Source organism: Pseudochaenichthys georgianus, chromosome 3, assembly GCF_902827115.2.
Source record: "Pseudochaenichthys georgianus chromosome 3, fPseGeo1.2, whole genome shotgun sequence".
NCBI classification, from domain to species: domain Eukaryota; kingdom Metazoa; phylum Chordata; class Actinopteri; order Perciformes; family Channichthyidae; genus Pseudochaenichthys; species Pseudochaenichthys georgianus.
The window spans coordinates 7,592,748-7,663,804 of NC_047505.1; the positions used below are offsets into that span (position 1 = coordinate 7,592,748).

Sequence of the window (71,057 nt, forward strand, 5' to 3'; positions counted from 1 at the left end):
TGTATTTAAAGACCAATCTTTATTTGAATGTGCCTCTTAACCTGATATATTAGTTATACAGTAATAGTATTGACAATCTAAAAAAACTGAGCAACTCAACAGTCAACTTTATATTTCTTATTGTCTAAAGTATTTATTATTTTCATTTTCCCCCTCTCATATTCAGTGTGGACGGATTGAGACAGCATGTTTTCCAGAGAGCTGCAGAGACTTCAGGGAGAAACCTCCGTGTGATGGACGTCCTGTCTGTTGGTTTGGAGAGGACTGAGGGTCTTTCCTCAGCGATGAAGACCAGGCCTGATGGAGGAGCCCATGCTGGGCAAAGCTGATACCAACTGCACAGGCCTAGTCTGTCACTTTATCTGACTAAATGTGTTTACTTATACATTTAATAGGTTTACACCTTCTGTCCATATGTGCTTTTTAATAAATTGTATTTGCACTCCTTTCGTCCAATATTCTTACTGAAAATGTTAGATTACACATTCACATCTGACTGAAGATTGTCCCCATTTATTTGTGACGTTGTAAACTCTGCGGTACAAGGCACAAGTGATGTGAAGCTCATAAAGCGAGGCAAATAGAAATAATCAGCGGATGGAGTGGAGATGTGGAAATAGGTGCATTCGATCAGCTGTCTGTGTTTTCACAATAAAAGTAGTTTCTTAGTGAATGTCCTGTACTGGTCTTAAAATCTCATAACATCAGCTTTTAATGTTCCTCTTGGATGTTCTTCTTGACCCTCAGAGAAGGAGAGCATGTCGTGTCTTTCAGGCATGTCCTTTCCTAACAAAAATGACAGGAAACATAAAACATATTATTGCAGAACAAGTGTGTTATTTATGAAAGGTGTGTTTGTGTGTTTAGGGGCTGTAGATATAATTATTTTGTAATGGTAATGTTTTTTTTTTATTTCAACAGTGAGCTACAAAGACAATCAGATTATGAATGACCAGTATGAAGTTCATCAACATTGAAATATGTTATTATCAAAATAATATTTAACTGTTATCAAAATGTAGTGCAACTGGAGAAGCTTGCTCTGTTGTCTCACTGAAAGAATAACTTTTACCACGTTTTTCAGACAATATTGAGAGATAAATAGTAGCAGTTCTCACTATGTGTTAAATATCTTTGCCTTCAATACATTAAATTAGAAAGCTGACAAAGTCATATTGCTAAATATCTAAATGTGACTTTTTGCATGGAAAAAACCCTCAACTTAACTGATGTGTAGGGGATCTAGTATTTAGTATTGTTTAATGGAATACATATCAGTGTATTAAAGTCAATACTGTCAGAGAATATTTTAATCCGATCTCTTTGTGTTCAAGAGGTTCTCAGCTTTTCTGAGAAACTGTTATTACAAAGAGATGCTTTTCATTAAGTCGCATATGCTCCTGCCTGTAACTTGAGGAGGACACAGGTCAAGAGGTCCTCTGCCTTCCTGTGGGGGAGAAGGTTGGCCCATGTGAGTTGGTAATACAATCGGGTCTTTGTTCCAATGTCTGGTAATGATTAGGGCTTTTAGGTCCCTCCCTTTTAGATATACAGATCATGTTTTGACTCTTTGTCTTCAGAGTTTGCTAGGTGGCCCACATGAAAGTGTGATATACTTTGTGATCTCTCCGGCCGTTATTCTACTCTCAATAAATATCAGTGTTTGATTAAAGCTGCTCCTGCTTCCATCCTTTCCTGAGCCTTGGCTCTGTATTTCTGCATAGAGGTTTCCATCACAAATACTTCATTCATTTAAACCAATATCTTTCTTGATTCTTTGTACAGAGTCTTTGTACCTGTGCTGAAGTTCACTGCTGTGAGGAGTCCAGTTCTGTCTCTCACTCTCTGGTCCAGCCTGTCTGCATCACCTGGACACCTTAAACAAACAGATATATATGTAAAGTACCATGTGTACAATATAACTGATTCTCTTCTGTTGAACATGTTGGATTGTGTATTATCCGAGTCAGGGTCCTTTTTATTTTACTGTAACTTTGGAAGTTGTGTTACAATGATTACTGTTTATTTGATACCCATTTGGTAATGCAATTAATAAAAACAACAAGGTTTGGGTTCGTTCTTCAGATGACTGTGACGTTAATGTGTAAGCTCAATAATGAACTCCAGCTCAACCAATCATATTGTAACATCTAATCATCTTGAAATATGACATTAATAATTGTAATATACACACATCTTATTGTGAGGTTGATTTCACATACACTACTTCGACATTAGCTTGTCTATATACTTGAGCATAGCCAATTTAAATTAACCTTAGCGATGCATACAGTTCTACCTACATAATAAAATATCTCTCTAAGTTACAAGGATGACCTTATTTTATCAACCTCAAACAGAAGCCGTTTGTTCAACAGTATTATCCCACTTAACGCTTAACACTTGTCTATTTCGTTCTAACCTTTATATACAGTCTATGATTTTAACTTGGAGGCTACGAATAGCATCGTTAGCACCGATGTAGCTACCACTCGCTAACCCAAGCCTTAACATTCATTACGTAGCTGATTAAAATCATTAACACATAAATAAAGCACTCGAATTTCACTTACCGCAAAACCGCATTCATGCACCGTCTGTTTCAACCGCAGAGCGAGTCACAATAGTCCGATATATAAGCATGAAGAACAAACAACCACGGCCGGCTTCAAGTTGTGTTGGATGAACTGACCAGGCAGAGTCCCTGTAGCTAGCTTCACGGAGCAGGTACTTCACAGAGCCGTCACTCAATATGACCACGCCCTAATTTATGCAAACAATTTAAGACCTAATATAAATAAAAGGGTCGTGTTAGAAAACAATTCACTCACAGATCCATAATCATGAAGGTGGAATCTAACTATATCGATAATAAAATGTATGGAGCCAGGGGTAGAAACTAGTGCTGTCAAAATTATCGCGTTAACGGCGGTAATTAATTCTTTGAATTAATTGCGTTAAAATATTTAACGCATTTAACGCATGTGCAGAATGGCCCGCCCCATACGTGCCACCAGTGGTAGCGCCAGGGTATGGCTGGGGTAGGCTACACCCATACCAAGAAATGGCTTAGCCCCACCATGAAAAATGATGTTAAAGTAAGCAAAATAAAGTCTGCCAACTCGCGCGGAGTAAATTGCACAGACAGCAGTTAGTAAGACTGATTTCAGTAGCCACGGTTTTGAAAACTTTTGTCACGTAGTGATCGTCTTCTCAATAGAACATCTTTGATAACGGCGTGGTGTTGTTGCAGGAAGTCCCGACGCAGAATACTTTTGCTGTAGTACAGGGCAGAGCCATATAATAGTAATAATATGGCTCTGGTACAGGGGTGCATATAACTGGTACGCAGCCGGTTATGTGTGTAATCTGAAATGCGTACCGTCACTTGTGTCACAAAGCGCATTTGCGTACCGATGTACTTGTGAAGCTTTTCCAGAAGGCGGTTAGATCACCGGACGACAGAGTCGATCACCGTGTGCACAGACAGGGCTGCTGTTAACGTCGGTCTGTACAACGGAACTGTGCCAAAACTACGCCAACCGGCTGCGGAGGGAGACTCCCCCCTTCACTGGAGAACTGCGCTAAAACAGCTGATCACAACGTTCACACTCTGTGGTCACGAAGTACTCCACTAGCCGCCCCCCTCTGTCGACTTTCCTGAAGTACTCCCCCGTTGATAGAAATCAACACTTAATGAATTAAGACCCCACGGTTTGATGATTGATAGGTGTGTGGGTTGTCTTTCATTTTGACATGCAGAAAAATGTTATAATAAACATAGATACTGTATGTTAAATTGATATATCCGCCTTCTTTCATTTATCTTTCTAATCCCACAACAATATACATAAATAAATGGCATATTTTGGACATAGTTCGAATGGTGATTAATCATGATTAATTAATTTTTAAGCTGTGATTAATCTGATTAAAAATTGTAATCGTTTGACAGCCCTAGTAGAAACATCTTTTTTTCTGCTGTAAAATTGGGCATTTTAACATGGGGGTCTATGGAAATTGCTCCTTTCTGCAGCCATCGCCTATCGGCCAATATATGAACCAGTGGCGTCGCCTGGCCTGGACATTCGGGGCTTTAGCTCGGTTTGCGTTCACACAGGCAAAACTCAAAAGGACTATAAACTTTAAACACAAGTCATGTGCACGGAAATGCTGTTCAACAATTGGTGAGACATTAAGGGGGTAAAAACGCAAATACCGGCAATTTCTACCCGAGCCTCCGCCATGGAGCATCGGCACTTTCGGCAGGTTATTCTCATGCTGCTGTTAATCTGTAGATCAACAGACACTAGCGGCCCGCACATATGATTATATAATCAGACAACGTCCGTTAAAAAACATTATAACATAATGAGACGTTCTGCAGTAAGGAGGAGGTTTCACCGACGACAGGTGTTCTTACTTTTATGTAGTTAACGGAGCATTTTTACCTTACACGACACCAGGGCTGGACTGGGACAGCAAATCGGCCCTGGCATTTAGACCAAGACCGGCCCAAATCCATAAAACAAACTAATAGTAGCGGTTCCTGACAAGAAGAATAACTCAGTATAATTTAAAAAAACACTATTATTATCCTTTTTACGTACCAGGGGCAAACTAAACTAATACATACCACAAGTATGTGTAACTATCAATCATTAGAAATTAGACCTTCAAACCCTCTCACAAAGCGAACAGTGACCGAGCACTAATAGGGGGGTCTGATGGTGGTGGAGGCGGGGAGGGAGCGGATCGACAGCTTGAGCAGCTGTCAACTCAACATTGTAAATAACCAATCAAAAACGATCACCAGTTCATCTTGTTTTTGGCGTGAGAATAGTTTGGGCAGCGTGAGAGCGTGACAATTGAGAGTGAAAGCGTGTGTCACACGCCAGATGCGTGAGAGTTGGCAACCCTGGTTTACCTGCTGCAGTTGGGGCCGACCAGTTATACAAGAGGGAGATAATAGCTGTACTTATTTTTTAATGAGCCACATGCCATGATGCACCAACTTCAGACTTCCTTACAGATCCCCTCCTCCAACACACACGAACATGACCAATGAGGGCACGAGATAAGTTTGTGCACAGATGGAAGGCTGACAGGCAGGTAGGCCAACCAAAGTTCCCATCAGCAAAAACACCTGGGTTTGCTATCCTGGCTCCAAAATGGTGGAATGAGCTCCCCATTGAAATCAGGACAGCAGAAAGCCTACACATCTTCCAGACTGAAAACTCATCTCTTTCGACTCCACTTCGAGCGATATAATTTAGGGATCGACCGATATGGCTTTTTCAAGGCCGATACCGATACCGATTATTAGTAATCAAGGAGACCGATAACCGATATTTGGAACCGATATACATTTGCAGTAAAATCAGAAAATCTATAGTGTCAAAATGTAGAATAACACAAACTCCAACACAACTTCTTTGAAATGCATGTAAGCATATATTATGTTTAATGAACTTTTAAACATCTTACAACTGGTTTCCTCTCTGTGCCCTTTTCTTTAGTGCAGCCATCTGCAGTGAGTTAGAGAGAGAGAAGAAGTGGGGCTGCAGGCTGACATGCTTAACTAACAATACTGCTTAATTTATTATATCTGTCTATCTAGCATAACATCCCAATAAGCTGCTAGCAACTGCAAAACACTAGTGCTAGCTAATGTTTTGCAAACTATTAAAAGTGAGGCTATTACAGTAGACCTAACGTTAGTCTGGTAGCCTCACTTCTAATATGTTGCTAAACATTTGCTAGATACATGTTGGCTAGCTAATGAGCTTCACATATCAACCTGAAAAACTGCGAGGCTCCACTCGCACCACAGTTCCGCTGTGAGACGCTGCACGCTGACTGACTTCCCGCGTCCCTGTGTAACTGGGAAGCTGATATAATTAGATCAATAGATCGTGCTGTTTTTGCAGCTTCAGCTGAGGGGATTGGGATGTTTATTGAACTTCGGCTTTCAACTGATTTACCTTCGAAACACGTGTGTGTCTCTGCCGCTCAGCGCTGCTGCTCGCCTCTGTCTTGCGGCTTTCACACCAGCGCTTTTCAGTTTCTAGCTCCGAGCGGGAGCTTTTCTGGTTCAGCTCCGGTTTCCCTTTTCAGCTCCCGCTCTGTGCACACCGCCCACTGGCGCCCCAGAGCTGCCCTTGCTGCGTCATGACGTCACCGTTTACATCGCTGATTTGCCCCCCAACGGCAGCTCACAACAACAACAACAACTGCGTCGGGTCGATGATCGTGTTGCTTTTAATCACACGAAGCCAGAATAAATTGAATAACGACTTCTCCAACCGTATACTTTGCTCCAGAGTGCCGTGGTTCATTGTTTATTAATGTGTTTCTGCAGCATTTACCGACCGCTGCAGTGCTGCTCTTCCACGGGAATCTATTCTCCCGTTAGCTCCCGGTTAGCTCACACTGCAGCGGCCGCTCTAAAGTATTCACTGTCCGACTCACACAAGCAGCTGATGCATATCCCCAGTTCCCTTAGCCTAAGTGAATGTGTGTCAGTCTGAATTGACACTGTTTGGTATCACAACGCTGTTATGAAAGTTTCTCTGGTATAAAACGGGTGATGTTGGCATAGCAACCGAAGCTAAACTGACTACTTGCATCCGATAGCTGCAATAATACAAAACAACACGTCTGCCTCTCTCCACAATGATCGATAACAGCGAACGGATGGTCAAAGTAAGACACAAATAAACAGAACCACACGAAGCCTGGTTAGTGTTGCCTGACTTTATAAAGTGTGTTTATAGGCACACTGCTTGTAGGCAGGCATGACAGTCGACCCATGGGAGGTGGGTTTAGTTTCCTGCACGCCTCGACGTAAGAGAGACGTAAGCGACGTCACCTCTTAGCTCCAAAGCTCTTGCCTCTGGACCGACAATTTTTTGGAGCTGGAAATGAAGCGGATTCCGGAGCTAAGAGCCGGCGCAGCTCCGGTGTGAACTGGAAAACCCGGCGCTTTTCAGGCTCTAGCTCCGAGCCGGAGCTGAAAAGGCGCTGGTGTGAAAGGGGCATCTGTGTCTGCGTTCTTCGCACCTGCCTGTAATCTGAGAAGGTCCCGCCTCTATGACCGGCTCCCGCCCGGAAAATCTTCAGTGTTGATTGACACTTCAGTAATAGCCTATCAGATAGCGCTGTGGGCGGGACATTGCTCGTGTACACAGAGTGGTGACTGCAGACAGAGAAACGGCCGCATCAGAGCCAAAGTGTTATCGGCAATTTTATAAAAAAAAAGGCCGATACCGATAATCGGTCAAATGAGGAATATCGGCCCCGATAATCGGTCGACCCCTAATATAATTACTAACAAAGCACTTATATACTAATAAAGACCTGGCTTATCTAAAGCCAGTTGAGTAGCACTTGAAATGTTTGGCTCTATGAAACCTGATGTACTTATATGATTCTGTTTTCTTCAAGGTTGTGTCTTGCTGGTGGAACGCACTTATTGTAAGTCGCTTTGGATAAAAGCCTCAGCTAAATGCAATGTAATGTCTCGGGGGGGTATGCCCCCCCCGAGACAATGCTCCATCTGTTGCATTACCTATACACATGCCCTTGTCCAGTTTCAGATGCTCTAAGACCTCTGAGAGCAAGTTCACAAAGTATTGTCCGGTGGATGCATGGCACTTCACTAAAGCCACAAGCCTCTCTTGTACAGTCTCATTGACATATTTTAAGTAGAGCCGGGACTCGATTAAAAAAATTAATCTAATTAATTAGAGGCTTTGTAATTAATTAATCGAAATTAATCGCATTTTTAAGCACAGGGCCATCTAAGCTATTGTACAGATGGCCCTGAGCCCAATAGAGATTACCCTGAAAAATGCACGCGGACGAAATGGCACGAAGGGTTTGGGGGGCCTCCGTCCCCCTAGACTAGGGGTCTGCAACCTTTTTGACCAAAAGAGCCATTTCGCTCCTTTTTCCCAAAAAATGTTTTGTCTGGAGCCGCAAAACATATTTCATAGTTTTGTATTGTTATATCAGACAAAAACTACAGTTTTTTTGCATTTATTAGGCTATTTATTACATGATATAAAACTGTTAACCTCTAATAAGAAACAAATAACTTTTATAAGGAGAATTAATAATAATACACAGGCCTACTTTAAAATAAATTAAACACAGCACTTGGGGAGTCCTCTGCACGTTTGAAGGGGAAACAAATATTATTAAATGGGCCCACTTTGAAATAAATAAAACATATATCTGCACCCTAAAAAGAGTTAAAGGTAAGAATGGAGAAACCAGCTCGAGTGCGCTAGAATTTGAAAGTACACAACCGGAAAAAATATGCCTCTTCCTTCAGACTTTCTTACAGAGTCCCTCCTCCAACACACACGAACGCACACATGACCAATGAGGGCACGATATAAGTTTGTGCCCAGATGGAAGGCTGACAGACAGGTAGGCCATCCAGTTATTTTAGCCGGGCCGGCTCAGATGATTGGTCGTGCTTTTTACAGCGCTACGGCTTCCAGAGATTAATTTTTGTATGTATTTATTGTCAAAGCATTTAATATATTCATTGCTATCGGGACGTTAAGAGCATTCCATGGAATATAACAAAAAGTGTTTTCTGAAATAAATTACATACCCCATTGAATTATGACTAACGATCGTCAGCTGTCTTCCTCTCCCTCGTAAAGGCTGCACCACCGTTGACAACTTCTCTCTACATATCAAACATACCGGTAAACCAGCATCGTTTGCTGTGAAAGCATACAACTCTGTCCACGCAGAATTAAATCCTGTGTTCCTCCGGTACTTTTCTTTGATTTATCCATAGTTCGCACATCGAGCCTGGGGTCAGGTTATTCGCCTCCAAGAAAAGGCACTCGCGCGGGACCGGAGCAGGATGTGACGCATATTTTAGTTGACCTAATTAAAACCGTTTTGTTTTTTATTTATAACAATATACACCTTACACCTATTAGCTTCAGTGAGCGGAAGGAGGAACCTATTGCGGTGAGCACGTTGCACGTTGTAACTTCCGGTTGTTGTTGTTTTCATCTCCGGGTATCCCGTGTGCCTGTTCTGTTGCTGATAGCTTATTAACTTAAACTTAATCGATCGTTTTAAAACTCTTGATCACGGCAACTGCCTGACGTTGTAATCACACGTTACTACAGCTTAAGCACTCACAACTCTCCTTCTCTTAGCGACTGTAACTCCACAGTTGCCTACACTCTTTTCGGGTTTGCTAACGGTAGCTACTTTAGCTTGATAGCTAGCCATGGCTCTTTCCCCACCTTCTGGTGCTATTTCCTGCTCTTCCTGTCTCATGTTTGGTTACTTCCCGGCCTCCCTTACTGGTAAGGATACATGTGTTAAATGTAGTATAGTTGTTAGGTTGGAGGCGGGAATCATAGCCATAGAAGCCCGGCTCCGCATCTTAGAAAGTAACTCAGTTAAAGTAAAGCCCATGTTAGCATGTGCGGACCGGCAAAATGTAGCTCCTCTTAGCCGTCCCCCGGCAACTCCCGAGCAGCAGGGAGGCTGGGTGACTGTTCAGAAGGGGCATAACGCGAAACCCGCAGGTCCCCACCAACCCGTTCACGTATCTAACAGATATTCCCCACTCAGCGAGACACCCGCTGAGAAGCCAACTCTGGTTATTGGTAGCTCTATTATGAGACACGTGAATTTAGAGACCGAAGCCTCCACAGTCACATGCATTCCGGGGGCCAGAGCGGGCGACGTTGAGGCGCATCTTAAACTGCTGGCTAAAGATAAACGTAAATACAGTAGGATTGTTATTCACGTCGGTGGTAATGATGTTCGTTTACGCCAATCAGAATGCACAAAACTTAATGTGGAGTCGGTGTGTAGTTATGCTAAAACAATGTCGGACACCGTAATCTTCTCTGGTCCCCTCCCCAATCTGATCAATGATGACATGTATAGCCGCATGTCATCATTTCAGCGCTGGTTGTCTTGGTGGTGCCCAGCAAACAATGTGGGCTTCGTAAATAATTGGACAGCCTTCTGGGGAAAACCTGGTCTGATTAAGAGAGACGGCATTCACCCTACTTTGAAAGGTGCAGATCTCATTTCGGCAAACATTTCAGGGCTTTGTGGACGTAATCCATGACAAACTGGAGTTGAGACCAGGAGGCAGAGTCGCAGTCTTACACGCTTCTCTGCGCTCTCTCCTAGGCAGTCACCCATAGGAATCCCGAACCCAATAAAATACCCAATATTAGCGGTGTGTGTGTCTGCCCAAGGACAATTTAATGTAAAACCTAATAGAGGTGTCATACATAATAACCTAATAAAAGTAAATGTAACAACTACTACAGTGCAACAAAACAGGAAGATTAAATGTGGTCTCTTAAACATAAGATCTCTAGCATCTAAAGCAATATTGGTAAATGATTTAATATCAGATTATAATATTGATATATGCTGTCTCACTGAAACTTGGTTGAGACATGAAGAATATGTCAGCATAAATGAGGCCACTCCACCCAGCCATGTCAACACTCATATTGCTCGAGGCACGGGCCGAGGAGGTGGAGTTGCAGCAATCTTTGACTCAAGTTTACTTATCAATACTAAACCAAAATGTAATTATACCTCTTTTGAAAGCCTCGTTTTTAGTCTTACGCATCCGACCTGGAAAACTTTGCAGCCAATCTTATTTGTTACAGTGTATCGTGCACCAGGTCCTTATTCAGAATTCTTATCAGAATTCTCTGAGTTTTTATCAACTTTGGTTCTTAAAACAGACAAAGTAATTATCGTAGGTGACTTTAATATTCATGTTGACGACGATAAAAATAGCCTTACTGTTGCATTTAACTCTATATTAGATTCTGTTGGTTTCTGTCAGAGTGTAAATAAACCAACCCACTGTTATAATCACACTCTCGACCTTGTTCTGATTTATGGTATTGAAATTGAGCAACTATTAGTCGAACCGCATAATCCTGCTTTATCCGACCATTTCTTAGTAACTTTTGAAGTACTGTTACTAGACTACAAAGCATTAGTCAAAAGCTCTTGCAGCAGAAACCTATCTGTTAGTGCTATAGCCACATTTAAGGAAGAGATTCAACCAATACTTAACTCGATAGCATGTCTGCATGTAGGGGAGGAAACTTATACAAAATGTACACCACCCCAAATTGATCATGTTGTTGATAGTGCTATAGATGCGCTGCGAATAAAATTAGATTATGTTGCTCCTTTGAAAAAGAAGAAAATAAAACAACATAGATTAGCTCCATGGCATAATGCCGAAACCCGCAAAATAAAGCAAAAGTCTAGACAACTTGAAAGGATATGGCGTTCCACTAAACTTGAAGAATCTCGTTTAATTTGGCATATTACTCTCAATGAATATAAGAAAGCACTGCGTAAAGCGAGAGCAGCCTACTACTCTTCATTAATAGATGAGAATAAGAATAATGCAAGATTTCTTTTCAGCACTGTAGCCAGGCTGACAGAGAGCCACAGCTCGATTGAGCCTTCTATTCCCTTAGCACTCAGTAGTAATGATTTTATGTGCTTTTTTAACGATAAAATTGTTACTCTTAGAAACAAAATTAATGACCTCTTGCCTTCGACCAGTATAGTGTTATCAACAGCTCCCGAAATCGTAAGTTCTAATATTACACTAGATAGTAAACTAGAATGCTTTTCAGCCATTAACCTTGAACAATTACATTCAATGATTCTCTCTTCTAAACCATCAACGTGTATGTTAGACCCAATTCCAACTAAGCTGTTGAAGGAAGTTTTCCCATTAATTAGCACTTCTTTATTAAATATTATGAATATGTCTTTATTATCAGGCTATGTTCCACAATCATTCAAAGTAGCAGTGATAAAACCGCTTCTTAAAAAGCACAACCTCGATCCAGAGGTTTTAGCCAACTATAGACCTATTTCTAATCTTCCGTTCCTCTCAAAAATTCTTGAGAAAGCGGTCGCAAAACAGTTGTGTGATTACTTAAAAAACAATGATTTATTTGAAGATTTTCAGTCTGGCTTTAGAACACATCATAGCACAGAGACAGCTCTGGTTAAAGTCACAAATGATATTCTAATAGCCTCAGACAAGGGACTTGTCTCTATTCTTGTTTTGCTCGATCTTAGTGCTGCATTTGATACTATCGACCATGATATCCTATTGCAAAGACTAGAGCACTTAGTTGGCATACAGGGAACTGCTTTAGGCTGGTTTAGGTCCTATCTATCTGAACGCTCTCAGTTTGTACGTGTTAACGATGAATCTTCCACGCAAACCAAAGTTAGCCATGGAGTGCCACAGGGCTCAGTGCTCGGACCTATTTTGTTCACATTATATATGCTTCCGTTAGGCAATATTATAAGGAATCATTCTGTAAACTTTCATTGTTATGCGGATGATACTCAACTATATTTATCAATCAAGCCTGATGAAATTAATCATCTAAATAAAATTCAAGACTGCCTCAAGGACTTAAAAACGTGGATGACCTTAAACTTTTTGATGTTAAACACGACCAAAACTGAAGTTATTGTACTTGGCCCGAAGAATCTACGAAACAAATTATCTAAAGACATACTAACTATGGATGGCATTAATTTGGCCTCCAGTGAGACTGTAAGGAATCTTGGTGTTATAATTGATCAGGATTTATCCTTTAACGCCCACATAAAATCAATTTCAAGGACCGCCTACTTCCATCTACGTAACATTGCAAAAATCAGGCATATCTTGCCTCAAAACGATGCAGAGAAACTAGTCCATGCATTTGTTACTTCTAGGCTGGATTATTGTAACTCTTTATTATCAGGGAGTACCAAGAAGTCAATCAAGTCGCTTCAGCTGATTCAAAATGCTGCGGCTCGTGTACTAACCAGAGTTAGGAAAAGGGACCACATTACTCCTGTTCTGGCTGCCTTACACTGGCTCCCTATAGAACACAGGATAGAATTTAAAATTCTTCTTCTCGCCTACAAAGCCCTTAATGGGCAGGCGCCATCTTACCTTAAAGAACTCATTATACCCTACTGTCCTACTAGGGCATTGCGTTCCAAGAATGCAGGGTTGTTGGTTGTTCCTAGAATCTTTAAAAGTACAATGGGAGCCAGAGCCTTTTCTTATCAAGCTCCACATTTGTGGAATCAGCTTCCAGTTTGTGTTCGGGCGGCAGACACCCTATCCGTTTTTAAGAGTGCGCTTAAGACCTTCCTTTTTGATAAAGCTTATAGTTAGGGCTGATTAGATTCAGCCCCTAGTTTTGCTGATATAGGCTTAGTTTGTCGGGGGACATCTTACTTCTTCCTTCTCTCTGTCTATACCCGTGTACACTCATGTTCCGATTAACCCAGCTTCCCCAAATGTCTTTCTTTTTGGTGTCTATATACGCTGGGATCCGGAGTCATGGATGATCCTGCGGTCCTGTGTCCTGGATCGCGAGCGCTGGATCTTGAGTCGTGGCTGTGGTCCTGGATCATAGGTCCTGGATGGATATCCTCGTGGATTCATCTTCCTATTATACACACATGCATTTCCAAACATTTGGACTACCTATGTTGCAAATGTATTATCTTTTCAATTTACACACGGCATCTATTGCACGTCTGTCCGTCCTGGGAGAGGGATCCCTCCTCTGTTGCTCTCCCTGAGGTTTCTCCCATTTTTCCCTTTAAACTGGGTTTTCTTTGGAAGTTTTTCCTTGTACGATGTGAGGGTCTAAGGACAGAGGGTGTCGTATTGTCATACTGATATTCTGTACACACTGTGAAGACCACTGAGACAAATGTAACATTTGTGATATTGGGCTATATAAATAAACATTGATTGATTGATTGATTGATTTATGTGTCACAGTATCACCTCAAAATACAACATACGAAACATTTTCAACCATGCAACAAAATATAAATAGTCCTACAAATACTTTTATTTTATTTCCTTCTTATTTTTGTCTAAGCTCAAGGGAGCCAGAGCAGAGGGCTTAAAGGGCCGCATGCGGCCCGTGGGCCGCGGGTTGCCGACCCCTGCCCTAGACATTTTTAAATTTTTGCAGGTCTTAGATGCTGTCTGGTGCATTCTCTAGACTGAATTATAAGATGAACCACCACAATATTATATTGTACAATTTCAATTTTATTCTTCATTTCACTTGTTTGTTTGTTCTTGTTTGTGTTTGCTCGCTTGCATGCCCTGCATAGCTTTAAGAAATACTTAAGTTGTTGGTCAAAACACTTTCCATCTGATGAAGGCAAATGCCTTCCCAGATGGAAAAAAGTAGAAAACATTACATTCAGTTATAACTGCCAAAACAAACATTATTTACACTATTATGGCCCCTGTTAAAAATGTTTGTAATGTTATCTACTGTAAATTGGTCGAACGAATGCCTCCTCATCCGGAAGCTGACCGAGCAGACCCGAGCAGCAGTCGAGAGGAGCCGAGCGCATCCGCGAAGCACACGTCAGAGTTCCCGTTAGCCGGCAAATCTAAATATCTTCGTCAAAATAATTTCCCTTTAGAGCAATACCGCTTCAGTTGCGCCACTTATGTGACAGACAAGAAGAGTATGTGACAGACAAGAATAGTCAACTCTAATGTCTAACACTTGATGTGGAGAAAGAGATGTCCTGGATGGTTTGATTGTGCATTGATCTGTTGGTAATGCCTCGGGGTTCCGGTGGGCATGTAAACACATGCATTATGCTGCGCTATACTTTGTGGCCTCATCCAGTTGCATAGCGACACTTATTGTGTAGTTGTCTTTTAATAAGCAGGTAGTCATATCATTAGCTAGAACTAGCTGGATCTGATCGATATGGATATAAACGCGAGTGAAGTCTAATCTGACGGGAGAGAGAGATCAGCTGCTGCTGACGAGTCGAGACTCGACACGCAGCTCTGCATGATAACATGCAGCGGTGAGCGGAACAAAACACACACTTCAGGTTAGAATATCACACGTAGCTATTTTAATTACCTCTCAAACTACCTGAACTAGTTATAGATATGTTTAGTTTTACTGTCGGGTCACTCATTACTAGATCGGCGAGCTGCATGATACTGGCATAATAGATTGCCCGATCGGGCAACCAGCAGGTGAGGCTTCATTGCCCGAGCTAAATACTAGATGGCCATCGGGCAGTCCTTAATGTCGAGCCCAGTGACAATCCAGTGAGCCAGGGAGCTGGTTATTCTCTCAGACGTGGACTTACTTATCCTGGCCCTGAAACCAGTCATCTGGTTGAGTGTGGGTTGGGTCAGGGTGTGGTTCCTTGCACTCGGAGTCGGGCTAACGTCCACGCTAGCTGCTACATGCTTTGCATTTAGGTGATACTTTAGGCTTGATGTGCTGCGGTGATATGCAAATTATTTTTTGCATAATTTGCACATAACCGTGCTCTTGTCGACGCTTCCATCCGTCCGTTTTTTAAAACAAAATGTCCCATCCACGGGGCCGACCGAAGCGGTCTCATCAGCTTGTTCGTTCATGTTTGACTATTGATCACCGTGGTTTGTTGTTGTTTGAAGTCCCATGCTGAAGTCATGAAGGTTAGTTGGTGCTCCAGTATAATCGGTACGCCTGAAACTCATCCAGTGAGAAACGTTCCGCTGTGCAAAAATAAGTGCGATTAAAGTGCGATTAAAATGCGTTAATTTTTTTAACGCGTTAATTTTTGTGTAATTAATTAATCTTAATTAACGCGTTAAAGTCCTGGCCCTAATTATCATATGTATGTACCCACAGTCCCACGGTCAGCTGGCCTGAATCCTGAGTCTGCTCCTACCCTAAGATTTTGACCACATTTCCATTACATGCTACTACTCTACTACCTTCAGAGGCAAATGTTGTACTTTTGACTCCACTACATGTATTTTAACACTCACAGTTACTGGTTACTCAGTACATGAAAACACACACGCTGATATGGTATACTGCAGTACTGTAGTGCTGATCTACAAAGTATTTTACGTATCCAAGTTGATCCAAATTCATGAACTGCAATACTAATGCTCTTATATGTATAACATAGGATAGCACAATAACCATAATAATATAATATTGTGAAAAAATACATTCTGCATAATGAGTACTTTCACTTTTGAAACTGAAGTACATTTATCTGATAATACTTCTGCACTTATTTTATTCTGAAAATGGTCATTGTGCTGAATCAGTACTTTTACCTGTTGAACTTTAAGTATATTGTGATGCTAATACTTTGGTACCTTCACTTAAGTGTTGAAATCAGGACTGTTAATCATAACATTACAGAGGTCAGGTAGTTAAGATGATAAAAAGATGTAACATTTTAAATAAAGGCTTTCTCTGTGCAGCTCTTCTGTATGAAACTGATCGCTGAGACAGATGGCTGGAGGTGGAACGATGCACAGCGGAGGGATCTAGATCGGCATGAAGGTGTTCTTTTCCCCATAATGACCGCGTCGCAGCACATTATCCCGCTTATTACATGGCCACATTCTCAACAAAGTAACGTTATGACTCCCAATAGTAATTGAAATGCTTTTATGAATTTAGAAAATGATTTTATTGATTTAAAAAATAGTTTTATGTATTGATTTAAATTGACATGCATCCGCGAAGAAAAATAGTCCGATGTTACTGTTTGAACTAACGTAGCAACGGCAGGAACTGCTTCGATAGCGTTTTTGAGGAGCTTTCTGATTACAGATTTGAAAACATCGCTGCTTGCTTTAAAAGTAGCACAATTCATTATGTCAAACCTTGGAAAGTATCTCGATATCCCTGCCCTAATGCCAAAGTAACTGCACACTGTATGTTTTGCCATTTGATGTCTATGTCCGGACCGCTGCGTAAAAAGGAGGGTTTCTGCCCGTTACTTCTCCGCTGTTTTCTTGTCCCTCTTGTCTTTTTCTTTTCTTCACTGGGGACTCATCAGCCACTAACCATTACTCCAAATTACTGTGCTCTCCAAATATATTAAAATGAATGTTAAAATCCTCCATGTTGCTATCACACGCCAGCGGAAAACTAAAGACAATCAGACAGTTTGCTTGCTTTTCAAACTGTTACATTTGAAAAACAGTGAGAGCGTCTCTTGTCAGTTTGAAAAGCCAACGGTAGGAACTGCTTGCGTTTTTGAGGAGCTTTTTGATTACAGATTTGAAAACATCGCTCCTTGCTTTAAAAGTAGCACAATTCATGATGTCAAACCTTGGAAAGTATCTAGATATCCCTGCCCTAATGACAAAGTAACTGGCAAGTGAATATGTGTCGCCGTTTGATGTCTATGTCTGGACCGCTGCGTAAAAAGGAGGGTTTCTGCCCCGTTACTTCTCCGCAGTTTTTCTTGTCCCAGTTCGAAAAGCAAACTGCATGCAGTTTGTGTGTGCGTGTATATTTACATTTCATTTTGAGTCAACCATTGTTATCTGATCATCGTGTTATTATGTTCATTAGCATTTTCCTTTTTTATTTTGGTGCTGCTATTGTGACATGGTGTTCTCATTCGTATATCTTTTGATCTGACAGATAATACATTTCATTGGGAGGTTAGGGTGTAAGTATACATCGTACATAACATAACATATACAGTATCTGTGACCATGACAACAAAGAATGACTTAATGATTCATTCTGTGTTGTGTTTGACAGAATGTGTGCAAATACAAGGGAATGAAACATGCGCAGAACTCTGAGAGCTCTGAAAACCCTTTCTCTGTGTTGGAGTGCTAATGTCTCAATATACTGTCTCACAGGCATCGTTTTGGGCGTGGTTCTGAAGACATTTGTCCCCATGTCAAACCTCACCATCCACTACATCGGATTCCCTGGAGAAGTTTTCATGCGGGTTCTTCAGATGGTCACCATTCCTCTAATGGTGACAAGTGTCATAACAGGTGCGTCATTCTGGACCTGTCATGTAATAATAACAATATACATAGCCAGACTAACTCTTTGACCGTTGCTCTACTTTCCATGACACTTCAGCAGTTCATACATCAACTAATAAAACAACTATTATATGTTGCTACTGTAAGATGGTCAAATATAAAGTCATTAAAAGTAACTCTACTTTTACCATTAATGCAGCAATAATTATATTCCACTCATTTATTACATAAGTATTTTTACTTTTGGTATTTTAGTATATTTGAATGCCAATACTTTTATACTTAAGGCTTTAAATGAAGGAGTTTTACTTGTAACAGAGTGCTTTAACACTGTTGTATTTCTACTTTTACTCAAGTAAAATATCTGAGGATGATGAGTGATGAGAACAGTCAGAGATAATTGTACTAATGCTGATGTTTTGATTTTTAAAAGGAGTCTGTAGTATGAGTGCTGGCTCCTCCAGAAAAATCTCTATCCGAGCAGCAGCATACTTCATCTCAACTACGCTGGTGGCCGTGATGATAGGTAAGGGAAATACAACACTTAGAATATAAACTCACAGTGTTTTGGCACACTAGTGAAAACTTCACTCAGAGCAGCCAACAATGAAAACACTGAAACATTGACTTGAAGGTCCCACGTCATGGACGGCCATCTCTACTGATCATAATTCCATTGTTGAGGTCGAATAGAATAGATTCACATTGTTCAATGTTCCAAACTCACATTGGTTTCTCTCTGTATAGTCTGTGTATTCACTCTCTGTCCTCCACGGCTTGTTGGAGCTCCTGCCCCCCCCCTCCCTGTGAGCCCACTGTGCTCTGATTGGTCAGCTCGCCCACCCTGTACTGATGAGTCCACCACCGTTACAGCTGAACATCAGTGTGTATGTGTTACAATGGCGTTTGTTAGCAACCAGGAAATGACACCAGTAATGAGAAACAGAGGAGAATGCTGCGTGGGGTCTGGGTGCCGTGTTGGCGGGACGTTGCGGGGCTCGCTGCTCCGCCCAGTGGGGCTCGAGGAGCGGACAGGGTGAGCTGGGTTACTGGTGTCGTTTCCTGGTTGCTGCGTGGGGTCTGCGAGACAGCGAGACACCGCGGAACTCAGCCTGAGCGGAAATCCGCGCGGCTGAGAAAAGATAAGGCTGAGTGAGTGTGTTTGCGTGAGGAGCTCCACGGATTGGTCCATTTGGACCTATGGGCACGTCACCATACCCAGGAAGCAAACAATGGAAAAAGAGAAATGTCCAAAGAGGCGTTCTGGGGCAGCACAGACAGGAGGTAGTGATGGTGAGATGAAGCTTTGAAGCTTTCCAGCCAATTGGTTCGCAAAAGGGTTCATCTCATCATGGGCTTCATTTGAACACAAACCCCCTGCTGGCCAAAGTGTGTAAAACAGGCAGATTGGACATCTCAACAGTGTGCTCTATCTCATACCGAGTTCCCATTGAGTAAAGCCTTAGAATAACTCTAAACAACGAACATAAAATCATATTTTCATGTTAACAATATTGTATTTATTCCAGTTGAATGATTGTGATTGAAAAGCCTAAGGAGGCTGGTAAACATTGCAAAGAGGGATTTGTGTTCCTTAATAATATTCATAAACTTAACCATGTTGTAGCCTGAGAAAGGCTAAACCATATCAAAGAATACATTAACTACATTATCTCATTTAGCTGTAGCTTTTATAAACAACAACAAATACGTATTGTTCAGTCGTCGAGACCCTGCGGTCATGAGTCAACTGCTTTCCAGTTGAGCCACAGCACAGACACTACAGCTCCCTGAAAACACTGCAACATATTTATTTCTGTATTTATTGATGTTTTTGTTCCTCCTTTTATTTATGCTTTTATTCATTGATACTTATGACGTGTTCCGACCTCTATATCAGTGAGGGTCTGAGCTCTCTTGATTCCATCGTGTCACCGGGCCCGCCGGGTACAGGAGGGGTAATATGGTTCTTAGTATACATCCATGGGTATTATGAGCGTTGTGGTTCAACGGTTCAACCGATCTGAATGGCTTCCTGAAGCAGTCACGTGGTATCGACAGGCAGCGAGGCTTCGTTTGTCATCGATGACGTCACTGACCCAAAACGATACAAGCCTCGAAACATGCTTCACAAAAAGCTTCGGGATTACTCGACACACGCTCCGAAGCCTCGGCGCAATACTAACATCACTACAGACAGGTCTTCTCTGTGTTAGAGTGTTACTCGCTACAGGGTGCACTTTGAGGGTTAGTGACTCATAAAACCTTCATAACACAAGGGGACGGTGAGAACTGGAAAAGCATGACATGGGACCTTTAATCAAATGTATTATGTCAACAAATTACACAAAATTGTATTAGGTAAGTTAAAAGCAATACCATTAAGTTTAAATAACAATATGTTAGGTTCAATCTAATATCTTTGCAAACTAATCTAATACAATAATAATCTTTTGACATGAATTAAAGTCAACGTTTCAGTTTTCTCAGTGAAGGTAAAAGTAAATCCTACCCTGATAAATGTTCAGTTTGTGTTAAAACTCATTTATATTGTGAAATAATATTATTTTAGGTTGCTGGATGGACAAACTGAAAGAAATGAGAGATGCTATGATTGGTCGACACATATCTTTGTGTTTGGGACTGAAGAAACACGTCATGAAAGTCATCATGTTTGAGAATCTAGGGCAGTCATTTCACCATTGTCTGGGTCAAAAATGAAAAGCATCATTATTTGCAGGCCAAATTGAAACAGCAACTGCTTTCTGAAACAGATTCAGCCGGAACAGAACTCGGAGTTATTGAAGGTGTGCAGGATTTACTGCAACGCTGTGGATGTACACTCCAATGGCTTCAGCAAACAAACTGTAGTTATTTTCACTGTACGATTGAAAGAGTTCAAAGTGTTTATTAGCGTCTCTGTCGGGGGGACATCGCAAGTCAGTTTGGTAAATACTGTAATCTTGATATTGTGCTGTATTCAGTCTGTGTGGACCCATCAAAGGTAGACGTGTTCAGTCCTGGATGGTGTGTTGCAGGATTAATTCTGGTGCTGTTGGTGAAGCCTGGGGTCGGTCAGAATGACCCGATGCGTGAGCTGGATGAAGATGATGATGGAGCCTTATCCACACTCGAGGCCTTGATGGATCTTATCAGGTGCAAAGACATTTTTCTTTACATATATTTTCACATTTATAATCATTTAAAAGCAGGCCATTATTTTATTGTATTCATGGCCCCCTGGTAGACCACCACACATTTAACAACAAATAATATAAAGCTAAAATGTTGTGCAAAATTACTTATGACTACAACATAGGTTTTATATTCTTTGTTGTTAAATATATATTATATATATTTACAATGACTATATATTTATAATATTTTATGCATGCCTCTTAATTCATATTTGCTATTTTTGGCTCTTTACTTCAGCTGTAACAATGTAAATGTGTTCTTTTCTTTCTAGGAACATGGTGCCCATAAATCTGGTTCAGGCCACCTTTCTTCAGGTATGGCTCATCACTCAGACTCCGGATGTACGGCCCATGAAGGAGACAGAATAATATTCCAATGTGTTATTATCTTTAGTACAAGACTCGGAAGGTGAAGTTTGAAGTCGCTGAAACTGACGATGAAACTGGCCAGGAAACGGTAAACACTTTTCACATTGTCTCATTTTATTTTGAAGTTTCCACACATGAAGTTGGATGCCTTTTCTTACTGAGTTTCTGATCTTCTTTCAGATGAGGACAAAAGTGCGTCTGATTGGTGAAAACATCCAGGGACTCAACACGTTGGGCCTGATCGTCTTGTCTGGTCTTTGTGGAGTGGCCCTCCGGAGCCAGGGAGAAAGTTCCAAACTTGTTGTGGACGTGTTCATTGCCGCCAAGAAGTCCCTCAAACATCTGGTTGTCTTGTTAATAAGGTACAACATATAGGAAGGACACCTCTGCATGATAGAATAGAACCGGAGGATCTTTATTGGTCACACACACAAACAGCACACAGTGAGATGTGGTCTCTGCTTTTAACCTGTTTAGAGTATGAGGTGAGGTCCTGTTCATTTATTCCGGTAAATTACTCTGACCTCACTAATTGACCCGACCGAAGTTACTGAGTCTATGTAAGTTTACTGCTTGGCTCAGATCCACCAAACGTCAGCAAGATCTCACCTCTATTAACTCCCCGAAGAACCAGGTTCAATTAACTGTTGTTTCTATTCAGACAACTCTTTTTAATCTGTTTAAGCGATCCCGAAGGATTTTGGTATCAGTAAATGGGGTGTGTTCCTACCTAAACGTGTGTGTGGCAGGGTGCAATCTTACCTTTGAAGCAGGAGAGGAGAGCGCAGATGTCCTTTAAGTTGTCCCAGTCCAAAAGGTGGGATCAGTTTATTTGAAGAAAAATAGGTCCAAACTAATACAGGGTTTTTACCTTCTCTCTTTACAACATTATAATCATACTAAACAACACAAAAAAATGATGCTGTGATCATGTTCAAATATGAAACTTTAATTCACAGTCTTACATTTATTACCAAAATGTTTCACTTCAACTGCCCAATTCAGTTGTGACATTTAAAATCTCCCGATAGAATTTAGAGGCATTTCCTCATAAAAAGACCGGTGATAATAAAAAGCCCATTCAAAATCCCACAGTGTTTCGGAGGGAGTTCCTCACGTAGGTAGGTAGTAATACTCTCAAATCCCACAGTGTTTCGGAGGGAGTTCCTCACGTAGGTAGGTAGTAATACTCTCAAATCCCACAGTGTTTCGGAGGGAGTTCCTCACGTAGGTAGGTAGTAATACTCTCAAATCCCACAGTGTTTCGGAGGGAGTTCCTCACGTAGGTAGCAGGGTTTCCGTTAGCCGGTAATTACCGGTTTTTAGCTGGTAAAATTTATAAAAAAACGGTAAATTCAAAACCTGACGGTCAAAATGTCTGGTAATAATTAGGGAGGCTCCGATCGATCGGCCGCCGGTCATTATCGGCCGATATTCACTCTTAATAGTTTGATCGGTGCTCTCTATAAAGGCCGATCAGGAGAGCTGGGTCTGAGCGATATGGACATAAACGCGAGTGAAGTGTAACCGGACGCGAGAGAGAGATCAGATCAGCTGCTGAGTCTGACCGAGACACGCAGCTCTGCATAATCACCTGAAGCCCCGCCCTCTGTTTAGCGAGCTGCATGAGCTGACTGCTGTCAGGAGAGAGAGGGAGGGAGAGAGGGAAAAGAGAGGCTCCGTTCCTCCCGTGTTATTATTCAAAGTTGATGTAAACTTCTGAATAATGTACGTTATCTACTACAAGTAGTTTGTTTGAATGTAATAATTATGTTGTTTGTTGTTTGTGGAATCATTTATTGAGAAATTAATCTGAATTTTTTTCGATCTGTTACGATTATAAACTGAAGCAATATCAAAATGAGCCCCGTGAACTGAGTTTTAAACATCAGCATATCTGCTCATAGTCCGGTAATTACCTGCTAACGGAAACTCTGCTACACAACTATTATTATTATTATTGAAATATGACCGGTAAGTTTCACATTTGTCCGGTAAAATAAAATCTGCCCGGACATTTGACCGTCGAGAAAAAATCCTAGCGGAAACCCTGGTAGGTAGGTAGTAATACTCTCAAATCCCACAGTGTTTCGGAGGGAGTTCCTCACGTAGGTAGGTAGTAATACTCTCAAATCCCACAGTGTTTTGGAGGGAGTTCCTCACCTAGGTAGGTAGTAATACTCTCAAATCCCACAGTGTTTCGGAGGGAGTTCCTCACGTAGGTAGGTAGTAATACTCTCAAATCCCACAGTGTTTCGGAGGGAGTTCCTCACGTAGGTAGGTACTAATACTCTCAAATCCCACAGTGTTTCGGAGGGAGTTCCTCACGTAGGTAGGTACTAATACTCTCAAATCCCACAGTGTTTCGGAGGCAGTTCCTCACGTAGGTAGGTAGTAATACTCTCAAATCCCACAGTGTTTCGGAGGGAGTTCCTCACGTAGGTAGGTAGTAATACTCTCAAATCCCACAGTGTTTCGGAGGGAGTTCCTCACGTAGGTAGGTAGTAATACTCTCAAATCCCACAGTGTTTCACCCGACCCCCCCCCCCCCCCCTATTTCGCACACCGCTGCAATTTAAAAATACTCAGTTTCGAGTCAAAATGCTGCATTCCAAATCTTACTTAAGTAAAAGTATTATCAGCAAAATGTGGAGTTTTAATGAATGTTCCTTTTAAATGTACCTCAGAATTGTACTTAAGTAAGGTACTTGAGTAAATGTACTTAGTGTTAGTGAATAATTGGCTTAGATATTCAACCTTCGACCCAGTTCATCGTTTTCTTTACCGTCTCCTTTCCCACGGCACAGGTCTACGGCCTGGGGTATCGCTGCTATCTCTCTTAAGGAGGAGCAGCTTGGGCGCATTGTTGTTGCCAGTCTGTGACGGAGCACGAGCCGCCATGAGGTAGTTCACTGTTCAGGGACGAAGGTTCCCTGACGCACATTCTTTTCTATGGACGAGAGCTCCAGTTAGATTCAGGGTCCTTATTGCTTTAGTCTCGCTGATAAAGAATGTTGATTATTACACTCCGAACTAGTTAAAACCTGGAGCTGCAGAAAGAGTTCTTCAGAATAGGTTTGGCAACCGCTGTCTCAACTGGTGGCACACCACCTGTCTCGTCCATTCTCCGGCCATAACTCCAAATAAGCCGTCAGTGTTTGCCTTCAAAGCTCCAGCTCTCCCGTGCCTCTCTGAGTCCTGCCTCTCCATGGCGACAGAAGTTTCCCCCACACTTGGTTACTTCCCGCCTCTGTTCCCGTGACTTTTCATTCTAATGTTTCCTTTTCCAGCTTCATGCCACTAGGAGTGCTGTCCATGACCACCAGCTATGTGGTCGAGGTTGGGGACTGGGAGACGGTCTTCAAACTCGGAAAGTTCACGGCCGTTGTCGTTTTTGGGTATGTTGTCTTTTTGTTGCACTCTTAGCAGATATCGCAGTTGAGCATGCTAACCGTTTTCGCCGCTGTCAGTCATTGTTTTCGATGTGGTTGGTATTCAATGGGAACGTTCTGCTCTTCTTCAGGCTCCTCATCCACGGAGCAGTGGTCCTGCCTGTCATCTATGTCCTGTGCGTCCAACAGAACCCCTTTCCTTTCATCAATGGGGTCATGCCTGCCATCATGAGGGCCATGCTCATCTCGCGCAGGTAGGAACATTTGATTTCAATCCGCCCGCGGGATGACTTTGCAAAGTATTACAAAAGAAGACATTGACTGCTGATATTGATATTGGTGCACTTGTGAAGGCTAAAAGAGGCCCCGTTTCAGGAGCAAGTTAAACAGTGAGTAGATATTAAATGATGCTTCAGACACTCCTTGAAACATATACATGACAGTGCTGTAAAGTAGCTAATAACATTTACTATAGTTCTGGACTTTAGTACCATTTTTAGAAACTTGAACTGGACTTGGTTTATTTATTTTGTTGCTGCTTTTTGCTTCTACTCCACTGCATTTACTAAAAACTCCTTTAGTTACTTCACAGATGTGGATGAAGGATGTGAAATATAACCAAGTGTTGAATCAGACTTTAGTTCCACCTGGAGTAAATCCACCAGCTACCTGCAGTCTACAAAGTACTTCAGACTAGCTGCACCTTCACCAGCTTTGAGAACACTTTCATGATCAATCATTATAAAACATATCACATATATTATTCTGAAATGGACCAATCTGCACAACGACTACTTTCACTGTCGCTACTTTCACCATATTTTGATGAGAATACTTTTCTACTTTCACTTGAGGAACATTTTGAATGAGGACTTTTACTGTAACAGAGTATTCCTACACTCTGGTACTTCTACTTTTGTATACACACTGAAGCATAACAATTGTTCAGATTGCACTTATTTTTCTAATGTTAGGTTGTTCATAACATTTTGAGAAAAAGATAGTTCATTAAATGTGACATTTTCAGAATGTACTCATTTGCACTAAAACAAAGGGAACAATCTGGAGCTGTCGTTATTTATAGGTTATTAAGCTATGACTTACTCTTCCGGACCCCTTGAGATCAAATCGGGCTGTATGTGGCCCCTGACCTGAGATGAGTCTGACACTGATTTAAAGCCTTCAACACGATAGTATCACATTGAGTTTTAAGATTGAAAGGGAATCTATTGAAGAACTAACACGGTGTTGTGTCCTCAGCTCTGCGTTCAGGCTCACCTTCCAATGCTGTGAAGAAGTCAACAAAGTGGACAAGAGGATCACGCGCTTCATGCTGCCCATCGGGATTAATGCTAACATGGACGGGACAGCCCTTTACGAAATATCAGCGTCAGTCTTCATCGCCCAACTCAACTTCATCAATCTGAACTGGAGCCAGTTAATAACCCTCTGGTAGGTCTCAGTTCCTTCTTATCCTCTCCCCCACTGGCACACAGACTGAAGTGAAAGCAGTGATGTTAAAAGGCTGCATCGTGCATACTACCTTTACAGATTTAACATTGGAACATATTTAAACAAAACGTTCATTTTTTAAATAATTCATTCACAATCGTTAAATGTATTTTTTTTTAAAGCTAAACTTCAGCACCTTTTTAAGGTTTATCAGTGAATATCTTTCTTTAATTATACGCCTACATAGAAATCCACATTTTCCCATAAGGATTGCTCGTTACTCTAAATGTTTCCATCAGGACTCGTCAATGTTGTCCACGTGTTCCACTCCCCTGACTCTTGCTGTGTTCCCCCCAGTCTGATCGTATCCGTGTCCAGCGTGGGCGAAGCCGGCATCCCAGCTATGGGAATGGTCACCACTCTCTTTATTCTGACCGTCATCGGGATCCCTGCGAGGGATGCTTCCCTTCTGCTGGTGTTAGAATGGCTGCTGTAAGTTAACCCGTAGCGTGTTTTGGAAAGGATGCTTCCTCTGACCTCAAACAGCATGGTGTGAAGAAGAGGCTCATACCCTCCCCCCCCCCCCACTCTGATGTTTGTCTTTCAGAGATCGTCTCAACACTGCTGTCAACGTTCTGGGAGACTGCATCGGCGTGGCCATTGTCCACCATTTGTCAAGAGCTGAACTGGCAGGAGGTAGGAGGAGTACTCGGATCTTCTACTTGAGTAGAAGTACCAGAGTGTGGGAATACTCTGTTACAGTAAAAGTAGAAAAGTATTCTCATCAAAATATAGTGAAAGACAGTAAAAGTAGTCGTTGTGCAGATTGGTCCATTTCAGAATAATATATGATATGTTTTATAAAGATTGATCATCAAAGTGTTCTCAAAGCTGGTGAAGGGGCAGCTAGTCTGAATGACTTTGTATACTGCAGGGTAGCTTGTGGATTTACTCCAGGTGGAACTAAAGTCTGATTCAACACTTGATTATATTTCACATCATTCATCCAGATCTGTGAAGTAACTAAAGGTATTTAATACATGTAGTGGAGTAAAAGTACACCATTTATTTCCACCATTTCAGTTGAGTAGAAGTACAAAGTAGCAAAAGATGGGAACACTCAAGTAAAGTACAAGAACCCTCACAATTGTAATTAAGTACAGTAGATGTACTTAGTTACTTCCCACCTCTGGACAGGACGAGGTGAATTTGAATTGATGGCTTTAAAAGCAACATCCGCAAAACACATAGTACTCTGATGTACCCCCTTTAATCAGGTATTTGATATGTATCGAACACATGTGACAAATACTCTCTTTTAATGTTGGACAGGAGGAGAGCTTGAGGTCCAGGTTCATACAATAAAGAGGAGGACCCCGGACACCACGAGGAGTTATTAAGTGCCAAACATGTGTTTCTTAAAATGTCATATATTTGTTGTTACATGTTTTGCATTTTGATGCAATTTTATATAAGATTGTTGCAAAGAATGTCAGTATTGTATTAAGTGAATTTGCAGCAGGCAAGGTTGATTTTAAAATAATTCGTTGAGTGCAATGCAGTGTTTCTCTTTGAACTATTTATTTATTTATTTATGTCACCTTTATTGCAGTTTGTTTTTTTGGTCAGTGTTTTTTAAATGAACTTTTTTAGTTGGCTTCATTGATTTTTTCTGAGCATTAGATTTTTGTTAATTAGATTTATTTGTATAGAATTGTGTCTTTTTTATATTGTATTTAGTTTATTCACAGTACCAATGGGTTGATAGTGCAATGCAGAGTATCTCTTAGATTCCTTATTAGTTCTTTGCTGTCACCTCTATGCATATGTATATTTATATATACAATTATATAAATGTTTTGTATATCATTTTGTCTCAGGTGGATTTTATTCAGTGCATTCACAATATGAACACATTTGGAGTGATGTTTTTCATTGTATTATCATTAGAGCCGGGACTCGATTAAAAAAATTAATCTAATTAATTAGAGGCTTTGTAATTAATTAATCGAAATTAATCGCATTTTTAAAAATCGCATTTTTAAGCACAGGGCCATCTAAGCTAATGTACAGATGGCCCTGAGCCCAATAGAGATTACCCTGAAAAATGCACGCGGACGAAATGGCACGAAGGGTTTGGGGGGCCTCCGTCCCCCTAGACCAGGGGTCTGCAACCTTTTTGACCAAAAGAGCCATTTCGCTCCTTTTTCCCAAAAAATGTTTTGTCTGGAGCCGCAAAACATATTTCATAGTTTTGTATTGTTATATCAGACAAAAACTACAGTTTTTTTGCATTTATTAGGCTATTTATTACATGATATAAAACTGTTAACCTCTAATAAGAAACAAATAACTTTTATAAGGAGAATTAATAATAATACACAGGCCTACTTTAAAATAAATTAAACACAGCACTTGGGGAGTCCTCTGCACGTTTGAAGGGGAAACAAATATTATTAAATGGGCCCACTTTGAAATAAATAAAACATATATCTGCACCCTAAAAAGAGTTAAAGGTAAGAATGGAGAAACCAGCTCGAGTGCGCTAGAATTTGAAAGTACACAACCGGAAAAAATATGCCTCTTCCTTCAGACTTTCTTACAGAGTCCCTCCTCCAACACACACGAACGCACACATGACCAATGAGGGCACGATATAAGTTTGTGCCCAGATGGAAGGCTGACAGGCAGGTAGGCCATCCAGTTAGTTTAGCCGGGCCGGCTCAGATGATTGGTCGTGCTTTTTACAGCGCTACGGCTTCCAGAGATTAATTTTTGTATGTATTTATTGTCAAAGCATTTAATATATTCATTGCTATCGGGACGTTAAGAGCATTCCATGGAATATAACAAAAAGTGTTTTCTGAAATAAATTACATACCCCATTGAATTATGACTGACGATCGTCAGCTGTCTTCCTCTCCCTCGTAAAGGCTGCACCACCGTTGACAACTTCTCTCTACATATCAAACATACCGGTAAACCAGCATCGTTTGCTGTGAAAGCATACAACTCTGTCCACGCAGAATTAAATCCTGTGTTCCTCCGGTACTTTTCTTTGATTTATCCATAGTTCGCACATCGAGCCTGGGGTCAGGTTATTCGCCTCCAAGAAAAGGCACTCGCGCGGGACCGTAGCAGGATGTGACGCATATTTTAGTTGACCTAATTAAAACCGTTTTGTTTTTTATTTATGTGTCACAGTATCACCTCAAAATACAACATACGAAACATTTTCAACCATGAAACAAAATATAAATAGTCCTACAAATACTTTTATTTTATTTCCTTCTTATTTTTGTCTAAGCTCAAGGGAGCCAGAGCAGAGGGCTTAAAGGGCCGCATGCGGCCCGTGGGCCGCGGGTTGCCGACCCCTGCCCTAGACATTTTTTAATTTTTGCAGGTCTTAGATGCTGTCTGGTGCATTCTCTAGACTGAATTATAAGATGAACCACCACAATATTATATTGTACAATTTCAATTTTATTCTTCATTTCACTTGTTTGTTTGTTCTTGTTTGTGTTTGCTCGCTTGCATGCCCTGCATAGCTTTAAGAAATACTTAAGTTGTTGGTCAAAACACTTTCCATCTGATGAAGGCAAATGCCTTCCCAGATGGAAAAAAGTAGAAAACATTACATTCAGTTATAACTGCCAAAACAAACATTATTTACACTATTATGGCCCCTGTTAAAAATGTTTGTAATGTTATCTACTGTAAATTGGTCGAACGAATGCCTCCTCATCCGGAAGCTGACCGAGCAGACCCGAGCAGCAGTCGAGAGGAGCCGAGCGCATCCGCGAAGCACACGTCAGAGTTCCCGTTAGCCGGCAAATCTAAATATCTTCGGTCAAAATAATTTCCCTTTAGAGCAATACCGCTTCAGTTGCGCCACTTATGTGACAGACAAGAAGAGTATGTGACAGACAAGAATAGTCAACTCTAATGTCTAACACTTGATGTGGAGAAAGAGATGTCCTGGATGGGTTGATTGTGCATTGATCTGTTGGTAATGCCTCGGGGTTCCGGTGGGCATGTAAACAAATGCATTATGCTGCGCTATACTTTGTGGCCTCATCCAGTTGCATAGCGACACTTATTGTGTAGTTGTCTTTTAATAAGCAGGTAGTCATATCATTAGCTAGAACTAGCTGGATCTGATCGATATGGATATAAACGCGAGTGAAGTCTAATCTGACGGGAGAGAGAGATCAGCTGCTGCTGACGAGTCGAGACTCGACACGCAGCTCTGCATGATAACATGCAGCGGTGAGCGGAACAAAACACACACTTCAGGTTAGAATATCACACGTAGCTATTTTAATTACCTCTCAAACTACCTAAACTAGTTATACTGTAGATATGTTTAGTTTTACTGTCGGGTCACTCATTACTAGATCCGCGAGCTGCATGATACTGGCATAATAGATTGCCCGATCGGGCAACCAGCATGTGAGGCTTCATTGCCCGAGCTAAATACTAGATGGCCATCGGGCAGTCCTTAATGTCGAGCCCAGTGACAATCCAGTGAGCCAGGGAGCTGGTTGTTCTCTCAGACGTGGACTTACTTATCCTGGCCCTGAAACCAGTCATCTGGTTGAGTGTGGGTTGGGTCAGGGTGTGGTTCCTTGCACTCGGAGTCGGGCTAACGTCCACGCTAGCTGCTACATGCTTTGCATTTAGGTGATACTTTAGGCTTGATGAGCTGCGGTGATATGCAAATTCTTTTTTGCATAATTTGCACATAACCGTGCTCTTGTCGACGCTTCCATCCGTCCGTTTTTTAAAACAAAATGTCCCATCCACGGGGCCGACCAAAGCGGTCTCATCAGCTTGTTCGTTCATGTTTGACTATTGATCACCGTGGTTTGTTGTTGTTTGAAGTCCCATGCTGAAGTCATGAACGTTAGTTGGTGCTCCAGTATAATCGGTACGCCTGAAACTCATCCAGTGAGAAACGTTCCGGTGTGCAAAAATAAGTGCGATTAAAGTGCGATTAAAATGCGTTAATTTTTTTAACGCGTTAATTTTTGTGTAATTAATTAATCTTAATTAACACGTTAAAGTCCCGGCCCTAATTTTAAGATTACTGAACACTGATCCTGAGAAGTTATGTCTTGTGTTGTGTCCAGCTGAACAGAAAACATTCCGGCCTTCTGGACATCACTGGAGATACTTTCTTTGATTAGACTACCAACAGTTTCTATCATGGCGTTAACAGTAGTTTTGGAGAGTAGGGTGATGAGAGACCCTCTACCTTTTGTTCCACTGGATTGGTGCAATTTATTTCTCTTCTCTACGCAATCATCCAGATGCTCTTTTAAGCAGACATCATACTTTCCTAATGAAGGGATGAGCTCCAAAAAGTTACCGCGGTCCACGCTGTTGTCAGCTAGCATATATGCTCCCTCATTCTCCACCTGCCTGCACTTTCACCACATCCACCACACGTTCCAAAACCTGACGTCTCTTTCGGACTTGTTCCCTATGAGCAGACATCTGACTGCCAGCAAACATGCTTTCGATGTCTGCTTTAGAGCACCGTAAGAAAAAAGCTTCAGCACAGGTTGAATGTGTAATGCTCTTTTCAAGCTCCTCTGTATGCTGGTGTGCGTGCCTCCAATCTGACATTCCAGTTATAAATGTGCCAGTGTCAGTCCTCTTCCCAAATGCCAGACATACAAAACAACATATGACGTCCCTTGCAATATGTAAGCCACTTTCTGCTGGTGCCATCTTTCCAGGTGAATACCTTCTGCACAACTGGATTTCTGGTATGTTGTTGTTCTAAAAACATCTGTAACATAAATGGCTTGGGGCGGGCAAAGTAATCTATGTCCTCCTGCTCTTTGCTCTCCTCACTCTCGCTGACACTCTCCTCCTCTGGGGATGCTACCTGGCTCAATACAATGATACAGAATGAATGGATTCCCTGATAGAGGTCCATACAAAGAGCGAATAGGCATTGACATAACAATACCACACAGTTAATGGTCAAAACTACATGTGTGCCTAATTTTTTTATCTATTTCTATATTATTCATTCTTTATATTGTCAATCAAAACTACCACAACAAGCTGACTATAAACATTTTCTTCAGGTCCCAAAAGACCACTGTTGCCCTTATAACCAAATAAGTAAATAAACTAAACAAAACAAGCTGCCAGCCCACAGTAATTGTTCATGAATGTTGGTTAACTTTCAATGAGACAACGTATCAGAGTCCCATTAAGCTATATTTTAACTTGCCAGGGAAAACCTAAAAAAGCCAGCTTACTAGCTTGTAGGCTAACGAATGTTTCTCTTATAATATTTGTCCGATTAGTAGTGATGTTATGTATTGCGCCGATGCTTCGGAGCGTGTGTCGAGTAATCCCCGAAGCTTTTTGTGAAGCATGTTTCGAGGCTTGTATCGTTTTTGGCCAGTGACGTCACCGATGACAAACGAAGCCTCGCTGCCTGTCGATACCACGTGACTGCTTCAGAAAGCAATTCAGATCGGTTGAACCGTTGAACCACAACGCTCATAATACCCATGGATCATGTATACTATGAACCATATTACCCCTCCTGTACCCGGGCCGGTGACACGACGGAATCAAGAGCGCTCAGACCCTCACTTATATAGAGGTCGGAACATGTCATAAGTAGGCTATAAATAGATACAAGCATAAATAAATGTAGGAATAAAAACATCAATAAATACAGGAATACATATGTTGCAGTGTTTTCAGGGAGCTTTAGTGTGTGTGCTGTGGCTCAGCTGGAAAGCAGTTGACTCATGACCACAGGGTCTCTGGTTCAACGACTGAACAATACGTGTTGTTGTTGTTTATAAAAGCTACAGCTACATGAGATAATGTAGTTAATAAATGTATTCTTTGATATGGTTTAGCCTTTCTCAGGCTACAACATGGTTAAGTTTACGAATATTATTAAGGAATATAAATCCCTCTTTGCAATGTTTACCAGATTTTCAATCACAATCATTAAACTGTAATAAATACAATATTGTTAACAAGCGGCAAAACGCACCAGGGTTAGATTCAACTGGACTATAAAAGGCTGGTGTGAATGCGCCGTTATCTCAGTGGGTCTCAAACGGTTTAGTCACAAATTATTCAAAAGATTATTTCCGCAGCACACCTTCATATGATCATTATAGTCTATATGGCAGTAAAACAAGAATAGAGTTTAGGGAAAGTGATTTGTAAAATATCCAAAAAGAAAATCCCTTTACAGTTCTGTTTTATGGGTGTTGAGAGATGTATCCATATATCTCTTAAGCTCTCAAAGTGCACCATATTGATGCTTTTAACTTCAATATTTAAAAAAAAATTGGTTTCACAACAAACTTGGAATCACACAAGTTCATATTTTGCTAATGGAACAAAGTGTCAACTGTCATGGAACATTTATAGAAATGCTATTCTATTTTATTCTGATTTGCCATTAAAACACATCTTTCCTGGAAAACTAACAACTATAAATAAATACAAGCATAAATAAATGTAGGAATAAAAACATCAATAAATACAGGAATACATATGTTATGTTCCCTATTGGGCTAGGGGAACCAAAGGGAAGCGACACGACCAGAGTGGTATTGGTATACATTATAAGTGGTTTTATTATAAAGCAAGGTGTAACAAAATGGCAGGCAGGCAGCCTGAAACAAACAAGAGGGCCAAAAGGGCACCGGTTGAAAAATAACCGAACAAAAAGAGGACTCTAAAAAAGGAGTCTAAAGGCATACAGGGAAAATAAATACTAATATACTAAATAAAGAATGAAGCCCATGATGAAGCCTCATGAGATGAACCCTTTTGCGAACCAATTGGCTGGAAAGCTTAAAAGCTTCATAAGGCTTCATCTCGCCATCACTAGTTTCAACTTTCCTGGACAACTAACAGAAATGCTAGTCTATTTTATTCTGATTTGCCATCACAACAAAGTGTCAAGTCTCCTGGGAGACTAAAAAAATGCCAGTCTATTTTATTCTGATTTGCCATTACAACAAAGTGTCAAGTATTCTGGGAGACTAACAAAAATGGCCAGGGCTGACTATATTTCAAGTCATCCCGGCGGGGTATTGGGTTAAGTTTTCAACAAGCAATAATCACGTCTCAGTAAAACTTCATGGACTATGAAATTGCCGCTGTGCAAGAATATCGAAGGAAAAAACCAGATTAAACTCAACTTTCTCCAACAATAACAACACACATGGTGCATGTCTCAAACCTTTACATTCATTTTGAAGTCGCACAATATCTATAAACTGGAGGATAAAGCTTGGTTTCACAACAAACTTGGAATCACACAAGTTCATATTTTGCTATTGGAACAAAGTGTCAACTGTCATGGACAACTAACAGAAATGCTAGTCTCTTTTATTCTGAATTTCCTTCACAAGAAAGTGTCAAGTCTCCTGGGAGACTTGACACAAATTGCCAGGGCTGACTATATTTCAAGTCATCCCGGCGGGGTATTGGGTTAAGTTTTCAACCAGCAATAATCACGTCGTCTCAGTAGAACTTCATGGACTATGAAATTGCCGCTGCGCAAGAATAGCGACGGAAAAAACCAGATTAAACTCAACTTTCTCCAACAATAACAACACACATGGTGCATGTCTCAAACCTTTACATTCATTTTGAAGTCGCACAATATCTATAAACTGGAGGATAAAGCTTGGTTTCACAACAAACTTGGAATCACACAAGTTCATATTTTTCTATTGGAACAAAGTGTCAACTGTCATGGGTAAATAACCAAAAATGCTAGTCTAACTCATTCTAATAGGCCATGAGAACAATGTTTCAACTTTCCTGGACAACTAACAGAAATGCTAGTCTATTTTATTCTGAATTGCTAGTGATGGCAGTTTGACACTGAAGCTTCGAACGGAGCTTCAACCCTGGACTTCCTATTCGATAGAAGCAGTGCTTCGAAGCTTGCTTCAAATCACGTGACATGTGACGTCCGAAGCAGCAACTGCTTCAAGTCACGTGACATGTGACGTCCGAACCAGCAACTGCTTCATTTCCTGAATGAATCACTTGACTGGTTCACGGTCCATTCACGCGATTCAATGCACTGCCTCGTCTCGATTCTGACAGGTGACAGGTTGAAACAGTTTCAAATTTGAGCGCTTCAACACTTTATAACCGCTCTAAACAATGCGCAATGTGTGGGTTGTTGTTGCTGTTGAGTTGTTGTTGGCATTGCATTTGAATTGGATCATTATAGAGCAAGCCAGGAAGAAAGATAGGTCGTTATGGCTCGTGAAACACTTCGAAATGTGGAGAAGCTGTGAACAAAAAGAAAATGAGTAATATAAAATTAAAAACACTTCAATTGTCTAAGGAATAGATAGCCCAGTGGATAGAGCCGGTGGCCAGGGTGCGGCGATGTCCTCCGCGCAGCTGGTTCAAAGCCCGGAATAGTTAAACTTTTAATCATTGCTTTTCAACTTTAATACTTTAATAACTGATAAAAGGCCCTCTCAGCCCAAAAAATGTCCAGCACTCTCTAGTCTCTTCTCAATAACCCAATACACACAATTATCAATCTTTAATTGCAAATAGAACATGATATTCAGTCTTAGTGTGTGTGTGCATCGAATATTTTTCAAGGCAAAGATACGTTAAACCCACTGCAGCCTTGCACTTCGCCAGGAGAGGTCGCTGTAACTGAAGCTTCGAGAAATGAACCTATTTCCGACACAATTGTCCAAGTGGTTCGAAGCTTCATTCAAAGCTTCATTTTGCCATCACTATGAATTGCCATTAGAACAAAGTGTCAAGTCTCCTGGGAGACTAACAAAAATTGCCAAGGCTGACTATATTTCAAGTCATCCCGGCGGGGGTATTGGGTTAAGTTTTCAACCAGCAATAATCACGTCTCAGTAGAACTTCATGAACTATGAAATTGCCGCTGCGCAAGAATATCGAAGGAAAAAACCAGATTAAACTCAACTTTCTCCAACAATAACAACACACATGGTGCATGTCTCAAACCTTTACATTCATTTTGAAGTCGCACAATATCTATAAACTGGAGGATAAAGCTTGGTTTCACAACAAACTTGGAATCACACAAGTTCATATTTTGCTATTGGAACAAAGTGACAACTGTCATGGACAACTAACAGAAATGCTAGTCTCTTTCATTCTGAATTTCCTTCACAAGAAAGTGTCAAGTCTCCTGGGAGACTAACAAAAATTGCCAGGGCTGACTATATTTCAAGTCATCCCGGCGGGGTATTGGGTTAAGTTTTCAACCAGCAATAATCACGTCTCAGTAGACCTTCATGGACTATGAAATTGCCGCTGCGCAAGAATATCGAAGGAAAAAACCAGATTAAACTCAACTTTCTCCAACAATAACAACACACATGGTGCATGTCTCAAACCTTTACATTCATTTTGAAGTCGCACAATATCTATAAACTGGAGGATAAAGCTTGGTTTCACAACAAACTTGGAATCACACAAGTTCATATTTTGTTATTGGAACAAAGTGTCAACTGTCATGGGTAAATAACCAAAAATGCTAGTCTAACTCATTCTAATAGGCCATGAGAACAATGTTTCAACTTTCCTGGACAACTAACAGAAATGCTAGTCTATTTTATTCTGAATTGCTAGTGATGGCAGTTTGACACTGAAGCTTCCAACGGAGCTTCAACCCTGGACTTCCTATTCCATAGAAGCAGTGCTTCGAAGCTTGCTTCAAATCATGTGACATGTGATGTGACGTCCGAAGCAGCAACTGCTTCAAGTCACGTGACATGTGACGTCCGAACCAGCAACTGCTTCATTTCCTGAATGAATCACTTGACTGGTTCACGGTCCATTCACGCGATTCAATGCACTGCCTCGTCTCGATTCTGACAGATGACAGGTTGAAACAGTTTCAAATTTGAACGCTTCAACACTTTATAACCGCTCTAAACAATGCGCAATGTGTGGGTTGTTGTTGCTGTTGAGTTGTTGTTGGCATTGCATTTGAATTGGATCATTATAGAGCAAGCCAGGAAGAAAGATAGGTCGTTATGGCTCGTGAAACACTTCGAAATGTGGAGAAGCTGTGAACAAAAAGAAAATGAGTAATATAAAATTAAAAACACTTCAATTGTCTAAGGAATAGATAGCCCAGTGGTTAGAGCCGGTGGCCAGGGTGCGGCGATGTCCTCCGCACAGCTGGTTCAAAGCCCGGAATAGTTAAACTTTTAATCATTGCTTTTCAACTTTAATACTTTAATAACTGATAAAAGGCCCTCTCAGCCCAAAAAATGTCCAGCACTCTCTAGTCTCTTCTCAATAACCCAATACACACAATTATCAATCTTTAATTGCAAATAGAACATGATATTCAGTCTTAGTGTGTGTGTGCATCGAATATTTTTCAAGGCAAAGATACGTTAAACCCACTGCAGCCTTGCACTTCGCCAGGAGAGGTCGCTGTAACTGAAGCTTCGAGAAATGAACCTATTTCCGACACAATTGTCCAAGTGGTTCGAAGCTTCATTCAAAGCTTCATTTTGCCATCACTATGAATTGCCATTAGAACAAAGTGTCAAGTCTCCTGGGAGACTAACAAAAATTGCCAAGGCTGACTATATTTCAAGTCATCCCGGCGGGGTATTGGGTTAAGTTTTCAACCAGCAATAATCACGTCTCAGTAGAACTTCATGGACTATGAAATTGCCGCTGCGCAAGAATATCGAAGGAAAAAACCAGATTAAACTCAACTTTCTCCAACAATAACAACACACATGGTGCATGTCTCAAACCTTTACATTCATTTTGAAGTCGCACAATATCTATAAACTGGAGGATAAAGCTTGGTTTCACAACAAACTTGGAATCACACAAGTTCATATTTTGCTATTGGAACAAAGTGTCAACTGTCATGGACAACTAACAGAAATGCTAGTCTCTTTCATTCTGAATTTCCTTCACAAGAACGTGTCAAGTCTCCTGGGAGACTAACAAAAATTGCCAGGGCTGACTATATTTCAAGTCATCCCGGCGGGGTATTGGGTTAAGTTTTCAACCAGCAATAATCACGTCTCAGTAGAACTTCATGGACTATGAAATTGCCGCTGCGCAAGAATATCGAAGGAAAAAACCAGATTAAACTCAACTTTCTCCAACAATAACAACACACATGGTGCATGTCTCAAACCTTTACATTCATTTTGAAGTCGCACAATATCTATAAACTGGAGGATAAAGCTTGGTTTCACAACAAACTTGGAATCACACAAGTTCATATTTTGCTATTGGAACAAAGTGTCAACTGTCATGGGTAAATAACCAAAAATGCTAGTCTAACTCATTCTAATAGGCCATGAGAACAATGTTTCAACTTTCCTGGACAACTAACAGAAATGCTAGTCTATTTTATTCTGAATTGCTAGTGATGGCAGTTTGACACTGAAGCTTCGAACGGAGCTTCAACCCTGGACTTCCTATTCCATAGAAGCAGTGCTTCGAAGCTTGCTTCAAATCACGTGACATGTGACGTTCGAAGCAGCAACTGCTTCAAGTCACGTGACATGTGACGTCCGAACCAGCAACTGCTTCATTTCCTGAATGAATCACTTGACTGGTTCACGGTCCATTCACGCGATTCAATGCACTGCCTCGTCTCGATTCTGACAGGTGACAGGTTGAAACAGTTTCAAATTTGAACGCTTCAACACTTTATAACCGCTCTAAACAATGCGCAATGTGTGGGTTGTTGTTGCTGTTGAGTTGTTGTTGGCATTGCATTTGAATTGGATCATTATAGAGCAAGCCAGGAAGAAAGATAGGTCGTTATGGCTCGTGAAACACTTCGAAATGTGGAGAAGCTGTGAACAAAAAGAAAATGAGTAATATAAAATTAAAAACACTTAAATTGTCTAAGGAATAGATAGCCCAGTGGATAGAGCCGGTGGCCAGGGTGCGGTGATGTCCTCCGCGCAGCTGGTTCAAAGCCCGGAATAGTTAAACTTTTAATCATTGCTTTTCAACTTTAATGCTTTAATAACTGATAAAAGGCCCTCTCAGCCCAAAAAATGTCCAGCACTCTCTAGTCTCTTCTCAATAACCCAATACACACAATTATCAATCTTTAATTGCAAATAGAACATGATATTCAGTCTTAGTGTGTGTGTGCATCGAATATTTTTCAAGGCAAAGATACGTTAAACCCACTGCAGCCTTGCACTTCGCCAGGAGAGGTCGCTGTAACTGAAGCTTCGAGAAATGAACCTATTTCCGACACAATTGTCCAAGTGGTTCGAAGCTTCATTCAAAGCTTCATTTTGCCATCACTATGAATTGCCATTAGAACAAAGTGTCAAGTCTCCTGGGAGACTAACAAAAATTGCCAAGGCTGACTATATTTCAAGTCATCCCGGCGGGGTATTGGGTTAAGTTTTCAACCAGCAATAATCACGTCTCAGTAGAACTTCATGGACTATGAAATTGCCGCTGCGCAAGAATATCGAAGGAAAAAACCAGATTAAACTCAACTTTCTCCAACAATAACAACACACATGGTGCATGTCTCAAACCTTTACATTCATTTTGAAGTCGCACAATATCTATAAACTGGAGGATAAAGCTTGGTTTCACAACAAACTTGGAATCACACAAGTTCATATTTTGCTATTGGAACAAAGTGTCAACTGTCATGGACAACTAACAGAAATGCTAGTCTCTTTTATTCTGAATTTCCTTCACAAGAAAGTGTCAAGTCTCCTGGGAGACTAACAAAAATTGCCAGGGCTGACTATATTTCAAGTCATCCCGGCGGGGTATTGGGTTAAGTTTTCAACCAGCAATAATCACGTCTCAGTAGAACTTCATGGACTATGAAATTGCCGCTGCGCAAGAATATCGAAGGAAAAAACCAGATTAAACTCAACTTTCTCCAACAATAACAACACACATGGTGCATGTCTCAAACCTTTACATTCATTTTGAAGTCGCACAATATCTATAAACTGGAGGATAAAGCTTGGTTTCACAACAAACTTGGAATCACACAAGTTCATATTTTGCTATTGGAACAAAGTGTCAACTGTCATGGGTAAATAACCAAAAATGCTAGTCTAACTCATTCTAATAGGCCATGAGAACAATGTTTCAACTTTCCTGGACAACTAACAGAAATGCTAGTCTATTTTATTCTGAATTGCTAGTGATGGCAGTTTGACACTGAAGCTTCGAACGGAGCTTCAACCCTGGACTTCCTATTCCATAGAAGCAGTGCTTCGAAGCTTGCTTCAAATCACGTGACATGTGACGTTCGAAGCAGCAACTGCTTCAAGTCACGTGACATGTGACGTCCGAACCAGCAACTGCTTCATTTCCTGAATGAATCACTTGACTGGTTCACGGTCCATTCACGCGATTCAATGCACTGCCTCGTCTCGATTCTGACAGGTGACAGGTTGAAACAGTTTCAAATTTGAACGCTTCAACACTTTATAACCGCTCTAAACAATGCGCAATGTGTGGGTTGTTGTTGCTGTTGAGTTGTTGTTGGCATTGCATTTGAATTGGATCATTATAGAGCAAGCCAGGAAGAAAGATAGGTCGTTATGGCTCGTGAAACACTTCGAAATGTGGAGAAGCTGTGAACAAAAAGAAAATGAGTAATATAAAATTAAAAACACTTAAATTGTCTAAGGAATAGATAGCCCAGTGGATAGAGCCGGTGGCCAGGGTGCGGCGATGTCCTCCGCGCAGCTGGTTCAAAGCCCGGAATAGTTAAACTTTTAATCATTGCTTTTCAACTTTAATACTTTAATAACTGATAAAAGGCCCTCTCAGCCCAAAAAATGTCCAGCACTCTCTAGTCTCTTCTCAATAACCCAATACACACAATTATCAATCTTTAATTGCAAATAGAACATGATATTCAGTCTTAGTGTGTGTGTGCATCGAATATTTTTCAAGGCAAAGATACGTTAAACCCACTGCAGCCTTGCACTTCGCCAGGAGAGGTCGCTGTAACTGAAGCTTCGAGAAATGAACCTATTTCCGACACAATTGTCCAAGTGGTTCGAAGCTTCATTCAAAGCTTCATTTTGCCATCACTATGAATTGCCATTAGAACAAAGTGTCAAGTCTCCTGGGAGACTAACAAAAATTGCCAAGGCTGACTATATTTCAAGTCATCCCGGCGGGGTATTGGGTTAAGTTTTCAACCAGCAATAATCACGTCTCAGTAGAACTTCATGGACTATGAAATTGCCGCTGCGCAAGAATATCGAGGGAAAAAACCAGATTAAACTCAACTTTCTCCAACAATAACAACACACATGGTGCATGTCTCAAACCTTTACATTCATTTTGAAGTCGCACAATATCTATAAACTGGAGGATAAAGCTTGGTTTCACAACAAACTTGGAATCACACAAGTTCATATTTTGCTATTGGAACAAAGTGTCAACTGTCATGGACAACTAACAGAAATGCTAGTCTCTTTCATTCTGAATTTCCTTCACAAGAAAGTGTCAAGTCTCCTGGGAGACCAACAAAAATTGCCAGGGCTGACTATATTTCAAGTCATCCCGGCGGGGTATTGGGTTAAGTTTTCAACCAGCAATAATCACGTCTCAGTAGAACTTCATGGACTATGAAATTGCCGCTGCGCAAGAATATCGAAGGAAAAAACCAGATTAAACTCAACTTTCTCCAACAATAACAACACACATGGTGCATGTCTCAAACCTTTACATTCATTTTGAAGTCGCACAATATCTATAAACTGGAGGATAAAGCTTGGTTTCACAACAAACTTGGAATCACACAAGTTCATATTTTGCTATTGGAACAAAGTGTCAACTGTCATGGACAACTAACAGAAATGCTAGTCTCTTTCATTCTGAATTTCCTTCACAAGAAAGTGTCAAGTCTCCTGGGAGACTAACAAAAATTGCCAGGGCTGACTATATTTCAAGTCATCCCGGCGGGGTATTGGGTTAAGTTTTCAACCAGCAATAATCACGTCTCAGTAGACCTTCATGGACTATGAAATTGCCGCTGCGCAAGAATATCGAAGGAAAAAACCAGATTAAACTCAACTTTCTCCAACAATAACAACACACATGGTGCATGTCTCAAACCTTTACATTCATTTTGAAGTCGCACAATATCTATAAACTGGAGGATAAAGCTTGGTTTCACAACAAACTTGGAATCACACAAGTTCATATTTTGGTATTGGAACAAAGTGTCAACTGTCATGGGTAAATAACCAAAAATGCTAGTCTAACTCATTCTAATAGGCCATGAGAACAATGTTTCAACTTTCCTGGACAACTAACAGAAATGCTAGTCTATTTTATTCTGAATTGCTAGTGATGGCAGTTTGACACTGAAGCTTCGAACGGAGCTTCAACCCTGGACTTCCTATTCCATAGAAGCAGTGCTTCGAAGCTTGCTTCAAATCACGTGACATGTGACGTTCGAAGCAGCAACTGCTTCAAGTCACGTGACATGTGACGTCCGAACCAGCAACTGCTTCATTTCCTGAATGAATCACTTGACTGGTTCACGGTCCATTCACGCGATTCAATGCACTGCCTCGTCTCGATTCTGACAGGTGACAGGTTGAAACAGTTTCAAATTTGAACGCTTCAACACTTTATAACCGCTCTAAACAATGCGCAATGTGTGGGTTGTTGTTGCTGTTGAGTTGTTGTTGGCATTGCATTTGAATTGGATCATTATAGAGCAAGCCAGGAAGAAAGATAGGTCGTTATGGCTCGTGAAACACTTCGAAATGTGGAGAAGCTGTGAACAAAAAGAAAATGAGTAATATAAAATTAAAAACACTTAAATTGTCTAAGGAATAGATAGCCCAGTGGATAGAGCCGGTGGCCAGGGTGCGGCGATGTCCTCCGCGCAGCTGGTTCAAAGCCCGGAATAGTTAAACTTTTAATCATTGCTTTTCAACTTTAATACTTTAATAACTGATAAAAGGCCCTCTCAGCCCAAAAAATGTCCAGCACTCTCTAGTCTCTTCTCAATAACCCAATACACACAATTATCAATCTTTAATTGCAAATAGAACATGATATTCAGTCTTAGTGTGTGTGTGCATCGAATATTTTTCAAGGCAAAGATACGTTAAACCCACTGCAGCCTTGCACTTCGCCAGGAGAGGTCGCTGTAACTGAAGCTTCGAGAAATGAACCTATTTCCGACACAATTGTCCAAGTGGTTCGAAGCTTCATTCAAAGCTTCATTTTGCCATCACTATGAATTGCCATTAGAACAAAGTGTCAAGTCTCCTGGGAGACTAACAAAAATTGCCAAGGCTGACTATATTTCAAGTCATCCCGGCGGGGTATTGGGTTAAGTTTTCAACCAGCAATAATCACGTCTCAGTAGAACTTCATGGACTATGAAATTGCCGCTGCGCAAGAATATCGAAGGAAAAAACCAGATTAAACTCAACTTTCTCCAACAATAACAACACACATGGTGCATGTCTCAAACCTTTACATTCATTTTGAAGTCGCACAATATCTATAAACTGGAGGATAAAGCTTGGTTTCACAACAAACTTGGAATCACACAAGTTCATATTTTGCTATTGGAACAAAGTGTCAACTGTCATGGACAACTAACAGAAATGCTAGTCTCTTTCATTCTGAATTTCCTTCACAAGAAAGTGTCAAGTCTCCTGGGAGACTAACAAAAATTGCCAGGGCTGACTATATTTCAAGTCATCCCGGCGGGGTATTGGGTTAAGTTTTCAACCAGCAATAATCACGTCTCAGTAGAACTTCATGGACTATGAAATTGCCGCTGCGCAAGAATATCGAAGGAAAAAACCAGATTAAACTCAACTTTCTCCAACAATAACAACACACATGGTGCATGTCTCAAACCTTTACATTCATTTTGAAGTCGCACAATATCTATAAACTGGAGGATAAAGCTTGGTTTCACAACAAACTTGGAATCACACAAGTTCATATTTTGGTATTGGAACAAAGTGACAACTGTCATGGACAACTAACAGAAATGCTAGTCTCTTTCATTCTGAATTTCCTTCACAAGAAAGTGTCAAGTCTCCTGGGAGACTAACAAAAATTGCCAGGGCTGACTATATTTCAAGTCATCCCGGCGGGGTATTGGGTTAAGTTTTCAACCAGCAATAATCACGTCTCAGTAGACCTTCATGGACTATGAAATTGCCGCTGCGCAAGAATATCGAAGGAAAAAACCAGATTAAACTCAACTTTCTCCAACAATAACAACACACATGGTGCATGTCTCAAACCTTTACATTCATTTTGAAGTCGCACAATATCTATAAACTGGAGGATAAAGCTTGGTTTCACAACAAACTTGGAATCACACAAGTTCATATTTTGCTATTGGAACAAAGTGTCAACTGTCATGGGTAAATAACCAAAAATGCTAGTCTCTTTTATTCTGAATTTCCTTCACAAGAAAGTGTCAAGTCTCCTGGGAGACTAACAAAAATTGCCAGGGCTGACTATATTTCAAGTCATCCCGGCGGGGTATTGGGTTAAGTTTTCAACCAGCAATAATCACGTCTCAGTAGAACTTCATGGACTATGAAATTGCCTCTGCGCAAGAATATCGAAGGGAAAAAACCAGATTAAACTCAACTTTCTCCAACAATAACAACACACATGGTGCATGTCTCAAACCTTTACATTCATTATAAAGTCGCACAATATCTATAAACTGGAGGATAAAGCTTGGTTTCACAACAAACTTGGAATCACACAAGTTCATATTTTGGTATTGGAACAAAGTGTCAACTGTCATGGGTAAATAACCAAAAATGCTAGTCTAACTCATTCTAATAGGCCATGAGAACAATGTTTCAACTTTCCTGGACAACTAACAGAAATGCTAGTATATTTTATTCTGAATTGCTAGTGATGGCAGTTTGACACTGAAGCTTCGAACGGAGCTTCAACCCTGGACTTCCTATACCATAGAAGCAGTGCTTCGAAGCTTGCTTCAAATCACGTGACATGTGACGTCCGAAGCAGCAACTGCTTCAAGTCACGTGACATGTGACGTCCGAAGCAGCAACTGCTTCATTTCCTGAATGAATCACTTGACTGGTTCACGGTCCATTCACGCGATTCAATGCACTGCCTCGTCTCGATTCTGACAGGTGACAGGTTGAAACAGTTTCAAATTTGAACGCTTCAACACTTTATAACCGCTCTAAACAATGCGCAATGTGTGGGTTGTTGTTGCTGTTGAGTTGTTGTTGGCATTGCATTTGAATTGGATCATTATAGAGCAAGCCAGGAAGAAAGATAGGTCGTTATGGCTCGTGAAACACTTCGAAATGTGGAGAAGCTGTGAACAAAAAGAAAATGAGTAATATAAAATTAAAAACACTTCAATTGTCTAAGGAATAGATAGCCCAGTGGATAGAGCCGGTGGCCAGGGTGCGGCGATGTCCTCCGCGCAGCTGGTTCAAAGCCCCGAATAGTTAAACTTTTAATCATTGCTTTTCAACTTTAATACTTTAATAACTGATAAAAGGCCCTCTCAGCCCAAAAAATGTCCAGCACTCTCTAGTCTCTTCTCAATAACCCAATACACACAATTATCAATCTTTAATTGCAAATAGAACATGATATTCAGTCTTAGTGTGTGTGTGCATCGAATATTATTCAAGGCAAAGATACGTTAAACCCACTGCAGCCTTGCACTTCGCCAGGAGAGGTCGCTGTAACTGAAGCTTCGAGAAATGAACCTATTTCCGACACAATTGTCCAAGTGGTTCGAAGCTTCATTCAAAGCTTCATTTTGCCATCACTATGAATTGCCATTAGAACAAAGTGTCAAGTCTCCTGGGAGACTAACACAAATTGCCAAGGCTGACTATATTTCAAGTCATCCCGGCGGGGTATTGGGTTAAGTTTTCAACCAGCAATAATCACGTCTCTGTAGAACTTCATGGACTATGAAATTGCCGCTGCGCAAGAATATCGAAGGAAAAAACCAGATTAAACTCAACTTTCTCCAACAATAACAACACACATGGTGCATGTCTCAAACCTTTACATTCATTTTGAAGTCGCACAATATCTATAAACTGGAGGATAAAGCTTGGTTTCACAACAAACTTGGAATCACACAAGTTCATATTTTGGTATTGGAACAAAGTGTCAACTGTCATGGGTAAATAACCAAAAATGCTAGTCTAACTCATTCTAATAGGCCATGAGAACAATGTTTCAACTTTCCTGGACAACTAACAGAAATGCTAGTCTATTTTATTCTGAATTGCTAGTGATGGCAGTTTGACACTGAAGCTTCGAACGGAGCTTCAACCCTGGACTTCCTATTCCATAGAAGCAGTGCTTCGAAGCTTGCTTCAAATCACGTGACATGTGACGTTCGAAGCAGCAACTGCTTCAAGTCACGTGACATGTGACGTCCGAACCAGCAACTGCTTCATTTCCTGAATGAATCACTTTACTGGTTCACGGTCCATTCACGCGATTCAATGCACTGCCTCGTCTCGATTCTGACAGGTGACAGGTTGAAACAGTTTCAAATTTGAGCGCTTCAACACTTTATAACCGCTCTAAACAATGCGCAATGTGTGGGTTGTTGTTGCTGTTGAGTTGTTGTTGGCATTGCATTTGAATTGGATCATTATAGAGCAAGCCAGGAAGAAAGATAGGTCGTTATGGCTCGTGAAACACTTCGAAATGTGGAGAAGCTGTGAACAAAAAGAAAATGAGTAATATAAAATTAAAAACACTTCAATTGTCTAAGGAATAGATAGCCCAGTGGATAGAGCCGGTGGCCTGGGTGCGGCGATGTCCTCCGCGCAGCTGGTTCAAAGCCCGGAATAGTTAAACTTTTAATCATTGCTTTTCAACTTTAATACTTTAATAACTGATAAAAGGCCCTCTCAGCCCAAAAAATGTCCAGCACTCTCTAGTCTCTTCTCAATAACCCAATACACACAATTATCAATCTTTAATTGCAAATAGAACATGATATTCAGTCTTAGTGTGTGTGTGCATCGAATATTATTCAAGGCAAAGATACGTTAAACCCACTGCAGCCTTGCACTTCGCCAGGAGAGGTCGCTGTAACTGAAGCTTCGAGAAATGAACCTATTTCCGACACAATTGTCCAAGTGGTTCGAAGCTTCATTCAAAGCTTCATTTTGCCATCACTATGAATTGCCATTAGAACAAAGTGTCAAGTCTCCTGGGAGACTAACAAACATTTCCAAGGCTGACTATATTTCAAGTCATCCCGGCGGGGTATTGGGTTAAGTTTTCAACCAGCAATAATCACGTCTCAGTAGACCTTCATGGACTATGAAATTGCCGCTGCGCAAGAATATCCAAGGAAAAAACCAGATTAAACTCAACTTTCTCCAACAATAACAACACACATGGTGCATGTCTCAAACCTTTACATTCATTTTGAAGTCGCACAATATCTATAAACTGGAGGATAAAGCTTAGTTTCACAACAAACTTGGAATCACACAAGTTCATATTTTGCTATTGGAACAAAGTGTCAACTGTCATGGACAACTAACAGAAATGCTAGTCTCTTTTATTCTGAATTTCCTTCACAAGAAAGTGTCAAGTCTCCTGGGAGACTAACAAAAATTGCCAGGGCTGACTATATTTCAAGTCATCCCGGCGGGGTATTGGGTTAAGTTTTCAACCAGCAATAATCACGTCTCAGTAGAACTTCATGGACTATGAAATTGCCGCTGCGCAAGAATATCGAAGGAAAAAAACAGATTAAACTCAACTTTCTCCAACAATAACAACACACATGGTGCATGTCTCAAACCTTTACATTCATTTTGAAGTCGCACAATATCTATAAACTGGAGGATAAAGCTTGGTTTCACAACAAACTTGGAATCACACAAGTTCATATTTTGGTATTGGAACAAAGTGTCAACTGTCATGGGTAAATAACCAAAAATGCTAGTCTAACTCATTCTAATAGGCCATGAGAACAATGTTTCAACTTTCCTGGACAACTAACAGAAATGCTAGTCTATTTTATTCTGAATTGCTAGTGATGGCAGTTTGACACTGAAGCTTCGAACGGAGCTTCAACCCTGGACTTCCTATTCCATAGAAGCAGTGCTTCGAAGCTTGCTTCAAATCACGTGACATGTGACGTTCGAAGCAGCAACTGCTTCAAGTCACGTGACATGTGACGTCCGAACCAGCAACTGCTTCATTTCCTGAATGAATCACTTGACTGGTTCACGGTCCATTCACGCGATTCAATGCACTGCTTCGTCTCGATTCTGACAGGTGACAGGTTGAAACAGTTTCAAATTTGAGCGCTTCAACACTTTATAACCGCTCTAAACAATGCGCAATGTGTGGGTTGTTGTTGCTGTTGAGTTGTTGTTGGCATTGCATTTGAATTGGATCATTATAGAGCAAGCCAGGAAGAAAGATAGGTCGTTATGGCTCGTGAAACACTTCGAAATGTGGAGAAGCTGTGAACAAAAAGAAAATGAGTAATATAAAATTAAAAACACTTCAATTGTCTAAGGAATAGATAGCCCAGTGGATAGAGCCGGTGGCCAGGGTGAGGCGATGTCCTCCGCGCAGCTGGTTCAAAGCCCCGAATAGTTAAACTTTTAATCATTGCTTTTCAACTTTAATACTTTAATAACTGATAAAAGGCCCTCTCAGCCCAAAAAATGTCCAGCACTCTCTAGTCTCTTCTCAATAACCCAATACACACAATTATCAATCTTTAATTGCAAATAGAACATGATATTCAGTCTTAGTGTGTGTGTGCATCGAATATTATTCAAGGCAAAGATACGTTAAACCCACTGCAGCCTTGCACTTCGCCAGGAGAGGTCGCTGTAACTGAAGCTTCGAGAAATGAACCTAGTTCCGACACAATTGTCCAAGTGGTTCGAAGCTTCATTCAAAGCTTCATTTTGCCATCACTATGAATTGCCATTAGAACAAAGTGTCAAGTCTCCTGGGAGACTAACAAAAATTGCCAAGGCTGACTATATTTCAAGTCATCCCGGCGGGGTATTGGGTTAAGTTTTCAACCAGCAATAATCACGTCTCAGTAGAACTTCATGGACTATGAAATTGCCGCTGCGCAAGAATATCGAAGGAAAAAACCAGATTAAACTCAACTTTCTCCAACAATAACAACACACATGGTGCATGTCTCAAACCTTTACATTCATTTTGAAGTCGCACAATATCTATAAACTGGAGGATAAAGCTTGGTTTCACAACAAACTTGGAATCACACAAGTTCATATTCTGCTATTGGAACAAAGTGTCAACTAGTGATGTTACGTATTGCGCCGAGGCTTCGGAGCGTGTGTCGAGTAATCCCCGAAGCTTTTTGTGAAGCATGTATCGAGGCTTGTATCGTTTTGGGCCAGTGACGTCATTGATGACAAACGAAGCCTCGCTGCCTGTCGACACCACGTGACTGCTTCAGGAAGCGATTCAGATCGGTTGAACCGTTGAACCCATACAGTCTATGGTTGAACCACAACGCTCATAATACCCATGGATGTATAACAAGAACCATATTACCCCTCCTGTACCCGGGCCCGGTGACACGATGGAATTAAGAGAGATCAGACCCTCACTCATATAGAGGTCGGAACATGTTATAAGTATAAATGGATGCAAGCATAAATAAATGTAGGAATAAAAACATCAATAAAAACATCAATAAATACAGGAATACATATCTTGCAGTGTTTTCAGGGAGCTTTAGTGTGTGTGCTGTGGCTCAGCTGGAAAGCAGTTGACTCATGACCGCAGGGTCTCTGGTTCAACGACTGAACAATACGTATTTTGTTGTTTATAAAAGCTACAGCTAAATGAGATAATGTAGTTAATAAATGTATTCTTTGATATGGTTTAGCCTTTCTCAGGCTACAACAAGTTTATGAATATTATTAAGGAATGCAAATCCCTCTTTGCAATGTGTACCAGCGGCTTTTCAATCACAATCTTTAAACTGGAATAAATACAATATTGTTACAATGAAAATATGATTTAATGTTCGTTGTTTAGAGTTATTCTAAGGCTTTACTCATTGGGGACTCGGTATGAGAGAGAGCACACTGTTGAGATGTCCAATCTGCCTGTTTTACACACTTTGACCAACAGGGGGTTTGTGTTCAGATGAAGCCCATGATGAAGCCTCATGAGATGAACCCTTTTGCGAACCAATTGGCTGGAAAGCTTAAAAGCTTCATAAGGCTTCATCTCGCCATCACTACAATCTGACCTAAGGCTGGAAGTTAAACACCAAATATCTGTTTATTTAACAGGTTATAGAAAAACACCTCTGATGAATAGTGTATGTAAGAATCAGACTGTCAGTAGTGTAAGCAGTGTGGAAGGGTGTTGTAGCATGTTGGAGGGTGCATCAAACCTAACACAGGCTGTAGGCTGAGGTTGCTGCAGCATGCCAGGATCTGAATCACAGAGTGATCCTTGCAGCTGGGCAACCTTTATACCTTCTTGTGGCTCCGCCTCTAGACGGGCGGGCACAAACAGGACGACACTCCCAGTACCTGCCAGAGGACAGCAAGGCAGGGAGCACAGCCAGGCAGAAGGGGGGAGGGGTCGTCACACCCCCTCCCTTAAAATGGAGGACCCACTAGGATCCTCCAACCTGAGGCACAAAAACACAACCAATTACATTTTCAATTTTTAGACGCTTTATTGGTATTAAGGCACATAATTTACAAAGGACAAACTTGCAGGTACATTTTCCTGTTTTAAAAAAAACACAATTATACTCCTAATACAACAACATATATGTTTTCTTCTTTTTTCCAACAACAATTCATTTTAAAATGCATTCAAATATTTTGTCTTTTCCAACAACAGTTCAGTTAAAAGTGCATCAATATCTGCAGGTATTTATCTTTTTCTTTCCCAACAACAATTCAGTTAAAGTGCATCAATATCTTTGGTTCTTGTCCCAACAACAATTCATTTTAAAGTGCATCAAAATCTTCAGTTTTCCCAACAACAAATCATTTAAAGTGCATCCATCAGTTCATCAATTTTCCACCTGATTTTAATTTCGGCCACCTTAAACTTCACTCTGTCCCTGAGAATGTAGTCATGGACCATTTTGAGGCTAAACCTTTACCACTGGCTGTGTGGACATTTGGCATTTCATAAAGGCGGTTAATTTTATACAGAAAGTTCGGCATGGTTTTCAAAGTGTCACCATTGGGGCGTCTTCTTTGATCCCTTTTTCTTGGATTTCATAGCCCTTTCTTTTTTCAGATAGATATCCTTTATAGATGTAGCCGAAGGGACGGCAACTACATCCTCACGCTCAAGTAAGGGATTTGAGGTTGGGGAGGGGGAGGGTTCACCTGTCTGTGATGACTCCTGGGGGCGTTTCCGTGATGGCGAATCCCCTGCGTCTTTTATCTGGTTGATGGCGATAGGTAGGACTAAAGGGACACTTGCCTGTGCTTTTTCAGGGGGGTCCTCCCTGAGTACTTGCTTCCCCTGGGGTTGGGGAGTGGTGAGCTTTGCCATTATGGAATCTAGTGTATTCTCGCCGTCTTGAAGGGTCCCAGGGTTTCTGGTACCTGGGTCGTGGTTGGGCAGTGGATCTGCCTTCTGGACTGTAGTGTCGGCCATAGGGAGGGGGATGTAGGTCGTGCCTATGATGTCCTCCACTGTGTCGGCGCTCCAGTTGATGAGCGATTCACCTCCTGATGTCTCCTTCTCTTGGTCCTGAATGGGTTCTTGTATTGGCTGCTGAGAGACATTATTTGTTGGTTCTTGGTTGGTTTCTGAGCGGGAAGCCTGACTGATTTCTGGTTCCTCATTTGCGTGTTCCTCCTCTCTGGCTTCAGGGGTTTCAAAAAGTGAAAGTTTCACCCGGTTGGAGTAAGCATGCGGGCAGTCTTTGAAGCGGTGGTTTTCGGAGGAGCAGAGGTTGCACTTGACAGGGGTTGGGCAATTTGCTGATGAGTGGTCTGTTGCTTTGCAGATCCTGCAGATATTCCGGCTACAGTCTGCTGCAAGGTGGTCTAGACTGCCACACTTCCTGCATTCTTTTGGCTGCCCATGGTAGAAGACAGAACCCCTGAAGGCTCCCAACTGTATGGTGTTGGGAATGTGTCTCAGCACCCCATCCTGTCGTTGGAGACGGACCTGGAAACGTCTAGACCCGGTTTTTATTCCATCAATGTCCATCACCTCTATTGCATTTTGTACTTCACAGTATCTTGTCATCCATGTCCAGACATCCTGGTTCCTGACTTTTTCTGAAAATATCATCACATAAACAGTTTTCAGGTCCCTTTCGACAAGTGGTGTCATGCTGATCTTATCAAAGCCTGATGCTGACGTTTTCTTCTTTTCTAATCTCTCCAGGCAGTTTTGGAAGTGTTGGTTGGTTGTAAAGATGACCTCAAATATCTTTTTCCCCGGGTAAGCAAAGATGTATTCCAGATGGTCTGATGAAAAATCAAGCTCTTTCTGCAGGATGTGTCGGCTGAACTGCAAGCGGTCCATCTGTAGATCTTCCAGAAGGTCAAAACGAACAGCGTTCCGGCGATTGGTCTGGTTTGACGCCATGGTGAACCCACTGGTCTTGGGTTACCACGGATACTTTATTGCGCCCCTTACACTGCACGACAGCAACAAAGCCAAAGGAGAACCACCACCTTGGTGATCATGGTATCTCCCCTGCCAGGTAAGTATCCCTAACCCTAAAAACACAACCACCCAACACAATAGACACAACCAAAGTTAACCTTGAAATGTTCATACAACCTGCAAGCACATCTGTAGCCTCTTGCTCAACCCCTCAGCAACTTTGGTACCTAAGAAGCATTTTAAGAGAGGGCAAACAGAAAAAACAGACACCCCTGCAGGGAGAAAAACACTAGTTAACCTAGGAGGTTATAGCCCTGGACATGGCATCAGCCACTGTATGATCCACACCTTTGACATGCCTAATGTCCAGATGAAAAGGCTGGAGGAAGAGACACCAACGCATAAGGCGTTGATTTGGATTCTGGAGCGAGTGCAGAAAGGTTAGGGGGTTATGATCTGTATAGACCACTGTAAAGAAATATTTGTATGTATTCAGGTTAGTAAACTATCAAGATGCTTAAAAAGGGAAAATGATTTGTGTAGAAAACTGGGCTGGTTTTGGGCCTGCTAACATGTGGTTTTGTGAGGACAAAGGAAGAGGGGGAAGGTGTGGAGTTGACATAGTCATCTCAGATCCCTGTGATAAGGAAGCTGAGCCACTGGGATTGGGGACTTAAGATGTGGGGTGTTGATGATAATTTGGGCAGCCAATCACTGGTCTGGAAGGGAGGCGCAGATAACTCCTCCTTGGGTCAGCGAGGGATATAGACAGAAACCCCGCTGTGTTCGGTCTCTTTCTTCTCTGGCTGGCTGGCTGGCTGGCTGGCTGGCTGGCTGGCTGGCTGGCTGGCTGGCTGGCTGGCTGGCTGGCTGGCTGGCTCACGTGAGTATCAGGTAAATGTGGGATCCCACAGAACTGTATGTAATTTGTACTGTATTGATTGTACTTGATTGTATTGCATTGTATATTACCATTAAAGTGGATTATTGTTAAACGGTTACTTGTAGGTTCTGGGTTTCCTTCCTGTAAGATAATGGCTCGTGTAGGAACGCGAGGAGATTTAAGAAAGTGGACAAGTTGTCTACCAAATCTCCTAACAAATGGTGATCTCTGACGTTTCCGAGTAGACAGGGCCGTGGAAGGATTCAGAGGACCACACTGGGTCGGGAACAAGCACTTTTAGACGCCTCGGACAATAGCAGGGCCATGTATGATTGTCTGTAGGCGTTTCAGAGTGTTTTTGAAGTTTGAATGGAGTATACAATGCATCTTTTTTACCATGTTAGGAAAGTTATATATAACACGTGAACGTTGATCGTCAGGTATAGAGAGTCCTGCGTAACAAGAAATTAGAGCAGTTTAGCGTGGATCTTCAGGTAGTTTAGTCCGGAAGTGGCGTAGGAGCGGTGCAGTTCGTGGGATGTGCGGTGTGAGTCCCACACGACGTAACCTGGATGATCGATATTTAAGATCGGTCCTCCGTTTATAACTGGGGGTAAAATAAGAGTCCAAGACCAAATAAGCGAAAGTGTCAGCGGACTTTTATCTGTTAAATCCTTGGGAGAGAGCGCTAACGTCACCTACATTGTGACGAGACCGGCTCCCGTTTCCCTTGTCTGTAAAAATTAATTTGAAAGGCTGACGTAAACATAACGTTGATCGCAAGGTAGGCAGAGAGTCCTGCGTGACGACATATGAAGCACGTTATCAAGCCGGACAAAATGTAAGGGGAATAAATCTGTGTGATTTTTACCTAAATAACCTGTATGAGCATTGTCTATGGATATCAGACATTGAGTCAGAAGAGTGAAGCTCATTTGTGCTCTGCTGCTGCCATCTAGTGGCTGAAAGGGGGGGAAGCACGTTAATTAAGTCAGATAAATAAAAGCGAAGTCAATATATTGCGTATATTTAACTAAATGAGCTGTCTGTGGGTTGTCATTGTTGATTAGTACAGACCTTGTTTTATGTTGGTAAATGTAATGATACAAAAGCAAGCTATTCATCACAATTGTATTTTTAGGTTATGAATAAGACAAAAATAGTGGCCTAAGGGATAAGCAGAAAGGTTTTTGAACGCTTGTCAGTTATGACAAGGCGTTTAGGTTTTCAATGTGCGCCATCACGTTAAAACAGGATTGGTGGCATTTTCAGTTCATTGCTTGCTTCCACACGCCTTCCCCCTCCTTGTCTCTTTCACGACTATAGTTAATGCATTGGAACGATTGTCAATTTGCCGTGTTTCTAGGAACACGGCTGTTCCGGAACGGCCTTTCAAAATAAAAGCCAAAGGCCGCTGTTCGCCAGAGATGCCTTCACAATAAAACAGTAATTACCTTAACAATATATTTAACTTATATTGCGTCTTTAAATATTGATTTTAATTCATTACAGATCTAACCTGCTTGCAACACAACTTAGATAAACAATTTCAAGTGGTTAAAAGGGGTTTCCTGTCTGGCTCATTTGATTTAGAACTGAAGTAAGGGAGAATAGTGTTTTATGAGTCATTCCTCATGGTTTATAAAGATAAATCATCAGTTTGTCTGGACTTTGATATAGAGATAGGATCATGGTGGAGAAGGAAGACCTTTTTTGGTTTCAAATTAAAGTAGAGTTTAAGGATGAAGTAAGCAGGACTTCAACTGGCCAAAAGACATTTTAAAGTTTAATATTCTTGGTTAGCAAACAAGACATCTGATTATTATGTCACACGTGATAATCTTGTTATAGAAACTAGCTTAAAATATTGGAGAAAATATGTAGATGTTCTTTCGTGGTGTGTGGAATATGTGATGCTGGAAACATGTACGTTTTTCAATGTATAGGAGAAAATGGTTTCCTGAAAGAGTTATGTTGGGTACATATGTAGCAATGGATGAAACCATTTTTAGAGTGGGTTTTTGTAATATCATTTGTAGACATCAATTAGGTTGTTTAGATGGCATTTAACAATTAAGACAGATAGTATGATTACAAAGAGTCAGAGTGGAAAGGGTTGGATTTATTTAACCTCAGTGTGCTAGATTTTTTTATAGGTAATGCGTCCCGAGACCTGGACTCCCCCTCTGAGTTAGAAAAGGCTACGGTCCCGACCCTCCAAGCAGACAAAAGACCTAACCCAACAGGAAACTCCTCCTTCTCCATCGAACAGACAGAGAACCAGAGCTGAAACGACAACAACAAGACTGCAGCCAGAACTATCTCCGCCTGTGGCATCCAGAACCAGACAGCATGCTGACGGGCAGAAATCTACGCTCATCAGTCCCTCAGACAGGCAGTGTGCGAAAAAGTACACGTCCCACCGTCCGGGACGTGTTATTTACAATATCGGACAAGTAGATCTTTTAATTGACTTGTCCGGTGGACAAGTGACGTTTTTCGCCCCGATTTATTGACAAATTATTGATAAATTCAGTTTACAAAAGGCAGAACTCATTCGCAAATTGTCTGTGTCCGCCATTGTTCGTTTAGAAATGTTAGTTTCGGTTCTGCTTGTCGATTCATAAGGAAATGCATCTCGCCGTTTTCTGTACAGTTAGACGGGGGCGGAGCGGAGCGGGGTGGGAAGTGTAGCACAGTGGCAGGGTTGGGAAGCAAAACTCGGTTTCGAGTAGGAACAAATAACAATTGTCCGGTACCGGGATTAATAAGAGTTGTGAGGACAGGAGGCGGAGCCCCGCGGACCGCAGCTCTCTCTCTCTATGCTCCGTATCAGCTGATCGCTGCACGTTGCAGCTCAGCGTCTCTCTATCTCTCTCTTTCTACACACAGCGGATCCGCTGCCCGTTTAACAGCCTCATCGTTGTCAAACTTTCTTATGTTCTTTCTAACACGTAATGAAGGTTATTAAGCGTTTTAGCTCCTGTGTCGTTAATATTGACCGCCATTTCCTTTATGAAGTGAAGCAGCCTCCCTGTCTGTCCTCGCGCTGTCCTCACATCCCCGGACCCCCAGACTCGGAGGAGCACAGGGATGTCATGTTAGTATTGTTTATGAATCAGGGTATAGAAAGTACATTATTGAAATGAAAATACTATTTATTTACTTTTACAAACAGTGATTAGCTGGGCAGCTGCAGCATGTGTATTGCAGGACATGTGTATGCGCTTTGAGTTGTAGAAAAGCGCTAGGCCTATAGGCTATAAATATAATAATAATAATAATAACTTTATTTGTATAGCACCTTTCATGCAGGGGATTGCAGTTCAAAGTGCTTTACATCAGTAAAAAACAAGACATCAAATCAGTGTAAAACAAGCAGCAAGAGCAAAAAGTGGGATAAAATAATTAAAAATAAAAACATGGGGAATAAAACATAGAGAAATAGTGCAATGTCAATCACAGGGAATAGTGCAGTATAATAGTGTAAAAATGCTTTGGTAAAGAGATAGGTTTTAAGCTGCCTTTTAAAAATGCCTAATGTATTGGCTTCCCTAATATTGTTGGGTAACGTGGTTTACAAAGGCTGCATCACCGATCTTCTTATGACTCGTTCTGGTGACCTCTAATAGACCTGCATCTGATGATCGCAGTGTTCTGGCGGGTGTGTAGTTTATTAGAGAGTCAGCAATGTAGCTGGGTCCTTGTCCATTTAGAGCTTTGTATGTAAGGAGAAGCACCTTCAAATCAGTTCTGAAAGTTACAGGAAGCCAGTGTAGAGTAGCTGAGACAGGACTAACGTGTTCCCTCCTTTTGGTATTCGTCAGTAGTCTAGCTGCAGAGTTTTGAATGAGCTGGAGTCTAGCTTTCTTGGGGAGACCAGTGAATAGTGCATTGCAGTCGGCTAGATATAAAAGCATGAATTATCTTCTCTGCATCATTGTGATTTATGAATGGTCTTAACTTCGCTATGTTTCTGAGATGAAAGAAAGCTATTTTGGTCACTTTGTTTAAATGGGCGTTAAAGTTCAAATCTGAGTCCAGGATGACACCGAGACTTGTCACCTCCGGTTTAATCCAAGTGGTTAAACTTCCTAGATTATTTGTTAGCATCTCTCTTTTTGAGATAATAATAATTTATTATTATTATTATTATTAGGCCTATGTGTTGGAGATGTGTGGTTGGACTCTGTCTCACAGGCAGTGTAACATCAGAGGAGACTGGGCCAATTGTACATTCTTAAACTGCACCACTTAGAACTAACTAAATAATGCAGAGATTATTTTTATATAATTGTATTCAATAACCGTAAGAAATTCAACAGTATGAAGTGATTTGTAAATAGGAATACAGATTTGACTTAATGTTTTCATAAATATATTTTTCTCCCAGTTTGTCATGGGACTTATTTACCCTCTCAAAGAACCGGAATCGAGAACCGAAAATAACCGGAATCGAAAAGCAGAACCGGAATCGTTAAAATCCAAACGATACCCATCCCTATGTGTGATGCAGTAACATCTTACCGCTCACTTACGTTAGCGGTGTTGTAAAAACCGTGGGAAAGTGTAAAATACGATGACGAAGAAGAAGATTCCAGTGGCCCCAATTTTTGTCCATTCTGGACAAGTGAAGAATGTATTCGGACAAGTAAATTGCCAAACTCACTTGTCCATGGACAAGTACTCTCTAAAAACTTTTTCTCACACTGGACAGGACCATGAAGTTCCAAGCTGAGCACAAGAGCAAAGTGTGGGAGATGAGAGCAGAATCTGCCCTCCATAAAAACAGCAGAGAGACTGTAAAGGAGGGGATAAAATGCAAAGCAGTGCAAGATGGGGCATGCAGAGGTAACTGGGCCAATGGCTGACAGCGGATGAAGTTACAGCTGAGGGACTGAAGAGAACACAGAATCAGAGGAGTTGGCATGGTCAATTTGAAGTGAGGAGGCCGGGGTCACGGCTTGAGAAAACCAGAGGAGGAGAAAAGGAAAACGGGAATGAGTGAGTTTACACATAAACACACTTATTCACAAAACGCACATTTAAAGCATAAATACGTAAAGACAGAAAGATTTATTAAATTAAAAATAGCAGTAAACTATTAGAGTAAAATGAGAACACACTGAGGGTTAAAGGGGGCCACATGACAAAGTACAACCATATTCTTCAATCTTTTCATCAGGTTAACAGAATATTCTTTGACATTTTTATTCACGTGTGAATAAAGTAGTGGGATAGTTTTGAGAACCACTCTATAAGACAAATCTTTATCTGTATGGATAATGTTAAAGGGAGAGCTGGTGCCAAGCCAGATATAGTATTCCAATCTAAATAATTGATTTCACCATTGTAGCATAGTTATTACCATAGGAAATATGAAATGACTTCTGTTTTTAAATCCTTGATAAAGGAGGGAGGAATGGTTGCATGTTCGGACATCCAGGGTTCCACACACTGCTAAAGAGTTTAACATTGGTTTTTAGGTGGACCAGAATGGATGACATGTGGTTGTTATACCATTGTTATCGTGAACTAAACATAAATAAGGACATAGTATCTGCTTGAAGATGAATGGATTTCATATCCTAGAGGGGATTAGTTATTGTGAAGACTCCACAAGGTATCTACTAATGTATTGTAAAGAACTTGAATTGACTTGATAAATAAGTGAAGATAAGAAGATGTATGGACCATAAATTAGTCAAGTGGTAAATAAAAATAGCGGAAAAGAGGGGAACTATTAAAGGGAAGTGGAAAATCAGTCTAATACACACTGATAAAAAAAAAAGGGGGGGGGCATGAAGGAAGTATGCACTGGACTTTTTATTCGTGTGTGAATTTGGTAGTGTTTTAATTTGTTACAGTATTGATCAGTTCAAAGGGAGAGTTTTAGTAACAGCTCTATAAGATCAGATAAATATTTATTTATATAGGTCATGTTGAAGGGAAAGCTGGTTCTAAACAAAATATAGTATTTCAATTTGAGGTACTGGTTTCATGTTCAGACACCAAGAGTTCCACGCACTGTGAAAGAGGGTAACATTGTTCTTTAAGTGCACGAGAATTGAAGATAAATTGATAGAATGAGTTATGGAATAAATAGCAGAGCTTTACAGATCCTAGTAATGTTTTGACACAAGATAGTGATGTACACATGTTTCTGAAATAGATCTATTAGTCATTTTAATACTAATTAGGTGTAAATGAATTGCAGTAATAGTAATAGTACAATAAGGAAGTGACATTTTTTTTTTGGCTAGACACTTTTCAGGGAATGTGGGAAACAGCAAGGAGGGGTTGGAGATATCTTGAACATTATAGTTGTAATTGTGAATTAATAAATGATGGCGCTCCATATATACAGATTTGTATAGACGGAGGATGCTGGCCTGTGCTGGAACATCAAAGTCTCTGCAGAGCACAACACATGGCCAAAAAGACTGAGACCAACTGACCGACAGGGTAACTTGGGAAGGCACTGTCAATGACTGACTCTGCGGTGAACCTGACCAAACCTGACTTTACAACCTGACAGTGTGAGTGTGAGTGTGTGTATGTCTGCACCTGATCAGTGCAACTGCGTGATTTGAAACGATGACTAATCAAGCATGTTTTGGACTAACACATTATTTTTGTGTGATAATAATGTGTGAAATGAGAGCTTTCCTAACATTGCACAAAAGGGGAAACCGTATCTAATCTGGTTGATGATGTTTCACTCCCACAGGAGGTGGCTGTTTGCAGAATGTGAAACTCAAACTAGGAAATTTGGAATTCTGTTTCTTTTAGGACTGAATGATGGAGAGAAACACTCTCAAGTGTTTACTGGGAAAAATGTTTGGTATTGTCTTATAATCCATTATGACCTGAAGGTTTTCTTCCCATACAGGTTTTTGTTTACACATGAGAGAATGTGTAAAAAAGGGGGAGTGTAAACTTTACAATGTACATTTTTCATTTAGGGACTGAAAGGAACCTGCTGCCCAACTCCATTGTTCAATCTGACCATTGATTGACAGTTTTAGAATTGACCTGCTCCATATTTGGGGATAAGAGGCTGTTTGGTGAATGTTGACATGTCTCTAGTATTGATTGAGTTATAGCAGGTAACACAGGTAGAGAATCAGTGGCCAAGGGGCTACCAGAGAGATGTAAGTCCAGAATGAAATACTGGAGAGGCTGACCGGTGAGTAATGTGTCAACTAATGTTTCAACAGGTATTAAAGTAACTGAGGTTTGAAATGTAGAAAGAACATATTTACAGTTAAGCTAAAACATAGTAATGTAATGAGACACAATGTGATTTGGACAACATCATGTAACTAGTCTGGTAAAGAAGTAAAAGCCATAGACTTTATTGTTTAGGTCATTATGGGGATATACATTTCATCTACATTTAGAAAGACATTTGATGACAGTTGGTGGGAATTCTGTATTCATTTTTTCAGTGGGATAATATCTAAGCACTGACGGGTAGAAGCAGTATCACCAGGAAGCCATTCACTTTGTTAGTATTGTGATTTTGGTTGTTTTTGAATCCATAAGATTTGTGTGTTTCTTTACCAGAAACATTAGCAGTTCAAATCATATTTTTAGATTTTTAATGGGATCTCAGGGATTTCATTTAAAAATAAATACAGATGCTTGTCAGAAATTCAGAGCTATTGAAATATGTTATTTAGTTTACCTAAAGATGTTGGGGTTCTTATTTAGTGGGCACAGTCCAAGATTCTGAAGCAGCACAATTAATTTAGAAAACCTGTGCACACACGTCTGTTGTTTTAAGACACCCCACCAACAGGCTCCAAGTTGCCACGCACTGGTGGGTTAAACAGCCGAGGGCCCCAGAGCCCGGAGCGTAGGCTTGAGGGATTTGTATCAGATTTCTCCACACAGGTTGTTGATGCCAAAAGGGGGACAACTGGTACCACTGTGCGGAGCCAGTGTGCGGCGGGGGAAAACACCTGCGAGGACCCTAGACGACATCAGGACGGATCGGGCTCTCATCAGGGAGGTCGACTCGGAGGCTGTCATCAGCGGATTGGAGGAGAAGGACATCCATCATCCATCCAGCAGTCGTCCCGGGAGGCATCATCATCGGACCGGAGAAGGAAGATCGGGAGGACATCTATTCAGCATCGACTCGGAAGCCGCCATCAGCGGATCAGAGGGGACAAAGACACGGCAAGCCAGGAGGGCACAGGGGACTCCACTCTCCGCTGAAACAGGAGTGTGGGTTAAGTGCAACAAGACGGTGTATGGAGCCAGCCAGGCCTGCCAAGCTATGGGCAGCCTCTACCATGACAGCTGCTTCACCAGCAGCGCCTGTAGTCGAAGGCTGAGAGGGAAGGCGTTCTACTATGACGCAGGAAGGGTTTTCTGTGAAGAGGACTTTCTGTACTCTGGGTTCCAGCAGTCTGCAGACAAGTGCAACGCAGGTGGACATCTAATCATGGACATGCAGCCCGGCAGGCCCTGGGGAAGTCTTACCGCCCCGGTTGCTTCCGCTGCGTCATCTGCAACGAGAGCCTGGACGGAGTGCCCTTCACTGTGGACACTGAGAATAAAAAGTATGGAGACTCAGCAGACAAGGATGCAGTTTTTTGCAAGTGCCTTGTGTAAATTGCACTCTCTTTTTTAAGAGTGCAAAAGAGGGAATTGTAAAGAAATATTTGTATGTATTCAGGTTAGTAAACTATCAAGATGCTTAAAAAGGGAAAATGATTTGTGTAGAAAACTGGGCTGGTTTTGGGCCTGCTAACATGTGGTTTTGTGAGGACAAAGGAAGAGGGGGAAGGTGTGGAGTTGACATAGTCATCTCAGATCCCTGTGATAAGGAAGCTGAGCCACTGGGATTGGGGACTTAAGATGTGGGGTGTTGATGATAATTTGGGCAGCCAATCACTGGTCTGGAAGGGAGGCGCAGATAACTCCTCCTTGGGTCAGCGAGGGATATAGACAGAAACCCCGCTGTGTTCGGTCTCTTTCTTCTCTGGCTGGCTGGCTGGCTGGCTGGCTGGCTGGCTGGCTGACGTGAGTATCAGGTAAATGTGGGATCCCACAGAACTGTATGTAATTTGTACTGTATTGATTGTACTTGATTGTATTGCATTGTATATTACCATTAAAGTGGATTATTGTTAAACGGTTACTTGTAGGTTCTGGGTTTCCTTCCTGTAAGATAATGGCTCGTGTAGGAACGCGAGGAGATTTAAGAAAGTGGACAAGTTGTCTACCAAATCTCCTAACACCACGCCCCAGTGAGATGATAGTGAACTGTTCATGAACTTGTCATGAAAAGTTCATGGAATATCAGTGAACCATATTCATGAACAGCTCATAAACAGCTCATAACAAAGTTGATGAACTGTTCATGAAATTGTCATGAACATTAAAGAGCCTGTGACACCATCCCAACAACTGTTGTGCAATGAAATATTGGGCTACTAGTAATCTCGAACCGTCAGTTTAAAAAAGAAAAAGCGATACCGTTTCGTTAAATATCAATAATTTCGAACATCGCTGGGAAATTCCTTCACTCATTTTGAAGTTTTGGGGGAAGCCGGAAGTGACGTCAATGCGGGAACGCTTCGAGAGCCAAACACGGACAAAGTGTGTTGTCATGCGTAGAAATGGTGAATTACTGAGTTTAGGCACGTTAATAACGTTTGACTACAGTATATTCATATTTGTCAGTGCTTTCATGTCAATTCGGCGACATAAACATAAATGATCGTGGTGAAGATGATGATTACATTAGGATTAAAAATCGGGAGTGAGAGCTGCTGAATTTCCTCCCGTCGGATGTGATATAAAAACAAATCGATTATTTTTGTGGTTATAAACTCAAGTGGATGAAACTACATTTATTAGTGCTTTCATGTCAATTCGGCGAACATATGATACATTAAATGACGAGTGAGGATGATGATTAAAAATCGTTTGTTTGAGCCGGTCTGCATTTACTGATGAGAAAACAAACCGATGCTTTTTGTAGTTGTAGTACACCAACAACGTGGATTAAACGTGTGGTTTTTTACCACAATGTTGGGGAAATTAATGGATAAAATGCACGGATTATTATTATTATTCCCACTCCGATCGGGACACTAGGTCCACCGTTTCCCCGCAGCGAGGCTCCCCCCGTTGACAGTTTACGTGGGCTGGGTGCAGTGGCGGACTGTGGGTGCAGTGGCGGACTGGCCATCCGGACGAATCCCGATGGGCCGGTACCGAAGTGGGCCGGTCGGATAAGTAACTAGCACATCCCCCATAGGCGGCGCGTGAGGCTCAGGTTTGAGAAGGCTAAATAACTTATTTTACCTGACGCTGTCCGCCTCCGGCGTCTATAGAAAAGAGATCCACTCAGTGTGCGGAGTTTAAATCTCTCAAGTCATATTACAGGATAAAGGAAATACAGTTTAATCTGCCGTATGCAGAGAAGACGCCGACGTGTCGCACTTATCATTCATATTACATCATCAATCAGATCATCGATCATATAATATCATAATATATCATATATTTCCTTATCTGAGTCAGCTTCTCCAGCCTCATCTGGCCGTGCAACACTTACAGTGTGACATACTGTATGCAGAAGTATTATTTAACACATTATGTTGACGAAACACTCGAGACAAATGTAATTAAAGTCAGATCCACTCGTGTCTTAGACGTGAAAGCGCTCTCAGCTGGAGAGAGAAACCCTGGCTTGATTTACCGAGTTGATAACCAGCGTCGTAGGACCGCTTAGCGAGATCTCGTTTGTTAGTTTGTTTGTTACTCAAACATATCCAGGGTCTGTTGAACTGGCTTCGTAGTACAGGGCACAGGTGGCTAGTAGCGCTAATGTCAAAGACACAGACATTATACATTATATTTGTATTTTACATCCCCCACTCCCCCCGTTGACAGTTTACTAGCGGTACCGAAGTGGGCCGGTCGAGAGTCCCGGGATGATTTGTAGTCCCATTCCACCACTGGCTACATGACCATATGATCGCCCATATTGACGCACCTCATTCCTAAACTTAGAATATACAACATAAACCGATCCTTCAGCCTCATATGAGCTCTCAGACACGTTCAACATTAACCTGTCATCGCTGTCTGAGCTTGCTGCTGTGTGCGCCGTCGTGCGTTTACATCTGACTGTGTATATATATATATATATATATATATATATATATATATATATATATATATATAGGTTTACATGCAGATGCTGGGATCCTGGACGGTGCAGCTGGAGCGCTGTGCCCGCAATGACGTCACCCATCATTTGGCGGGACTTGAAGAATCCGCGACAAGATCCAGAAAATTGTCAACATTGAAGGCAGATTAATGGTTATCAAAGTACAAATATCCAAAATCAGTTCAGTAACGGTTTTCAAGGGGACGATATGTACTCAAATTGATGGGTTTGGATGATGGGGGAAAACCGTGTCACAGGCTCTTTAAATGGCACTAGGGCAGTTCATGTAATACTCATGAAACTCCTGTGCTGGAATGGTTCATGAACAATTCATGGAATATGGTTTTAGGCAGGTTCATGAACAATTCATGAAATGGAGTTTTCAGTGAGTGTGTAGGGATATTCAGTTTTAAACCAAGAACATATCAAGAACTGTTCATAACAACTTCATGAACAGTTCATAACAACTTCATGAACCATTCATGAACAGTTCATACCCAGTCACTGAATATAATTCAATGGCTGGCTATGAACTGTTCATGAACTGTTCATGTACATGAACTGTTCATGAACCATTGACTGTGGGTCAATTGGCAACCATAGAAAACAACAATTATGTCAATCACAATGGAACTTTACTCAAATTAACATACATGTATACAGGTGGAGCACTACAATTAATCCTATCACTATTTGAAGCACAGTTCTTGATACTCAGCGGCACAAAAAAATGTGTTACGGGTCCCAAAAGCTTGGGTACCACAGCAACAATAAATGATTTCTGTAGAAAACAGAAAAGTGCAGCAGCAATAATTATACACAGGATCCGGTTGATCGTCTGGATTGCTTCTTATTCAAAATTCAAAGTACACAGTTACATTCAAATAGCTGTACTTTACAAACATCACATTTCTCCATTTAAGTTATCCGTCTGTCACAGTCAATTACTGTATCTCAAGGAGAAATTCAACATAGTCAATATAAACGCATAACGCTATCAAATAATACTTTCTATCAATATATCTATCTTTACCAAATATAACATATTATGGAGATCACAAAAATACACTGTCAATGTTAATAAACAAAAAACAAGGCAATGTGCCTGCAAGACTTCACTCAGGTAAACAAAACATATATGGTCAGGACTCCCTGGAAGAAGAGATCTTGTATCTCAATGGGACATTCCTGGATAAATAAAGGATAAATAAAAATAAAAATAAAATATTACCCGTGCGCAGCAGCTAACCTGCCTGCGAGCCTTCGCTCAGGTCACACTTACCCAGACGCGGCTGAAGCCCGCGAAAATGGCATCTATTGTTGCCGACAGTTTAGTATTTTTAAAATACCGTTACTATGTCAAACATGCTCAACACTTTCTGACACACTCTCCTAAACATCATATCTAATTCACACAAGTTAACATCGATCATTTTCATCATGTACTGACCTGTAGAAAACAGAAAAGTGCAGCAGCAATAATTATACACAGGATCCGGTTGATCGTCTGGATTGCTTCTGAGGAGGGGGCGGAAGTGTCCCCCCTAAGATAACCCAGATGTCACCGCTCACCTGCCAAAGGTTCCACCTTGGCGCTACTTACTCGTACTGCTTCTCAAACAGTACAGATAAACCATACAATGATATGAATGTCACCAAAATAAATACAGATAATGTTTCAAATTCACTATTGTTTTGTTTTAAGATTAAAAGTTTTAAAAAATAAAGAAATGTTCAAATAGTAGATTAATATTAAAGAGGTCTTTAAAATCATCACACTGATCATCAAAAGTTCATAAAATGTTCATGAATATTCAAAAATATTCTGAACTTGCCACAATCATCCAAAATTCATGAAATGCTCATAGTCATGAAAAGTTCATGAAATGCTCATGCAAACTTTTTGGGGTTTTAATTATAATTTTGTGATTGGCTGGATCATGAAAAGTTCATAAATTGCTCATAAAAGTCTGTCATGAGCAAAACAGGAACTTTATATGAATGAACAATGTTCATAAAAATTTCATGAACTGCACTTTAAAATGGTTCATGGTTCATGAGCATTTTAAGAATTTTGGTTCATGAACATGACAAGTGAACATATAATGAGTTGTTCATGAATGTTTCATGAGTGCTCATGAACAGCTCATAAAGTCATGAACTCCATCTCGCAGGGGCGGCCCAACTCTACTCCCAACATACACCTCAAAATGTTTTAACGCCCAGATGAGTGCCAGTGCCTCCTTTTCAATGATCGAATAGTTTAATTGATGAGTTACATTTCTTAGAGAAGAAACTCACCGGGCATTCGGAGCCGCTCTCATCAACCTGCGCGAGTACTGCCCCAGCTCCAACCTTACTAGCATCCACATGAAGAATGAAGGGCTGGTCCATCTGGGGAGCTGCTAGGACAGGAGCAGAGCACAACACAGTTTTCGCAGCCTCAAAAGCCTGTTGACATCGAGGAGACCATTCAAACTTGACCTTAGGGCTGAGAAGAGAGGTGAGGGGCGCAACCACCGTAGAGAAATTCTGACAGAACCCACGATAGTACCCCACCATGCCCAGGAAACGATAGAGTTCTTTTCTGGTTGTGGGAACAGGGAACCGGTCAATTGCCAGCACCTTTGCCCTCACTGGCTTAACCTGTCCTTGGCCAACTACTTTACCCAGGTAGGTGACCGTTGCCTTAGCAAACTCACACTTTGTCAAGTTAACGGTCAGACAAGCCCAGGCAAGACGTTCAAACAGCGCATTAATGTGTTGGAGATGTTCCTCCCAAGTGTCACTGTATACCACAACATCATCCAGATACACAGCGCAGCCAGCAAGACCTGACACCACCTGGTTCATCAGGCGTTGAAACGTGGCTGGGGCATTTCGTAACCCAAATGGCATTACGGTGTATGACTACAACCCACTGGACGTAATAAATGAGAAGATCTCCCTAGCTCTTGCAGTTAACGGGACCTGCCAGTAACCCTTTAGCAGGTCAAATTTACTGACAAACTTAGCAGAACCGACCTGGTCCACACAGTCCTCCATGCGAGGGAGTGGAAACGAGTCAGGTTTGGTCACTAAATTCACCTTGCAGAGATCCGTACATGGTCTAAATGTACCATCTGGTTTCGTAACCAGCAAACAAGGAGAAGACCAACTCGAAGCACACGGCTCAGCAATGTTATTCTCAAGCATATACCTAACTTCTGCCTCTAAATGCTCTCGTTTGTCCAGAGACATGCGGTAAAAACGCTGTCGTACCGGTTTAGCATCACCCACCTCAATATCGTGTTCTATAAGGTGGGTGCGAGATGGACTGTCTCCAAACAGGCAGGGGTAGTTTTTAACTAGATCGACCAACTCTGTGCGCCGCGGTTCGGTTAAATGACCCAGCATTCCACCCAGATTAGCCAGTGACTCCGAATTCTTAAGCCTTCCTCTCAACAGACCATCATCTGGGGAATACTCCTCTTCAACCTTAACCCCTGCCCCCACATACAGAGATGGTGACGGGTGACCCACTGTCACCACTGCAGCATCTGAGGAAACAGAACAAACCACACCTGGCACAGGTTTACGGGCAAAATACGGTTTTAGCAAGTTTATATGGCAACACTGCACCGACTTCTTCCGGTCAGGGGTCGCTATCAAATAGTTGAGGTCTGACAACTTATTGGACACTGTATAAGGGCCAGAGAACTTGGCCTGAAACGGGGAGCCAACTAGAGGCAGCAGTGCTAAAACCTGATCCCCAGGACTCAACTCACAACGTTCTGCACGTCGATCATAGAGGCTTTTCATTTTAGTTTGAGCAGACTGTAGCTTTTCTCTTGCCATTTGATTAGCCCGATACAAGCGGTGTTTGAAACCATGGACATAGTCTATCAAACTTGACGGGGCCTTCTTGGCTTGCCAATCCTCGTGTAGGGTGGCCAATGGGTCCCTTACATTGTGACCAAAAACCAGGTCATTAGGGCTAAAACCTAAACTCCCCTGTGAAACCTCCCTTGCCGCCAGCATCAACCAGGGTAACCCTTCTTCCCAGTCACGTTCCAACTCCGTACAATATGAACGGAGGAGAGACTTCAAGGATTGGTGGAACCTCTCAAGTGCTCCCTGGCTCTGAGGATGATAGGCACTTGACTGTGAATGTTTGATATTCAACTGCTGTAACACCTCGGCAAACAACTTTGAAGTGAAGTTAGTCCCCTGATCTGACTGGATGATCTTCGGGAGACCAAAAATAGTTATAAATTATGTCAGCGCTTTTACAACTGACCTGGTGGTGATATTCCTAAGGGGATAGGCAGCAGGATAACGTGTAGCCTGACACATGACTGTAAGCAAAAAGTTGTTCCCTGCTTTGGAGCGTGGTAATGGTCCAACACAATCTACAATCAGATGCTCAAATGGATTACCAACAACTGGAATTGGATACAGAGGCGCAGGTTTAATGACCTGATTTGGTTTGCCAGTCAACTGACAAGTGTTGCAAGTTTTAATGAAAGCAGCAATGTCTTTCTTCAGAAGTGGCCAGTAAAAATAACGGCCAACCCGATCATATGTTTTCTTCACACCTAGATGACCTGCAATGCCATCATGAGCAGTCTGAAGCACAGTGAGTCTTAACTTACTGGGTAACACAACTTGCACAACTTCCTCACCCATAAAAAAATCTCCCTGGGGAACCCACTTTTTCACCAACAAACCATCCTGGAGAAAATAACCACGGGCTGCACTTCTGAACTCCTCATCCGGTAGAACTTGGCTGTACAGAGCCTGAAGGGTGGGATCGTTCTTTTGCTCTTTCCTAAGGTCGCTACAAGACAAAGGAAAGGTAGGCACAGTAAATACAGATTATTTTTTCTTATCTTTTGTAAGGTCACAAACAATACGGCTGGCAACACGTGTTACTGCGCCGCTGGCAGGCATCACAGAAGGGGTTTTGGGGAACTTAGCACTTCTACCTGGGAGATTGGAGACTCAGGCCATACCCAATCACCAGCCAGGTCATTTCCCAAGATGATCTGTATGTCCCCCATAGGCAGAGAAGGATGCACTCCCATGACCACTTCCCCTTGCAGCAGACTGGAGACTAATGTTAGTTTATGCTGTGGAGCAGAGAAGACGGTTAATCCCATCCCCCGGACCTCAACACTGGAACCGGTGTCTGTCTTAGGAGAGAAAGGTAACACAGAACCAACAATAAACGAGTCCAACACCCCTGAGTCCCTTAATATCTTTACCGGTACCTTCCCTTTACTCCCGACCAGTGAAACAAAACCATCAGACACAAAAGCTTTATAACCAGGGTCTATCTCTTCATGTTCACTGACAGGAGCCTGAATTACCGATTCAGATAAGGAGGACTGAGTGTGTTTCCGCACCGCCGCAATGACATTTTCCCTTTCCACTACACGTAACGATGCTACAGCCCCAGACGCTTTTGCCGACACAGGCCCAGGCCTGGACTTTCTCTTCCACTCAGGACAATCGTTTCTCCAGTGTCCTTTATTAAAACAGTAATTACAGATACGATTGGGGTCAAACTTACCCCGATTCCCACGGTCAATCCTAACTGGAAATGTATCTTTTCCTTCTGAAACACCTTTACTGAAGTGAGCCCCCGCACTACTCTCTTTGTATCCCGCATCTCCATGACACTTTATGGGTCAGCGTAAACTCATCTGCCAACTTGGCTGCCTCTGAAACTAGGTTTACTTTCTGCTCATTAATGTAGGTAACAACACGGTCAGGCAAGGTACCTTTGAATTGCTCAAGCAAGATAATCTCCTGCAGATCTTCCAGAGTTTTTACCTGTGAGGAAACACACCAACGGTTGAAACTAGTGGTTAAATCACGAGCAAACTCCATATGTGACTGCTTCTCTTTTCTGAGTAACCTAAAGCGCTGTCGATATGCTTCAGGTACTAACTCAAATGCCTGAAGTACAGCAGCACCAACTGGTAATTGCTACTGTCTTCAGCCGTCATGGCAGCAAAAGCCTCCTGGGCCTTTCCAGTGAAGACACACTGAA

At 41.4% G+C, this 71,057-nt stretch overlaps 1 protein-coding gene and 19 non-coding genes across 20 annotated transcripts; 1 reads left to right on the forward strand and 19 right to left on the reverse strand.

The window, feature by feature from the left end:
• The first annotated feature begins 17,745 nt into the window (after positions 1-17,745).
• LOC117441834 (excitatory amino acid transporter 3-like) lies at positions 17,746-27,732 on the forward strand. The gene is made up of 12 exons (XM_034077853.2): positions 17,746-17,881; positions 18,309-18,401; positions 20,914-21,031; positions 21,345-21,387; positions 21,467-21,529; positions 21,622-21,803; positions 24,732-24,839; positions 24,965-25,087; positions 26,094-26,285; positions 26,643-26,777; positions 26,893-26,981; positions 27,618-27,732. Exons 1-12 carry the CDS (start codon positions 17,779-17,781, stop codon positions 27,683-27,685), a joined length of 1,317 nt encoding a protein of 438 aa, XP_033933744.2. The 5' UTR covers positions 17,746-17,778; the 3' UTR covers positions 27,686-27,732.
• Positions 27,733-34,315: 6,583 nt separating this feature from the next.
• On the reverse strand, positions 34,316-34,456 carry LOC117444435 (U4 spliceosomal RNA). Its single transcript, XR_004551784.1, has one exon. It is a non-coding gene; the product is annotated as a U4 spliceosomal RNA (small nuclear RNA).
• Positions 34,457-34,710: 254 nt separating this feature from the next.
• Positions 34,711-34,855, reverse strand: LOC117444424 (U4 spliceosomal RNA). The gene has a single exon (XR_004551783.1). It is a non-coding gene; the product is annotated as a U4 spliceosomal RNA (small nuclear RNA).
• Positions 34,856-36,092: 1,237 nt separating this feature from the next.
• LOC117444394 (U4 spliceosomal RNA) lies at positions 36,093-36,234 on the reverse strand. Its single transcript, XR_004551779.1, has one exon. It is a non-coding gene; the product is annotated as a U4 spliceosomal RNA (small nuclear RNA).
• Positions 36,235-36,488: 254 nt separating this feature from the next.
• Positions 36,489-36,629, reverse strand: LOC117444352 (U4 spliceosomal RNA). Its single transcript, XR_004551775.1, has one exon. It is a non-coding gene; the product is annotated as a U4 spliceosomal RNA (small nuclear RNA).
• Positions 36,630-37,871: 1,242 nt separating this feature from the next.
• LOC117444300 (U4 spliceosomal RNA) lies at positions 37,872-38,012 on the reverse strand. Its single transcript, XR_004551767.1, has one exon. It is a non-coding gene; the product is annotated as a U4 spliceosomal RNA (small nuclear RNA).
• Positions 38,013-38,266: 254 nt separating this feature from the next.
• Positions 38,267-38,407, reverse strand: LOC117444636 (U4 spliceosomal RNA). The gene has a single exon (XR_004551833.1). It is a non-coding gene; the product is annotated as a U4 spliceosomal RNA (small nuclear RNA).
• Positions 38,408-39,644: 1,237 nt separating this feature from the next.
• On the reverse strand, positions 39,645-39,785 carry LOC117444307 (U4 spliceosomal RNA). Its single transcript, XR_004551768.1, has one exon. It is a non-coding gene; the product is annotated as a U4 spliceosomal RNA (small nuclear RNA).
• A 254-nt stretch (positions 39,786-40,039) lies between these two features.
• Positions 40,040-40,180, reverse strand: LOC117444280 (U4 spliceosomal RNA). Its single transcript, XR_004551764.1, has one exon. It is a non-coding gene; the product is annotated as a U4 spliceosomal RNA (small nuclear RNA).
• Positions 40,181-41,417: 1,237 nt separating this feature from the next.
• On the reverse strand, positions 41,418-41,558 carry LOC117444314 (U4 spliceosomal RNA). The gene has a single exon (XR_004551769.1). It is a non-coding gene; the product is annotated as a U4 spliceosomal RNA (small nuclear RNA).
• Positions 41,559-41,812: 254 nt separating this feature from the next.
• Positions 41,813-41,953, reverse strand: LOC117444383 (U4 spliceosomal RNA). The gene has a single exon (XR_004551778.1). It is a non-coding gene; the product is annotated as a U4 spliceosomal RNA (small nuclear RNA).
• Positions 41,954-42,207: 254 nt separating this feature from the next.
• Positions 42,208-42,348, reverse strand: LOC117444363 (U4 spliceosomal RNA). The gene has a single exon (XR_004551776.1). It is a non-coding gene; the product is annotated as a U4 spliceosomal RNA (small nuclear RNA).
• Positions 42,349-43,585: 1,237 nt separating this feature from the next.
• On the reverse strand, positions 43,586-43,726 carry LOC117444325 (U4 spliceosomal RNA). Its single transcript, XR_004551770.1, has one exon. It is a non-coding gene; the product is annotated as a U4 spliceosomal RNA (small nuclear RNA).
• A 254-nt stretch (positions 43,727-43,980) lies between these two features.
• Positions 43,981-44,121, reverse strand: LOC117444287 (U4 spliceosomal RNA). Its single transcript, XR_004551765.1, has one exon. It is a non-coding gene; the product is annotated as a U4 spliceosomal RNA (small nuclear RNA).
• Positions 44,122-44,375: 254 nt separating this feature from the next.
• Positions 44,376-44,516, reverse strand: LOC117444372 (U4 spliceosomal RNA). Its single transcript, XR_004551777.1, has one exon. It is a non-coding gene; the product is annotated as a U4 spliceosomal RNA (small nuclear RNA).
• Positions 44,517-44,771: 255 nt separating this feature from the next.
• LOC117444552 (U4 spliceosomal RNA) lies at positions 44,772-44,912 on the reverse strand. Its single transcript, XR_004551808.1, has one exon. It is a non-coding gene; the product is annotated as a U4 spliceosomal RNA (small nuclear RNA).
• A 1,238-nt stretch (positions 44,913-46,150) lies between these two features.
• On the reverse strand, positions 46,151-46,291 carry LOC117444401 (U4 spliceosomal RNA). Its single transcript, XR_004551780.1, has one exon. It is a non-coding gene; the product is annotated as a U4 spliceosomal RNA (small nuclear RNA).
• Positions 46,292-47,528: 1,237 nt separating this feature from the next.
• LOC117444414 (U4 spliceosomal RNA) lies at positions 47,529-47,669 on the reverse strand. Its single transcript, XR_004551782.1, has one exon. It is a non-coding gene; the product is annotated as a U4 spliceosomal RNA (small nuclear RNA).
• Positions 47,670-47,923: 254 nt separating this feature from the next.
• Positions 47,924-48,064, reverse strand: LOC117444294 (U4 spliceosomal RNA). The gene has a single exon (XR_004551766.1). It is a non-coding gene; the product is annotated as a U4 spliceosomal RNA (small nuclear RNA).
• Positions 48,065-49,301: 1,237 nt separating this feature from the next.
• On the reverse strand, positions 49,302-49,442 carry LOC117444334 (U4 spliceosomal RNA). The gene has a single exon (XR_004551771.1). It is a non-coding gene; the product is annotated as a U4 spliceosomal RNA (small nuclear RNA).
• Between the last annotated feature and the right edge of the window lie 21,615 nt (positions 49,443-71,057).

Coding starts and splice junctions, on each gene's coding strand:
- LOC117441834 (XM_034077853.2), top strand. CDS start 17,779: ATGTCAAACCTCACCATCCACTACATCGGATTCCCTGGAGAAGTTTTC. Junction 21,804..24,731: donor CTGGTTGTCTTGTTAATAAG/GTACAACATATA, acceptor TTCCTTTTCCAG/CTTCATGCCACTAGGAGTGC. Junction 26,286..26,642: donor AGCCAGTTAATAACCCTCTG/GTAGGTCTCAGT, acceptor TGTTCCCCCCAG/TCTGATCGTATCCGTGTCCA.